Genomic DNA, 72,089 nt, shown 5'->3' with positions numbered 1-72,089 from the left:
TCTGCTAGGACGGCTAAGGAACTTGAATTGTTACAGCTGAAGCAGGGTACTATGTCCATATCAGAGTATACTGACAAGTTTGAGGAGCTGTTCAGGTTCTCTCGTATGTGCCAAGGGACTCCGGTGGAATATGAGGAATGAAAGTGTGTTAAGTATGAAGGAGGACTCCGGAGTGATATTTTCAGTTCAGTGGGACCAATGGAGATTAGGACTTTCTCCGAGTTGGTAAACAAGTGTAGGGTTGCTGAAGAGTGTGTGAAGAGGGCAACCGCTGAGAAAGGGAGTCAAAGGGGATCATTCCCACAGAACCGAGGGAAGAGCTTTGCACCTAGAGGTCCGTCTTTCAAGAGGGGAAGCTCTTTTAGGAGGCCCAACAACAACTCCCAAGGGAGGAAGTTTGGGAAGCAGCCTCAGAATGATCAAGCTTGTACTAGATGTGGGAGTCACCATCCGGGAGCACCATGCAAGGCCGGATGGGGTTTGTGCTACACTTGTGGAAAGGCAGGGCATAAAGCTGTAAATTGTCCTGAGAAGCAGAAACAAGGTGCTGGGAAAACACAACAGACTGGTCGGGTGTTCACCACTTCAGCTGTAGGAGCTGAGGGATGTGAGACACTCATTAGAGGTAACTGTGAACTGGATGGTCAAACTTTAAATGCTTTATTTGATTTGGGAGCATCACATTCATTCATTGCATTTGAGAAAGCCCATGAGTTAGGATTAAAGATTGTAACCTTAGGATATGATCTAAGAGTGTACAATGCTACCCATGAAGCCATGGTAACTAGGCCAGGATGCCCGGAAGTTTTCTTTAGGTTCAAGCAGCGTGATTTTGTTCATAATTTAGTCTGCTTACCGATGATCGGTCTTGATCTTATCTTGGGATTGGACTGGTTATCTAAGAACCATGTTCTGCTTGATTGTTCTACAAAGTCGGTGTACTTTATGCCGGAAGATACTGAAGGGCCGGTCGTGGTGAATAATTATTACTTGAATTCGATGATGGTGAACTGTTCCGGAGCCGAATGTCAGGGTATCATGTTGTTAACCGCGGGCGTTTCGGGTGATGATCAAAGGTTGGAACAGATTCCGGTTGTGTGTGAGTTTCCGGAAGTGTTTCCCGATGATATTGATGAGTTTCCACCTAACCGAGAGGTTGAGTTTGCTATTGAGTTGGTGCCCGGGGCGGGACCAATCTCAAGTGCTCCTTATAGGATGTCACCGTTAGAGATGAACGAGCTAAAGTCTCAGTTAGAGGATTTGTTGGGAAAGAATTTTATACGACCAAGTGTCTCTCCGTGGGGTGCCCCAGTATTATTGGTAAAGAAGAAGGATGGGAGTATGCGGCTTTGTGTGGATTACAGGCAGCTGAACAAGGTTACAATAAAGAATAAGTACCCATTGCCGAGAATTGATGATCTCATGGATCAGTTACAAGGAGCTGGAGTTTTCTCCAATATCGATTTGCGATCCGGTTATCACCAGATAAGGGTGAGGGGTGAGGATATCCCTAAGACCGCTTTCAGGACTCGTTATGGTCATTACGAGTACACTGTAATGTCTTTTGGGTTGACGAACGCTCCTGCAGTGTTCATGGATTACATGAATAGAGTTTAGTCTTCAGCCTTACCCAATGGTACCAAGGAGAAAAGTTCTTAAGATGAGAGAAACATTGAATGGAGGAAGCCCTCTGGACCTTCATAATATAAATAGTTCATCATCACTTGTAAGAAACAAACATAGACATAGTAGTAGTTATGAAATGTAATGATTGAGCAGAGCGTACCATCGGAAGACGAAGGGGAGAGGGAGAAGAAGAAAAAGAGTGGAGAGAGCGAAAGAATAAACGATGAAGGCATAGTAACTGAATCCCTTGAGAGTGGCTTGCTTGAAAAGAACGTTGACACCCACGTTGGTACACTCAACTGCAACCATTGCACAGAATGGAACCACTTCCCTGTAACAATACCTCCCTGTCTCTGCCATCTCTCTCTCTCTCTCACTCTCACACATGGAATATATTTGTCAGACATGTGTTCGTTTCTCAAACAACGCTTCAAATTTTTATTATAGTATTTTTTGGTTTGATTTAATTTGCACAATGTTATTTTATTATTTAAATAATTATTAAAATTTATTATCTTTTATCAATTATTTAGTTATTAATATTTAAAATGATGAACTAAAATATATTATTAAATAAATTTGAATTGGTTGAGAGGTCAATTCATTCATTTGAACTTAAATATATACTAATTTATTGGTCAGATCTTTAAATTGAGTTCAGATTCACAACAAATTAATTCTTAATCTGTCAAATTAAAAAATATAATAGACAATTAAAAAAAATATATAATTAAATTATTAAATTAAAGAATTGAATTGATAATAATTAAAAATAATAAAAGAAAAAATAAATTTTAATAATTTTCTATATTTTTTATTATTTGTTTACGACTCTTGCTAACAAAAATTTTTGTTTATTTTATAAAGATATTGCAATTAAAAAATCTAAAGGATAAATATAAGTAGAATGTATTTTTTTTACTTTTTATGTATTTGAATTTTTTTTATATTCTTAATCAATGTTCTTACTTCTTGAAGTATATTTTAGTTAAATCTTTACTATTCCAAAAGGATAATAAAATGAAAATATAACATTTAGTTTAAATAAAGTAATATTAAAAATTAAAACTATCAAATTTAAAAACTTGAGACCTCTTTGGCAATTGTACTTATATTATAGATCATGTAAGTAATATACGAAGGCTAAAGTATTTTTTTCTAAAATTTTTTAAAATATATTTATTATTTAATTTAAGTTAATTTAATTTCATTCTTAACGTTTGTAATAATTTTTTGTTTTATTCTAATAGTTAAATTAAATGTTAGGAGTATTTTAATTAACTAAATATACTTAAAATTAAGAAAATTTAAGAAAATCTGTGTTAAGTTTAATGAACTAAATTATGATTAAGATGATGATTAAATATTATTGGGTTAATTATTGATTATTTGTATAATATTGTTTAGTTTAGTGTGCAGAAATTAAACTAAATTAAAACTGGCCCAAAAAATATGAAATTAAGCCCAAACTGAATTTGGCCCAAATACACACACTCAAGGCCCAATATTCATTTGCCTCCACCTCAAATACTTCTCATTTGAAACAAAAACGGACCCTTAATAAAATAAAAGAATGAAAACACATTGGTCCAAATTAAGCCCATTCGATGGCCTTATCCAAATCCACACACTTAACTTAGTTGCTAACTAAGTAATGAGATTCTATTTCATTTGAAATCCATTTTCTTCACCTACTGAACTAAAAATTCTCTCTTTTCTCTTTTTTCTTTTTTTAACATCACATCATCTCTGAAGCAAGAACAAAGAAAAATTTTTTTCTGGAACTAGGGTATGGTCAAAAACAAAAAAGTTGTTTCCATTCTCAAACAAAAAAAAAAGAATAAGGGCTACAACAAGAGGTAAATCCGAACAGAGGATAAAAAAAGATATTTCTACATTTATGCTTCAACAAGGAACATTGAAGAAATCCTCTAAGTCACAAGCACCATTCCAAAAATTATGAAGAAATTAAAGTCAATGGTGCTCTGCTATGGATCTACGGTTAAAAAACAAATTTGGGGTCAAAGAAAGAAAGTACAGTCCAGATTTAAGAAGCATGAAGAAAAAGAATGAAAGAAAAGTGTATGGTTGCATGTCACTGTTTCTGCTCTCTCTTACCTCTGTGAATGTCGCTGTTGATTCTGATCTTGGAAGAAGAAAAACCAATATGTAATGAAACAAGGTTTCAAGCCTAGAAAGCTTCACTCTTCTATAATAACGGTGAACGATCAAGGATTGAAGTAAGGAGTGAAAGCACAAGTTTTGGTTCCTGTAGTTCACTTAGTTGTTCTATTCTTTTCCTTCATGGTTTTTATTTTGTATTTTTTTTCTCAGTTTAGTCTGTCTGAGTTTCATTAGTAAAAGACAAACATGGTGAAGTTTGTAAGAAAAAATCAATGAGTGAAAAAAGGCAGAGAATTAGACTTGGAGAAAAAGACTAAGTTATTTTAGAAATCCTTTATATATATTTCTATTTTATGGCCATGATCTTGAGGAGATTCCCTTACAAGTTGGGTTAGTACTTTACAGTTGAAAGCTAGGGTGAGTCATAGTCAAATTCAGGTTGGGTTAAAATCTGGACTTGTCCCAGATAGGATTAGAGTATATCCTAGGGAGAATTGGTATTTATAATCTGTTGAAAAGATAGTGAAATTCCATCATTGTTGTGATGGAGACTGGATATATGCGACATTGTACTGGATAGCCGAACCAGGATACATCTATGTGTCATTTTCTAATCTCTTATCTATTTTTGGTTCTGCACTAAATGAGACAAAAATAAAGTATCTCCTGAAATATTCACTAAACTTTGTTTCATCACAACACTCCTTGCAAGTAATACTGTTCTGACTCTAAACACGTCAGGAGACAAAACTAAAATCTCTCCCATATTCCATCAATAGATCGCAAGGTTACAATTAAAATAAAAGAAGGCCAAGATTCAACCTATTTCTCTTAGCCAATGATTATCATCACTTGGTATCAGAGTTTGGTCTCACAGAGATCAAGTTTTGGAACTTAGAGAAAAGATTCTGATGGCAAATAACATTGGTTCCAACATAGTGGTTTACACATTGACAGAAGGACAATCCAATAACAGGCCTTCATTCTTCAATGGAAAAACCTACAACTATTGGAAAGAATGAATGAAGATCTTTGTTCGGTCAATAGATTACAACCTGTGGAAGATAATCATGAACGGTCTTCAAGTCCCTACCATGTAACACCCTAACTACCAAAGCTCACGCTTCCGGCTGCGCGACTCTGATAGTTCGGACATTACAACGACACTTATACTATTTAATACTAAAATATGAGCCTGTTTAAAACTTTAAACCGCAAAACCGCTCCCAAAAATACTTTGGCTATACAACGTACATCCATACATACAATACAACTTGCAGAAACTCATAAAGAGTACATCCATATATATACGTACATATATATAAATAATATTACAAGCATTATCCAATACAATTGCTATCCCTCTTACAGAATATATCAAGACAAAGGCGAGGGTACAATAATTAATAATCTAAAGCAATACAGAGCATTTCAACAACAACTAAATAAACCCTTCGTAAGTTCTGCACCCATATCCTGAAAGGGGAAAAATGTAAGGGGTGAGAACATCATCCTCGAAAGGGTTCTCAGTAGAGGGTTTTTGGGAATTACTGTAATAGGATACGTGAAGATAACCGCACCAGAGATTAATAATCGTCTTATGCCTCTTTTCAAAAACAACAGTTTACAATAAAAGTAAAGTCAAAAATATTTTCTGAAAGAGGAACCGTTCAATCCTCAAAACATCAAAAGCCTTTCAAAAAGGTTTATCTATACTGAACCAAAATAGCCTTTCATGGTTTTCCAAACCAGAAACATAAAATCGGAATCAACCATCGGTCCATCTCAATTCAACCATGGCTCTAGGCCCAAACAATCCAATCCAACAACCAATCACCACAAACCAACAGAGTCCCAGTTGCAAACACAGATAGGAAGTTCAAGCACAAACAAACAGTTACAGCAAGTAGAACAAGTAGCAGGTAATCATAAGTAATCATATAGGCAAACCAAGTACAATATGCACACCCAAACAATGTCACATAGATGCATATGATGCATGCCTGTCCCTAATGGCTGATGATATCATTTGTCGGTTATAAAGCCAACCCGACAAGTCCTGGTAGCTAACCATTGGACTGTCCCTCTGTCGCGCATCCCCAACTCGAGTTATACTCATCATAAACTTGATCATAATCATGATCCATATCCATCACCCTTACTGGTGAATATTTACGGGGGCGAGCTCATCCGGGACTTTCACAGTGCCCGGCCACACTTACGACATAGGGTCAAAAGAGCTTCGAGTCTCAACCTGGAGTACGTGGTGGCTAGACACTGCTTTCTCCCAGGGAAACTCTTATCTCCAATAGTGGAAGTGCAACATTCACATTTAATAATGACTCAGCATATACATGCATTCAATCTCATCCATGGATCAACATCCATCTCAGCCATCCTGCTCATGGTTCAGTCCAGAACCAGCCAATATTCATATCATACACAGTCATTCCGGCTCACGGTTCAATCCAGAACCAACCAATATTTATAATCATACACAACCATTCTAGCTCACAACAAAATAGCACTTCCACATTCAACATCATCAATTCATAAAATCGGCATTTAAGCCATAAATCACTTTTCCTAAATCATTTCACTTTGAAATCAAGTTTCAACTATTTTCAGCCTTGACTTTAGAAATCTCGTTTCTCAAATCATCTCAGGCTCATAAGCCACTTTTACTCAAAGTAAGTTCCCCTTTTAAAAACAATGCCACTCTCGGCATCCTCTTTCCACAACTTTCATAACCATGGCAAGTTAAAGATTCATTTTGAAACATTCAAAATCATCCATCCAACAAGGGGATTTAATAACAAAAGTTTCTCGGCAGAGTCTCAAGTCTTTATGGGAGAATAACATAACTCATTCCGCCAACTTCATTTAAAATCATTAAAGCATTGGCTTTCCGAATTGAGTAATAAAATAGGATCTAAGCCAATCCGAGTCATGTAATCAATTACTCTTTTCAAAGCCATTTCCTTCACTTAAACCAAATCGGCTTCAATTCCATAATTAAATCTGAAGCGTTTCAAACTGCTAAGAGAATCATTTTTGTTGTGTTAAACTAGAGTTTAAAGGGTACTCTGAATCTTATTCAAAACGTCAAAATAATGAGGTTCATAAATCGAAATCCAATTTCTTTTAAAATCACGAAAACTCTTCCAATGGACATTCTTTATATTTAATAGAGAAAAACATAAACCATTTTACCTTTTAAAACAGCTCCAAGGCAAAATTCTCTTCCGAATAACTTGTACCAAAAAACATACTATTCTTCTTGGAAAACAAGGAGAAATCATGATTCTCTTTTTTTTAATAATTCTTTCAAAGCATAGCTTCATCGCTATCATAATTGTTCTAAGCAAAGATAATAAGAGAAGCCCTAAATTCACAATCCTCCGAGTAAATAGGAAAGGCATTAAACTCAAAATTTTTCAAATAACATTTCAAATAAAGCCTCGGATTTTATAGAAATTTTGGCAGCATCTCCCCTAAAACTTGGACTTTGCTACCCGGTTCGGGTCCCAACTAATCCGTTCCTCAATCCCTTTCAACAGTCCAGAATCCAAAAATCAATTAAAAATCAAGCTAAATCCAACAGTCGCCTCATTGGCATATCTCAAGGAAACCGTTTCAAAATCAAATCAATATCAACCGATTTAACTCATTTCCAAATCTTTTAAAGAGACGGCTCAATAACAAATCATTTGTCCAAAACCAAGTCAATTAAAATAAACCAGGCTGAATTCAAAAGTGCATTCGAATTTTCACATCATTGAAATAATTGACTCAATTCAAACAAATCCTCAACGGTTTAAACTCAGATTTCAAATCTTTAAAGAATCAACTTTAAAACATTACATTTCATAAAGCCGTACAACAATTCAGCCAAACCAACATCCATAATCGTTCGAGTCAATCAAATAATACATAAGGCAATTACAATCACCAAATACACAATATCTCACACTAGTATCCATATGTAATAATTCCAATACATAAAATATAGTTTTTGGAAAGCGCCCCTACCTTAGAACGCAATTCCATAACCCAAACACGTCACAGGAACCTCCTCTCTTAAACCGGGATCACCAACAACCGCAACCTCAGCCCCAAGCTACTCCCGCGGTACCCACAGCAACACTAATCGCAGCATATAATAATCAGGAATGACCCCATGTTACCAAAACTCATTTATTAACCAAACACAACTGAAAACTAACGTGAGGCTCTTTCGAAACATAATTTCTTACCGGAATGACAACACGAAGCAGCTGCGATTTTGAACCGGCGGCAGCAACAGCTTTGGCGGCGGCCAGAAACTCTGGTGGATCAACTAGAAAAACCGCACAGCATCAAAACCATCTCAAGAACCAAAAAGGCAGAAACCTCAAATGAAACCCTTTCCGGCAACTTTTCTGGTGACGGCAGAAGTAGCCAGAAGCTCCGGCGGTGGTTTCGGTGGCCTCAGAACTTCGGCAGCGGCGCTGTTAGACTCCGATGGTGTTTCAGGGTAGCTCTGGTTGCAGAAAGGTTTTTCGGCGACCATACACAGCAGACCCCCAACCACAGCAGCAACTAGGAGACCGGCGGCAGACTCTGACGGCATGGTAGCAAGGGCGGTGGAACCACCCACCACCATCGTGCCTCACTCTCTCCGCAAGCCCCCCACGACCGCATTCTTCCTCTATTCGTGCCTCCATCAGCACCGGCGAAGACAGCTTCGATGGCAGTTCTCGGTGGCGATGACACAGGCAGAGATGGCTCCCCCTTGTCGCGCTCTCTCTCTCTCCCTGCTGGCAAAACTCCGATTTCTCTCTCCCTCTGTGCTTGCCGGCAGTGATAAGGTGGCGGCGGCAAACCCTAGCAGTGGCGGCGGCACGGTGTGGACGCGGTGGTGATGAAGGCGCTGCGGCTCCGAGCCCGCAACCATCCCCATTCGCGAGCCAACCCCTTCTCGGTTCTGCTCTCCCTGGCGACGGCGCAAACGGTGCGGTGGTGGCTGAAGATTGGAGTGCGATTGGCGGCGAGCTGGACGTGGTGACGGCGGCGCGACGGCGACGCTCCTCCTTCCCCTCTTCGTTGCAGCTTAGTCCCCATTTCCCTCTCTTCTACCCTTTCCGGATTCTGCCTTCCCTTTCTTTTTCTTTTCTTGCTTTCAATCAGCTTGCAGCTGCTACTGCTGCATTAGGTATCCTGGGTGTACCGGGTCAGGGAACTGGGTAGGGTTTTTAGGGTTAGGGTTATTTATGTTGAGTTTTAGGATTAGGGCAAAATTAGGTTTAGGGGTAATTTGGTAATTTCAATGAAATGCCCAAATTATTTTCAATGAAATGCCCAAATCTAAAAATTAGGAATAATATAATTATTTTCTCTATTTTTCCAAAATTGTAGTAGTAATATTTAAAATATTAATTATTCAATCCAAATCATATAAATTCTTTATTATTTCGTAACTGCCAACTTTATATTTTAAATATAGAGAATAATCCAATAATTATAAAATTAGATAATAACTATAACTTATTTCAAATTCAATAAATCAAAACTTGCTCTAAATATCTTTAATAAGATAATTTCTGAAATTAAAGCTACAGAAATACTGAATTTGAAATTAGCTAATGATAGCCTTTTTTCAAAGGTTTTGGGTCTTACATTCTACCCACCTTATAAAAATTTTCGCCCTCGAAAATTGATACAAAACGAAAGAAATTTCATAACAGTTCACCCTTGAACACATTTAAGGAAGAAGCAAAAATATATCTCAAATATAAACATATATACGATTTTCAAATACTTTTATGGTCGTATGCATAAAGATACAAAGGTAGGAGTGTGATTGCAAAGCAAACCTTACAAGATAGGCTCAATGCACAAGGTCATATGATCTCAAGGCTTTACAAAAACTTGAGGTGCCAAATAGGGTGCAAATCAAGATAGGCGTTCACAAAGCAAAGTGGTAATTAGTGTGGTAAAAGGCTGCAAAGCATGTTGGTATTTACAGAGTGGCATAACGTTCGCTGACAATCTTGTTCCCACTTCAGAACTTCACTTCCCAACTCCACCAAATATTTTACAACCTCATGGCCAAACATAAGCCTAACACCCACAAACTCGTTTTCAAGGGACAAAACACCCACAACTCATAACATGGTACACCTACCGTTTCACCTTCCATATACACATATCACGTCTTAAAGAACTAACGCATCGCGTTACTACGTCTACAGATCGAATGTGACATCAAAACAATTCTCGAGTCTACTCAAAAGAACACAAGATCTTAGAAAGGAGAGACAAATGTCAAGGATAGTACTCATTGATTTGAGAGAATGTATCCAATTCCAGATAAGCAAGGATGCTCAAGCAATGAAGTTTGCTAGATGGTGCACGAAATTGCAATCTCACTTTTGCAATTCCGCACAACTAACCAGCAAGTGCACTGGGTCGCCCAAGTAATACCTTACGTGAGTAAGGGTCGATCCCACGGAGATTGTTTGCTTGAAGCAAGCTATGGTTATCTTGTAACTCTTAGTCAGGATATCAATAATTCTCAGGTTTAATTATGAAAAGTAAAAGAACATGAAATAAATACTTGTTTTGCAGTAATGGAGAACAAGTTGAGGTTTTAGAGATGCTCTATCTTCTGAATCTCTGCTTTCTTACTGTCTTCTTCTTCATCCACGCAAGGCTCCTTCCATGGCAAGCTGTATGTAGGGTTTCACTGTTGTCAATGGCTACCTCCCATCCTCTCAGTGAAAATGTTCAACGCGCTCTGTCACAGCACGGCTAATCATCTGTCGGTTCTCAATCAGGTTGGAATAGAATCCAGTGATTCTTTTGCGTCTGTCACTAACGCCCAACCCTCAGGAGTTTGAAGCTCATCACAGTCATTCAATCCTTGAATCCTACTCAGAATACCACAGACAAGGTTTAGACCTTTCGGATTCTCTTGAATGCCGCCATCAATTCTAGCTTATACCACGAAGATTCTGATTAAGGAATCCAAGAGATATTTACTCAATCTAAAGTAGAACGGAGGTGGTTGTCAGGCACACGTTCATAGGTGAGAATGATGATGAGTGTCACGGATCATCACATTCATCAAGTTGAGGAACAAGTGATATCTTAGAATAGAAGCAAACGTGATTGAATGAAAAACAGTAGTAATTGCATTAATCCATCAAGACACAGCAGAGCTCCTCACCCCCAACCATGGGGTTTAGAGACTCATGCCGTAGAAGATAAAATAAGAAACGTGTAATGTGTCATGAGATACAGATACAATAGCAAAAAGTCCTATTTATGGTGAACTAGTGACCTAGGGTTTACAAGAATGAGTAAATGACGTAAAAATCCACTTCCGGGGTCCACTTGGTGTGTGCTTGGGTTGAGCATTGAAGCTTTCATGTGTAGAGACTTTTCCTGGAGTTAAACGCCAGCTTTTGTGCCAGTTTGGGCGTTTAACTCCAACTTTTGTGCCAGTTCCGGCGTTAAACGCTGGGAATTCTGAAGCTGATTTGGAATGCCAGTTTGGGCCATCAAATCTTGGGCAAAGTATAGACTATTATATATTTCTGGAAAGCCCAGGATGTCTACTTTCCAACGCAATTGAGAGCGCGCCAATTCGGCTTCTGTAGCTCCAGAAAATCCACTTCGAGTGCAGGGAGGTCAGAATCCAACAGCAAATGCAGTCCTTTTTCAGCCTCTGAATTAGATTTTTGCTCAGGTCCCTCAATTTCAGCTAGAAAATACCTGAAATCACAGAAAAACACACAAACTCATAGTAAAGTCCAGAAAAGTAAATTTTAAATAAAAACTAATAAAAATATAATAAGAACTAACTAAAATATACTAAAAACATACTAAAAACAATGCCAAGAAGTGTATAAATTATTCGCTCATCACTAGACAATTCAATTGACAACCTCAAAGATGACCCTTTGATCAAATAAATTCAATAGGACCAATGAGCAGAAAATCAGCGCATTAGTTTGAAACAATTTCAAGCTGAGCCGAAAAAGCTTGAGGTTTGCAGGAGAGAAGATTTCAAACCCAAGACAAAGCTCACAGAACTCAAGAGCATGATTAAAAATACTTCTGAATGCAGTGTTCACAAAAGAATAAAAAATTTGCGGAAAAATCACCTCGCAATTTAGAAGAAAAGTTAAGTAAAAAACATTCTCCAAGAGAATAACAAAAGCAATAACGTGGCTTTGCTGTAATACAATTTTTATGTTGAAACAGATCATGCAGAATTTTAAAAACAAGGTGCACACAAGTTTGGCTAAAGGCTAAAATATCTCCTCAAATATTTTAGAAGGATAATTAGGTGCATAACTTAACCAAAAGCAATCATAAAACTCAGAAGAAAAATCAAATGTTCATTCAAAAATTCACAAAGTCCATATTCAAACAAGCGTGTATAACATTTATAGCAAGTATGAAAGAGGAAATTAAATTCTCTTTAGAAAAGAAATTCTAAGGTAAAAATTTGCTTACAATTGGTAAGGAAACAAGTGGTGTACAAACGAACAGGTTTCCATTAAACAAGGAAACTTTTCAAACCCTCATTTAAAATAGCGCATGTCCACTTCAAAACAATTTTGTCAAAAATTGAACAATGGTTTCAATTATAACCAAACAACTGAAAAATAAGTTCGATTTGGAACTTCTTCACAGAGAATTCAATCTGCTTTATAAAATTCAAAACAAGACTCCAAAAGTATACTTGAAATCACCATCTCACAACAATATTCAAGAAGATTAGGATTTACTTGAAAAGGAGTCAAGCCATACAAGAAAAGATCTTAAATCAAAGTAGTTTAAACAAGATCCACTAGTCGTGAAATATCCAACAAGCTTTCAATTTATTCAAAAGAATACAAAAGTCATAGGAAGAGACAACTCAATCATTAATAATCCTTCAAGGATAAATCTTTGACTAAAAACTCTTGTAGAGACAATAAGAGGATAAACGATGCACTATTTTGAAACGAATCAAACTAACTTACATAAGAATGAGATCCACAAGATTGGAAAAACCAAGATCAATGGTAATGCTCTCAAGATGTAAGAGATTAGTTAAAAACATAGTCATGCATGACATCTATAGAGATGGAAGGCTTAAGGGACACTCTAGTCCGTTTATACAAAGAAAGCTATGAGCCCAACATTTTCAAAAGAATGACAATGGCACAAATCATATAGCATGCTAAATCAAACTCAATTCAAAATAAGTTAAGTAAAGTTTATCAAACGAACTCAACCAGGACAAAAGTGAAAAACCCTTTCTTTTCAAAATTTTGAAAAATACCCAATTACATAATCAAATGAAGATGTGCATTGGAACTAGAGTAAAATTACTAGAAAGTCAAATTATAATTTAAGGTAAATGCAGTCCCATAAACCAGTAAAAATACAACAAGGCATTAGAAATAAATAGTTATTAAACTGTATAAGGAATTCTCAAAGTTCGTATATAGATAAGTATACATCTATTCAACAGCAATTTTCATAAAAATCTCTAAATTGGCTGTAATCATTGTCAAATAGGAGGAAAACTGAAACAACAAGTTCTCTAAGAATGGACTCGAAAACCGGAGTCAAAAAGCACAACACATTAAGACAAGTTCAAAGCTGTATCAAAGAACACGTGAATTAAGAAGAACTCCAATAGAGAAAGATAGATACAACAAGGATCTCAAACAAGCATATGCACTTAGGATCAGACAAGAATGCATATGAATAAAGGAATAGAGTGGAAACATCAAACTACTTTTCAAGAGGAGTAGAAAACAAGAACTTCAAGTTAGGACATGAAAGGACAGGTCGACTCGAACAAAATCTAAGATACACAACTGAATAGCCTCGAGAAATATTTTCCAATGTTCCCAAAACCCGCGATTCTCTTTGCTCAAAACTCGTATATTATCTATGATAACCCATTAGTTCTTTCATGTACATAATTCACTAGTATCAAACCGGCCAAACTTAATACCAAGAATTATGCAACGCAAGACTAACACCGTTAATCAATAGATCGTCATGTGCATAGAGCTCTAATTCTCGTCATCCGACAAGACCTAATACATGACAAACACTCAGAATATGCAATTAAAGCATAGTCGGTCCATTACTCAGGCTCTACAGGAAAGACCGCTCTGATACCATAATGTAACACCCTAACTACCAAAGCTCACGCTTTCGGCTGCGCGACTCTGATAGTTCGGACATTACAACAACACTTATACTATTTAATACTAAAATATGAGCCTGTTTAAAACTTTAAACCTCAAAATCACTCCCAAAAATACTTTGGCTATACAACGTACATCCATACATACAATACAACTTGCAGAAACTCATAAAGAGTACATCCATATATATACGTACATATATATAAATAATATTACAAGCATTATCCAATACAATTCCTATCCCTCTTACAGAATATATCGAGATAAAGGCGAGGGTACAGTAATTAATAATCTAAAGAAATACAGAGCATTTCAACAACAACTAAATAAACCCTTCGTAACTTCTGCGCCCATATCCTGAAAGGGGAAAAATGTAAGGGGTGAGAACATCAACCTCGAAAAGGTTCTCAGTAGAGGGTTTTTGGGAATTACTGTAATAGTATACATGAAGATAACCGCACCAGAGATTAATAACCGTCTTATGCATCTTTTCAAAAACAACAATATACAATAAAAATAAAGTCGGAAATCTTTTCTGAAAGAGGAACCGTTCAATCCTCAAAACATCAAAAGCCTTTCAAAAAGGTTTATCTATACTGAACCAAAATAGCCTTTCATGGTTTTCCAAACCAGAAACATAAAATCAGAATCAACCATCAGTCCATCTCAATTCAACCACAGCCCTAGGCCCAACATTCCAATCCAACAACCAATCACCACAAACCAACAGAGTCCCAGTTGCAAACACAGATAGGAAGTTCAAGCACAAACAAACAGTTAGAGCAAGTAGAACAAGTAGCAGGTAATCACAAGTAATCGTATAGGCAAATCAAGTTCAATATGCACACCCAAACAATGTCATAGATGCATATGATGCATGCCTGTCCCTAGTGGCTGATGATATCATCTGTCGGTTATAAAGCCAACCCGACAAGTCCTGGTAGCTAACCATTGGACTGTCCCTCTGTTGCGCATCCCCAACTCGAGTTATACTCATCATAAACTTGATCATAATCATGATCCATATCCATCACCATCATTTGTGAATATTTACGGGGGCGAGCTCATCCGGGACTTTCACAGTGCCCGGCCACACTTACGACATAGAGTCAAAAGAGCTTCGAGTCTCAACCTGGAGTACGTGGTGGCTAGACACTGCTTTCTCCCAGGGAAACTCTTATCTCCAATAGTGGAAGTGCAACATTCACATTTAATAATGACTCAGCATATACATGCATTCAATCTCATCCATGGATCAACATCCATCTCAGCCATCCGGCTCACGGTTCAGTCCAGAACCAGCCAATATTCATATCATACATAGCCATTCCGGCTCACGATTCAATCTAGAACCAACCAATATTTATAATCATACACAGCCATTCTAGCTCACAACAAAACAGCACTTCCACATTCAACATCATCAATTCATAAAATCGGCATTTAAGCCATAAATCACTTTTCCCAAATCATTTCACTTTGAAATCAAGTTTCAACTATTTTCAGCCTTGGCTTTAGAAATCTCGTTTCTCAAATCATCTCAGGCTCATAAGCCACTTTTACTCAAAGTAAGTTCCCCTTTTAAAAACAATGCCACTCTCGGCATCCTCTTTCCACAACTTCCATAACCATGGCAAGTTAAAGATTCATTTTGAAACATTCAAAATCATCCATCCAACAAGGGTATTTAATAACAAAAGTTTCTCGGCAGAGTCTCAAGTCTTTATGGGAGAATAACATAACTCATTCTGCCAACTTCATTTAAAATCATTAAAGCATTGGCTTTCCGAATTGAGTAATAAAATAGGATTTAAGCCAATCCGAGTCATGTAATCAATTACTCTTTTCAAAGCCATTTCCTTCACTTAAACCAAATCGGCTTCAATTCCATAATTAAATCTGAAGTATTTCAAACTGCTAAGAGAATCATTTTTGTTGTGTTAAACTATAGTTCAAAGGGTACTCTGAATCTTATTCAAAACGTCAAAATAATGAGGTTCATAAATTGAAATCCAATTTCTTTTAAAATCACAAAAACTCTTCCAATGGACACTCTTTATGTTTAATAGAGTAAAACATTAACCGTTTTACCTTTTAAAACAGCTCCAAGGCAAAATTCTCTTCCGAATAACTTGTACCAAAAAACATACTATTCTTTTTGGAAAATAAGGAGAAATCATGATTCTCTTTTTTTTAATAATTCTTTCAAAGCATAGCTTCATCGCTTTCATAATTTTTCTAAGCAAAGATAATAAGAGAAGCCCTAAATTCACAATCCTCCGAGTAAATAGGAAAGGCATTAAACTCAAAATTTTCCAAATAACATTTCAAATAAAGCCTCGGATTTTATAGAAATTTTGGCAGCATCTCCCCTAAAACTTGGACTTTGCCACCCGGTTCGGGTCCCAACTAATCCGTTCCTCAATCCCTTTAAACAGTCCAGAATCCAAAAAATAAATTCAAAATCAAGCTAAATCCAACTGTCGCCTCATTGGCATATCTCAAGGAAACCGTTTCAAAATCAAATCATTTTCACCCGGTTTAACTCATTTCCAAATCTTTTAAAGAGACGGCTCAATAACAAATCATTTGTCCAAAACCAAGTCAATTAAAATAAACCAAGCTGAATTCAAAAGTGCATTCGAATTTTCACATCATTGAAATAATTGACTCAATTCAAACCAATCCTCAACGGTTTAAACTCAGATTTCAAATCTTTAAAGAAACAACTTTAAAACATTACATTTCACAAAGCCGTACAACAATTCAGCCAACCCAACATCCATAATCATTCGAGTCAATCAAATAATACATAAGGCAATTACAATCACCAAATACACAATATCTCACATTAGTATCCACATGTAATAATTCCAATACATAAAACATAGTTTTTGGAAAGCGCCCCTACCTTAGAACACAATTCCATAACCCAAACTCGTCACAGGAACCTTCTCTCTTAAACCGGGATCACCAACAACTGCAACCTTAGCCCCAAGCTACTCCCGCGATGCCCACAGCAACACTAATCGCAGCATATAATAATCAGGAATGACCCCACGTTACCAAAACTCATTTATTAACCAAACACAACCGAAAACTATCGCGAGACTTTTCGAAACATAATTTCTTACCAGAATGACAACACGAAGCAGCTGCGATTTCGATCTGGCGGCAGCAACAGCTCTGGCGGCGGCCAGAAACTCTGGTGGATCAACTAGAGAAACCGCACAGCATCAAAACCATCTCGAAAACCAAAAAGGCAGAAACCTCAAATGAAACCCTTACCGACAACTTTTCTGGCGACGGCAGAAGTAGCCAGAAGCTCCGGCGGTGGTTCCGGTGGCCTCAGAACTCCGGCAGTGGCGTTGTCAGACTCCGATGGTGTTTCAGGGCAGCTCCGGTGGCAGAAAGGTTTTTTGGTGACCATACACAGCAGACCCCCAACCACAGCAGCAACTAGGAGACCGGCGACCACAGCGGCAGACTCTGACGACACGGTAGCAAGGGCGGTGGAACCACCCACCACCATCGTGCCTCACTCTCTCCGCAAGCCCCCCATGACCGCATTCTTCCTCTGTTTGCGCCTCCATCGACACCGGCGAAGACAGCTTCTATGGCAGTTCTCGGTGGCGATGACACAGGCGGAGATGGCTCCCCCTGTCGCGCTCTCTCTCTCCCTGCTGGAAAAACTCCGATTTCTCTCTCCCTCTGTGCTTGAAGGCAGTGATAAGGTGGTGGTGGCAAACCCTAGCAGTGGCAGCGGCACGGCGTGGACGCGGTGGTTATGAAGGCGCTGCGGCTCCGAGCCCGCGATCATCCCCATTCGCGAGCCAACCCCTTCTCGGTTCTGCTCTCCCTGGCGCGGCGCAAATGGCGCGGTGGTGGCCAAAGATTGGAGCGCGATTGGCGGCGAGCTGGACGAGGCGATGGCGGCGCGGCGGCGATGCTCTTCCTTCCCCTCTTCGCTGCAGCTTAGTCCCCATTTCCCTCTCTTCTACCCTTTCCCGATTTTGCCTTCCCTTTCTTTTTCTTTTCTTGCTTTCAATCAGCTTGCAGCTGCTGCTGCTGCATTAGGTATCCTAGGTGTACTGGGTCAGGGGAACCGGGTAGGGTTTTTAGGGTTAGGGTTATTTGTGTTGAGTTTTAGGATTAGGGCAAAATTAGGTTTAGGGGTAATTTGGTAATTTCAAATAAAATTGAGTACAATATAATAATTGAAACCCAAATTAAATCCAACACTAATTATATATATATATATAGAAAATACCATTGTTCCTCACTTTCACAAACTATTTCCAATGAAATGCCCAAATCTAAAAATTAGGAATAATATAATTATTTTCTCTATTTTCCCAAAATTGTAGTAGTAATATTTAAAATATTAATTATTCAATCCAAATCATATAAATTCCTTATTATTTCATAACTGCCAACTTTATAATTTAAATATAGAGAATAATCCAATAATTATAAAATTAAATAATAACTATAACTTATTTCAAATTCAATAAATCAAAACTTGCTCTAATTATCTTTAATAAGATAATTTTTGAAATTAAAGCTACAGAAATACTGAATTTGAAATTAGCTAATGATAGCTCTTTTTCAAAGGTTTTGTGTCTTACATACCAAAACTGGCATTGATGGTGTTTTCACTCCCAAAATCAAAGTAGAATGGAATGAAGATGATAAGAAGAAGGTGAAACTCAATGCCAAAGTTGTCAACATGCTGAACTGTGCAATCAACTTCGAAGAATACCGAAAGGTTTCAAGATGCAAAACAGCAAAAAAATATAGGATAATCTCCAAATCACACATGAGAACACCACACAAGTAAAAGAGACCATAATTGACATGCTGAGCAAAGAGTATGAGATGTTCTCTATGAAGAAAGGAGAATCAATTGATGTCATGTTCGAGAAGTTCTTTATCATCATTAATAGCATAGATGCTATGGGGATTACTCACGCCGAGCAAGTGCTGGCGAGGAAAGTCTTGAGAAGTCTGACTAAAGAGTGGGAAACAAAGGCTACTGTTATCTCTAAAAGTAGCAACCTAAGTCAAATGACCTATGATAAGCTGAGAGGAAAGTTACTAGCATATGAAATCACTCACATAAAAAAATACAAAAAAAGGAATGACTCTTAAATCATGTAATGAATCATTGGATGATAAATCTAGTGATTGTTTATCAGATGACGAGTTTGTATTTTTTTCTAGAAAACTCAAAAAATGATGAAACTAAGAGGAAAAAGCAGAGGAAGCAGCTCAAAAGGATAAAAAAGGACTAAGCAAGGTCATTTGCCATAACTGTAAAGAAGCTGGACACTACAAATATGACTGTCCCATGTTGAAGAAAGAAGACAAGTCTCAAAAAGACAAGAAGAAGGAGCTTGTGGCCTCTTGGAAAGATCTAGAAAATGACTCTGAAGAAGATGAAGATTCAGACAGCCAGTCTCAAGCCTGCCTTATAGCCGACCACAGCCAAAATGATGAGGTAATCTTTATTGAACCCTCTAATAAAGACCTTCATCTCATGATTGATTATCTCACTAAAAAATTAAGAAATTTTTTGAACTAATGTCATGAACTTAAATATGAAAATGACATCTTAAAAGCTGAAAATGCATTTCTCGAAAAAAAATTGAGGGAAGCCCAAACCACTGTTGATCTTGTTGAAGAAAACAAGTGGCTTAAAGCTGAACTCGATAGTTGTGATAAACAACATTCTGTTATTGGATACTTAAATTGCTTTGAAGAGAATGAAATGTGGCATAGAGAGGTTAAGAATTTAAAACTAGACTTAGCCAAATTTGCTCAACGTTCTGAACATTTTGATAATTTGTTGGCAAGTCAAAGACCTTTTTTTGAAAAGGCTGGATTGGGTTATTGTGAAAAATCAGAATCTGTTTTCAAAATGTCACAATTTAAAAATAAAGCTTCCACTTCAATAGACAAAAGATTTCAAAACCTAAATCCTCCTAAAAAATCAGCAACAAATAAATTCTGTCACATATGTAATAGAGATGGTCATTTTACTATTCAATGTTTCATTTTTGAAAGAAAATTGGTGATAAAAATTACAAAATAGTTGGCAAATATACTGATCTTGGTCAATGAAGATGTTTTAACATTAAAGGATCCAAAAAGATTTGGATACCTAAGGTCACCTAAAAGGTTTGTGCAATTTTGCCTAGCATCCAAGAAGAATAATGACATGTGGTATTTGGATAGTGGATGCTCTAGATACATGACCAGAAAGTCTACATTCTTCATCAAACTTGATAAATATGATGGAGGCTTTGTGACTTTTGGTGTCAATGGTAAAGAAAAAATTGTGGCAGTAGATAAGGTTGGTACGAGTTTTTCAGCTTTCATCAATGATGTATTTCTAGTTGGTGGTTTGAAATATAATTTTCTAAACATTAGCCAATTGTGTGATTTAGGCTATTTGGTTGTTTTCAAGAAATTAGAATGCTTGGTTGTATGTGAAAATTTTGGTGAAATTTTGTTTGAAACTAAAAGATGTAATAATATGTATGGACTAAAACCTTAGAGGAACTAAAAGAACAAAATATAGCTTGTTTTACTTTCATGGACTCTGAAAAATGGTTATGGCATAAGAAATTGGGACATGCAAGCATGTTTTAAATTTCTAAGCTTGTGAAGAAGAATTTAGTTAGAGATCTTCCTAAGATAAAATTTGACAAAGACATCACTTGTGATGCTTGTCAATTAGGTAAACAAACTAAAAAAACTCTTTCAAACCCAAGGATGACATCTCAACCAAAAGACCATTGAAAATGCTATATATTGATCTTTTTAGTCCTACAAGGACTCAAAGTCTTGGTGGTAAGCACTATGGCTTAGTGGTGGTTGATGACTATACTAGGTTTGGATGGGTTCTTCTTAACTCTTAACAATGATACCTTCATTGCTTTTTCAACTTTATGCTAAAAGATCCAAAATGAAAAAGATTTGAAAATAGTTTGCATTAGAAACGATCATGGAAAAGAGTTTGAAAATCAAGATTTTGAACCATTTTGTGATGAATTTGGTATTTCACATAATTTTTCATGTCCTAGAACACCTCAATAAAATGGGATTATTGAAAGGAGAAATAAAAGCCTTCAAAAAGTGACTAGGGCGATGTTTTGTGCAAATAAAATTCTAAAAATTTTTTAGGCTGAAGCTGTAAATACAGCTTGTTACATTCTAAACCAAACCATTATTAGAAAAGTCTTAAAGAAAATACCATATGAGATTTGGAAAGGAGAACCACCAAATCTTAAGTATTTTCATGTTTTTAAATGCAAATATTTTGTGTTGAACACTAAAGACAATCTTGAAAAATTCGATCAAAAATCTTATGAAGGTATCTTTGTTGATTATTAAACTACTAGTAAAGCCTATAAGGTTTATCTCAAAGAACATAGAATAATAGAGAAGTCCATATATGTCTCTTTTTGTGATTCTAATACCATTTCAAGTGTTATTGAAGAAAATGATACAAGAACTGAAGCTGAATTGAGTTTTCAAAAGATTAAAGAAGAAGATAAATTAAAACCCTCTTTGAAAAATGCTGTCTCTGATTTTGCGGATCAAAATGTAGGAGACAATTCTATTTTGTCTCCTACTGAAGCAGAGAATTTTGGTAACGTGAACAATGCAGAATTGAATCAGGTTCTACCTAAAGTCACCTCACCAAAGGCAAGAGAATGGAAGTTCTTGAAGAACTATCCTCATGAATTCATCATTGGAGATCTCTTTCATGGAGTCACCACAAGATCTTCAAGTAGAAAAAGAAACAAACTCAATAACTTCGCTCTTATATCACAAATGGAATCCCAAAATGTGGAAAAAGGATAAAGACAATGGAAGAAGAGTTGGTCCAATTTGATAAAAATGAGGTTTGGACTCTAGTGCCTTATCCAAATGGTAAGAAGGTAAGGGGTACTAAGTGGATCTTTAGAAATAAATTGGATGAGAATGGAAGTGTTGTTAGAAATAAAGCTAGATTAGTAGCTCAAGTTATGATCAAGAGGAGAGAATTGACTTTGACGAGTCATTTGCTCCGGTAGCTAGAATGGAAGTAATAAGATTATTGCTTATCTATGCTACCTATAAGGGATTTAAACTCTTTCAAATAGATGTTAAGTGTGCCTTTTTGAATAGTTTTATTGATAGAGAGGTATACATAGCTCAATCCCTCGGTTTTGAAAATAAATTTTTTTTCAAATCATGTATTTAAACTTTCAAAAGCTCTTTATGGTTTGAGACAAGATCCAAGAGCTTGGTATGAAAGGCTTAGCTCTTTCTTTTTGAAAAATGGTTTTTAAAGGGCACTACGGATACTACTCTGTTCATTAAATATTCTAATGATCATTTCATACTTGTTAAAGTTTATGTAAATGACATTGTATTTGGATCGGCAAATGAAACCTTGTGTGAAGAATTTGAAAAATTAATGACTAATGAGTTTGATATGAGTATGATGGAAGAACTCACATTTTTTCTAGGACTCCAAATCAAATAAACTCCTAGTAAAATTTTTGTACACCAAGGTAAATATGCCAAGGAGTTAGTAAAGAAATTTGGTTTAGAAAATTTCACACCAATGAGTACTCCGATGCATCTAAATTCTAAACTTCAAAAGGATGAAAATAGAAAAGATGTTGATGAAACAATGCATAGAAGAATGATAGGATCTCTCATGTATCTAACATCCTGTAGACCGGATATTGTTCAAAGTGTGGGTGTGTGTATTAGATTTCAATCCCACCCAAAAGAATCACATCTTTCGGCTGTAAAAAAGATCATTAGATACATCAAAAGGCACGACTGATTTTGGTATTTGGTATCCTAAAACTGACAAATTTTGTATAGTTGGGTATTATGATGCAGATTTTGCTAGAGATCGTGTTGATAGAAGAAGTATTTCTGGAATGTGTTGCTTTCTTGGACAATTCCTGAATGTGTGGTCAAGCAAGAAGCAAGCTACTGTTGCTTTATCAACGGCTGAGGCCGAATATATCTCAGCTTCTTCTTGTTGTTCTCAATTAATATGACTTAAAACACAACTTGATGATTACAAATTGCAATTCAATAGTATCCCTATGTTTTGTGATAATTTGAGTGCCATAAATATCTCTAAAAATCCTGTTTTGCGCTTAAGAACTAAGTACATTGAAGTTAGATTTCATTCAATAAGAGAACACGTGTAAAAGGGTACAATTAACATTTAATTTGTAAAATCTGAGGATCAATTGGCAGATATCTTCACTAAACCTCTATGTGAAGATAGATTCTGTAAATTGAGAATTGCTTTAGAGATTGTTAATTCTGAATTCTTGAATTGAAATTGATTAACAATTTTTTGGTTGATTTTGTCTCTTATTTCACAGGGAGACAAAACTAGGCAGATGATGACTCCCTTTAGGTTTCATGAAGTTCAGACAATGAGTTAAGAATTACTACAAATTTGAATGTGAACTAAATCTAAGGTGGCCTTGTATGTTTCCTTAACACCACCATTCGGCCCAAGAGAAAGATATGTTGTTTTATGAAGTGGGCCTTTTTCTTGTTTTGATCATCAACATAAAAGGAGAGTATTTAATTTTGTGATAATTTAAGTCAAATCAGTCAGTTACTTTTCAAAATCTTTTTTATGTATCTTTTCAAAACTGCCTACATCAATTTTAAATTTCAAAGATTTATTCATTTCATAATGCAGTTTTCAAAGAAACCCTGAGCATTTAAAGCAGCTTTTGATTTGATAACTTTTCATCTTCCTCATTACTCCACTTTGTCACTCTCTCTTATTTTTACCCTCTTTTTATTTTCTTTCATGATGAGAAAGAAAGTTGCAACTTGTAGAGAAACAGGAACAATTTGTCCTCCTTGTAATCTTCCTCCTTCCAGGCCTCAATCTCATACTCATATCCATAAACACTCACACTCGTCCTCCTCGCACTCCTCTCAACCTCCAGAGTCAATGGCGTGAACCAAAACCACAAACCCCAGACCTTTATCAGCTACACAAGAGGCTGGCTCTTCGAAGGCTAAAGTAACAAAAGGCAAAAGGCCTATGACAGAAGAACCCCATCTTCTCCTCCTTTTCGCTCGACTTCTCATCCTCTAAGACGCTCAACCCCTTCCTCACAACCATCCAAAGGTGACAAAAGACCTTTTCTTCACTCTGTCAAAGAACACATTTACCTAGACCCTGTTACATTCAAAGCCCATTTTGGAAAACGTCATCACTCTCATTTTGATCCTCTAAGGTTTCTTTTTTGCATGGACTTTGAATTTCACAAAGACGTCATTTCAAAAATACCTCTATGTTCTTCGTATGTTGCTTATTTGAATTCATTGGCTGAAAAAAAAATAAACTTTCTTGAAATTTTTCAAGCTTTAGATTGGAAAAGGCTGTTTGAAATCCGAAAACCTGTTTATCCTAACTTGGTCAAAAAATTTTATGCAAATATACAATATAGTGAGGATTGTGTTCACTCATGTGTTAAAGGCTATCAAATACTTTTAAATCATGAAAACATCAGTGAATTCCTTGCTTACACGAATGTAGGAGTCAATGCCTATATCTCTGGAAAGTGGGATAATCATCTTGAAGTTTCTTACCAAGATATTCTGGCCAACATATGTGAAAACATCTCCCTCATGGATGGTGTCACTCCCACTCATGAAGTCTTAGGTCCTTCCCATGTACAACTTCACCGTATCATCACACATATCTTGCTGCCAAAGTAATTCTTACCAAAGGGTCACCCTTTGTGATACCCTGGTCCTATATGCCATCCTCAATAAAATTCAAATATCTTTTGCTTATCTAATGATGCGCCACATGTTTGATTGTATTAAAAGTGATAAAAATGTTTCACTTTCATATAGAATATTTTTGAGATGCATCTTTGAGTATTTTGGTGTTGATCGAAGTAATGAGCTTGAGGAGAATAAAATTTCATCACTTAAGGGTGGTGGTGCAGTGAAGCAATCCAAAAGAAAAAGCTCTAAGGCCACCAAGGATACGGTCATGGAGAAAACAGAAGATTAAAGCCTCCCTCCTCATTCAGTTGCAGACACTTTCAGCTCACATAAATACTTGATTAATAGAATTGTTAAAGATGTGCTTCAAGAATTTGTCAATCTAACTAAATAGATAGTCAATTCTAGTCAATAATTTTGAAGACTTACAATAAAAAATAAGAAATCATTGCAAAAGTCTCAGAGTAGAGTTGAAGTACTTTTAAAGTACCTTGACAAGTATTGTCTATGCCAGAGAAAGAGAACTTGAAAATTGAGGATGAGGACTCTGATGCCTAGTATATGTCTCCTGATGCTACTGTTGAAGTTTAATGTTTTGCTTCTGCTTTCTGAACTCTTATCTTGATGAAACACTCCTTTTATTTTTCTGTCTTTTGGATACTTCTTTAAATTTTTTTTAGGATAACTGTAATAGATCTAGACTTTTCACCATGTTAATTAACAAGATTTCTTAGTTTACTATTTTGGTATGCTTATTACTTTGCTTTTCTGTAGGTTCTTTCTTTAATAACAAAAAGGGAGAAAGAAAATGAATTGAATATGGGCTGTCTCTGTTATATCTGCCAAAAGGGGAGAAAGAAAGAAAAATAAAATTAAAAATGACTGCCTCTCTATTTTGAATTGAAAATTTTTTATTTTTAAAATTAAAAGTGGCTACTTCTGATTTGAACCCTGTTTTGAACTTGTGATGAATTGTTTGAAACTTAAGAAATAATTGATGCTTTGGTCTATGTTTAGATGATGATTTAATGCTGCTTATAATTTGATTTTGTGCTTTAAAATTTGCGGCTTGATCTGGTTGTGTATAGAACTTAGTGTCTAAATTTTTTAAAGTTTATGATTGAACTAGCTTTGATTTTTGCTAGCTTCAAGGATGGGTTATGAGAATTTTAGCCTTGATATATAATCAAATATATTCCCTAAGTTTTAGCTGTTTAAAAATGATTGGATGTTTGACATTATTCTTGTGAAAAGTTTGATGGTATCAAGTTATAAAATACAAACATTAGGGAGAATTTGAAGATCAAAAGAAAGGGGGAGCTTCATGTCAAAGGAAACTTCAAAAAAAGTTTCTAAAACTCCTTTCCTTTCTTTTAATATATTTTAATAATGTTTGTCATCAACAAAGAGATGGTTAAATTTAGTGAACTAAACTATGATTAAGATGATGTCTAAATATTATTGGGTTAATTATCAATTGTTTGTGTAATGTTTGGTTTAGTATGTAGAAATTAAACCAAGTTAAAACTGGTGGCCCAAGAAGCATGAAGTTAAGCCCGAATTGAATTTGGCCCAAATACACATACACACTCAAGGCCCAATGTTCATTTGCCTCCATCTCAAATGCTTCTCATCTGAAACAAAAACGGGTCCTTAGCAAAATAAAAGAATAAAAACACATTAGTCCAAATCAAGCCCAATCGATGGCCTTACCCAAATTCACACACTCAACTTAGTTGCTAAATAAGTAATGAGATTCCATTTCATTTGAAATACACTTTCTTTACTCACTGAACTAAAAATTCTCTCTTCTCTCTCTTCTCTTTCTTTAACATTACATCATCTTTGAAGCAAGAAGAGAGAAAAAAATTCTGGAGCTAGGACACGGCCAAAAACAAAAAAGTTATTTTCATTCTCAAGCAAGAAAAAAAGGACTACAATATACAGAAGACAAATTTCATCTGAACAGAGGATCAAAAAAAGGTATTTTTCATATTTGTGCTTCAACAAGGAACGTTGAAAAAATCCTCTAAGTCACAAGCACCATTCCAGAAACTATGAAAAAAATTGAAGTCAATGGTGCTCTGCTATGGATCTGCGATCAAGAAACAAACTTGGGGCCAAAAAAAGAAAACACGGTCCAGCTTTAAGAAGCATGAAGAAAAAGGATGAAAGAGAAAGGTATGGTTGCATGTCACTGCTTCTGCTCTCTCTTACCTCTATGAACGCCGCTGCTGATTCTGTTATTGGGAAAAGAAAAACTAACATGTGCTGAAGTAAGGTTTCAAGTTTAGGAAACTTCACTCTTCTATAATAAGGGTGAACGACCAAGGATTGGAGTAACGAGTGAGATCACAAGTTTCGGTTCTCATAGCTCACTGAGCTGTAATATTCTTCTCCTTCATAATTTTTATTTTGTATTTTTTTCTCAGTTTAGTATGTCTGAGTTTCATTGATAAAAGGCAAACATGGTGAGATTTGTAAGAAAAAGTCAATGAGTGAAAAAAGATAAAGAGCTAGACTTGGAGAAAAAAGTCTAAGTTATTTCAGAAATCTTTTGTATGTATTTCTGTTTTATAGTCATGATCCTAAGGGATTCCCTTGCAAATTAGGTTAGCATTTTGTAGTTGAAAGTTAGGGTGAATCATAGTCAAGTTTAGATTGGGTTAGAATCTGAACTTGTCCTAGATAGGATTGGGGTATATCCTAGGGAGAATTGGTATTTGTAATCTGTTGAAAAAAATAGTAAAATTTCATCATTGTTATGATGGAAACTGGATGTAGGCTATATTATACTGGATAGCCGAATCAAGATACATCTATATGTTAATCTCTATTCTCTTCTATGTTTTTGGTTCTGCACTAAGGAGACAAAAATAAAGTATTTTCTAAAATATTCACTGAACTTCGTTTTATCACAATATTCCTTGCAAGGAATACTGTTCTGACTCTTAACGCGTCAGGAGACAAAACTAAAATTTCTCATGTATTCATTGACAGAATGCAAAATTACAAGTAAAATAAAAAAAAAGTCAAGATTTAATTCTCTTTTCTTAACAATTGATTACTATTAATATGGACGAGGGAAAAAATAAGAAGGACACAAGAATACAAAAATTAGTGCAAAAATATAGACAAATAAGAAATAAAATGAAAATGACATATTTATACAAGTTAACAACGTATTATTCTAGCTAATTAATAAACTACTTTTAAACATGATCTTAACAGAGTCAATATAATATAGAGGACTGTGTTGTATTTACATTTCTGATGTTTTAATTGTATATAGAACAATCTTATTAATGGAATTATATAGGAAAACTCTGTTTTCCTTGTTGATTATTCAATAAAGGAGTTGTACTATTGCATGTAAGCTTTCTATTCAAGCAATACTCTTCACTCAATTCTGCTGATGATTTTGCTTTTCCCCATAAAACAGCATAAAATCCAATTGATAGTATCCCTGCTCCAATAACACTGCAAACATGGAACAATCAACAATTAAAATTTCAATAAAAAAAATATCTGAGCAAATAATATCAACATCAATAAGTAAGTGTACTTTTTCCATAAATTTTTACCTTTTTGGACTAAATCTTGTGTTTATGATTTTTTTTATTGAGAAATGCTAGAGGATCGATAAAATTTATTATTTTTGGTTATTAATTTTAGTCATTAGTTTAATTTTATTAGTCTAATAATTTAATAATATTACTTTTAACATACTTTTAAATATTAATAATTAAATAATAATAAAAAATAATAAATTTTGTTGTTTTTCTAATATTTCTTTTTTTATTATTTTGAGATATTCTTATAATATTTATTAAATTTTAAATATTTTTAATTAAATTTTAGATTTTTCTTTTTTTGATAATTTACACGTATTCGACACAAGGTATTAGAACTCAAAAAATTAATCCACTACAAAAACAAAGCAAAAGAAAACAATATAACACAAAAAAAAAAACACAAAACATTTCAAAACATTACTTGCACTAACACAGAGATCATTAAATCATACATCAAAAGATCATCTTCTTATATCTTCTTACTTTAAAAATTTTCGGATATTTTTCATTTATATTAAATGTTGGCTGCAATGTGGCTGAACAATATTAACTTCTAAGCAGATTTCTTCATATTTTAAAACCAAAACTAAATTTCTTATTTTATAGAGATAAAAAAAAAACTTGTGAAGCTCAAATTTTGTACCTTCCAATATACAAAGCATCACCAAGGAATATAACACTCATTGCAGCAGCTATGACAACTGATAGTGGCTTGAAAGTTGATACATAAACAGGGCCTTTAAGATGTATTGCCCATGTATGAACCACACTCACCAGGCACCCACAAAATCCCTACACATAATAAATTAAATTGCACAATTCACATTTCAATATTTTCCTTTCAATAATAGCTTACTTGATTTGAACTTTCTTACTGAGAATATAACCGCCAATAATGTTATGTCAAGTTTCAGCCTCCAAACACTGAAGCTTGATTCAACAAGTATGCATGCTGGCGCAGATATAAGAGTCCCGCACAAGTTGTATAAAAACACCACAACAAGTTCTACCGGATATTGTTCCATAACTTGCGTCTATTGAGGGAAAAAATAAAAGGACATTAAATTGTGGAAAATATGACTTTGACTCAAAAAATTTTAGAGTAATATGCTAACCCAGTGCTCAAGAATTTTTATTTCCAAACAAGTTTTGATTACTGATATTATTTTCAAATCTTCTATTATGTTGCATAAATTAGTTTCATATCAAGTTTTTTTTGTTAGATGCTAGTTATTTAGTCAAATTAATTCTCATTGTTATTTGAAAAATATCTGAAAGTTTCTAAAGTTTTTAAAATTTTTTATATTAGTTTCTTTGTATAGACGAATTTTATTAGTGTCTAAAAAAAATTCTCATGTGATTACTTTTTCTAACAGTATAAAAGATTATAAACCAATTTAATAGTAAAAATTTGTTAAAGAATAAACTGTTCTCTAAATTTTGAAGAAATTATTTAGAGTATTACTCTAAATTTAAATTTTATGCACTTATAATGACGATATTCACAAATAACACTGAGAATAAAATATAAAAGATAGGAATACAAAATTTAATATTTTTATATTTTATTTGATAATTTGATAATAAATTAAATATAAAAAAATAAGTTATGAAAGTCTAATTAAATTTTAGTTTTTTCTATAAAATCTTTAAGAATAAAATCACAATGATAAAAACTATAATTATAAAAAATTGATAGAAATAATAAACAAAACTATTTTTTAATTGCCTATTTTTAAAGAAATTAATGATTAATTTTTCACCTTTTTTAGAAAAAGTATTATAGACTGATTTAATTTATTATTTTGTTAAAAGCGATTAACATGTTTAATATTTTAAAATATTAAAAACTAATATGTAATTAAAAAAAATAATTTGTTAAATATAATGAAATTTTGTGAGGATGAATTTAGAGAGATTTACTGAGATTTAGTTTAATTTACCTGTACAATAAACCAAAGTGGAGGTAAAGTGTATGAAGCAGCAAGTAAGAAGGCCCCAAGAACCCAATCCTCTTGTGAAGACGATGAGCTGAGTAGTGATGATGAAGAAGCAGAAGCAGATAACACAATAGGGCCCTTGTAGAGCGTTACTACAAGGGCACCAATGATTGATACAATTGAACCTATTATTTTGGCCTGAGTGCTCGAGCTTTTCAATGTTGCTTTTTCCATCCTTCAGTTACTCATGAGAATAATAATTCACAAAGGTTAAGGTAAATGTGCATTTCATTTTAGTAATAATACTGTCTTTTTCTTTTTATAGGTGAAAAGGAAAACAAGAAAGACAAATAATAGCAGATTAGTTGTAGAATTTTGATTATTAATAAACCAAATAAAATAAAAAATTTATTTAAGTTTCTAGTAGCGGTTGGTGAAAAAATAGAGACTGAAAGACTCAAACTGAAAGATAGAGACAGAAATAAATCTTAGTATTCTGTTTGGTGTAAAGTGAGAGACAAAAATTAAAATAAGAATGAAACTCTAATTTAATTTGTACAAAAGATAAAATTAAAATTAATTAATTAAAATGAGGGTATTTTAAGTATAAAATGTTATTAAAGTTTCAGTCTCTATCTCTAAAAATTTCAATCCCCTGTGTCTTCACTTTTTGGAAGTACTAAAATACTGAAATTTTAGAAACAGAGATTGGAACTAAAATTTCAGTCTTCGTTTCTAAAATTTCAGTGCCTTTCAGTACCTCCAGAGACTGAGGACACATGGATTAAAATTTTGAAAACAGAGACTGAAACTTTAATAATATTTTTTATTAAAAATATCTTTATTTAACTTTTTAAATTTCAAATTTGTCCCTCAATCTCCTTATTTATTTTAAATTAAACATAATACTGAGACATAATTTACTTCAATATATTTTACATTAATTACAATATACAAATTTAATTCAGTCTCAGATTCTTTGTCTCTCCCTTCCAATCTTAGTTACTCAGTCTTAGTATCTCTTCTAAACGGAACCTAATAATTTAGTAGAATATAAAATATTATATCTTGATTAAAACGTAAAGACATGATAGAGTGAGTAGTACAGTTAGCTTGTAGTGCAAGAAAATGAGAGTTTATAGAGAATTCTGTTAAGTTGGTTATCTTGGTTAACTTAGTTAAGTCTGATGTAGTTGAACTAATGACATAGGAATTGGGGTTTGTAGTTAGTTGTTGTGGTTCTTATTTTATTTCTTTGTTCTACATTGTTGTGTTGAGTTTTGTAATTAACAAAAAAAATAATCTAATAACTCAACAGCTTGAAGTCGATGACATCGTTTCAATTTGTAGCTATAACTATGTGAACAAGTATATTTCATGAGAATATATAATAATTCCTTAACTCTTGACTTGCAAAGTATTTTATATTTTATGATGTTGAACGAGAATTGAACAAAAATTACCTGAATAAAATAGCGAGTACGTAAGTAAAAGCTGGTATAAGGTTACTAAGAGCAGAAGCGAGAGTAGGTGAACTAAACTCAAGTCCTTTATATCCAATAAGTTGAAATATAAACCTGCCACATTAAATACCAGCAACTTTAATTTAATCATGTACCTATATATATATACTTTGATATCAATAGTATATTTAGTAGACGCTAAATTCTAAGCATTTGTCTTCATGGATATTTGATGACTAGGTAAGTGATAATTAAATGTTACTATGAAAATTTGATACATCATTAGATATCAAAGTATTTGAATATACCTTCATATCCATTTGTGTTCTAAATTTTCACAATGACATAAAAAAGAAACAGAGTAAAAATATGCACATGGTGAATTTGATTTTTTTTTTATACTCACAGAAAATTTTAATGTTGACAGTAATAGTAATTTTTTGCGATACTGAATTCTGTTTAAGGGTTTGTCGCTGACCAATAGGTTACTGCATGTATAAGGCGGGATTCAAACTCCTAACATTGACTTAAGCGGACTAGTGAGCTAATCACTAAACCAACCCAACTTGATTACGATAATAGTAATTTAATGTGTATATTATTCACACAAAACATGTAGGTTTAAAAACTATTTATAATACATATACTTATATAAACATTCGTAATAAAAAAGTCAAATTACCCTTCATCCATCTGAAAATAATTGTCCTTTAAGATTTGACTATGCATATTAAGAAAATCATTAAAATTATGAGTTTCATAGAATTCGCCTACTCCTTGGCGAACTTAGTATTCAATGAGAAGTTCGCCTATCCTCGGCGAACTTGGAAACGGTTCGCGGCACTATATAAGCCATGGTCTCTATTCAGTTTTCATTTTTTTTTTTTTACTTTTCTTTTCTCTCTTCTCCTTCTTTGTCAATTATGTTAAATCTCAATTAAATTTTCTGTTTCTACAGCACTTGACTTTTTTGTGTTTGGTATTCATCACTTTCAGATCATTTTGTTCTTTCTATTTCTGTTAAAATTTATTTCATACAATATATTTTAGTTTTAAAGAAGTTTTACTTACTATATCACGATTACATAGTTAATTTAGAGAACATTATTATGTTAGTTAGAGTAAATAGTATGATATTTATTTTAACTTTAGTTGTGTTATATGTTAGAGTATGTCAAAGAATTATATAGTTATAGCAAACTTTTATTTAGTTTAATTTATGACATGATAGGAAATTAATTAGAATTCTAATATGTTTGATAAGAAGTTTGTTAAGTTGAAAATAATTTATTTTAATTTATTTATTGATTGTGGTGTAGTTTAATGACATAAAATTTGTTAGGGTATGATTTATAGACGAGATGAGATTGACCACAATTTTGATTGAATAGTACAACTTATTTGTTATATCTTTAATATGTTCAAAATTTAAATTATTGATGTTATATGACACTATAATCTCATTTTTGGTTTAGGGTTCCTGGATTTTGTAGACGAGAAGGAATTATCCACTGCGTCCCTCCGAAAAGATTAAGAAATACTTCAGACAGGCTGGATTTGAGTTCGTGACACAAATGTCAGAGTAAGACCATGATTGGACACTGATCGAAAAATGGCATAAAAATTCACCTATCTGCACGGTGAACTTGGTGAAGTTTGCCAATCTACACGACGAACCTTATGAACTAGACGGAATTCGCCTATATGCACGGCAAACTTGTCCCGGAAACCCAAAAAAAAAAAAATTTCAAAAAATAATAATAGATTTATTTGTTTGGAAAAATAATAGATTTTTTATTTTATTTTAAAAAATCCTTTAAATAATTATCATTTTAAAACAATTAATGAAAAAAAGGCCTGAGAAAGTTAATATTATTATTTCAATTAATATTTAACATAAAAAGAGTGAACATCATAAAAATAAGAATTCATAAAATTTAATTAAAAAATATTTTAAATTCAAACTCAACAAAATTATACTTTTAATAGATTTTATATTAAATTTATTTGGCAACTTAATATAATATTGAATGAAATTAACTATTATAATGTTAGCTTTCTAGCACTATTCGTTAGAGAATATTAATTAAATTTATCCAACTAATAATAACCATATTAAATAATGAATTAAAGGTGACAGCATAAGGAAGAAATAAATACTCCTGCAAGAATAGGATAATTAATAAAAATAAATCTCTTAAATTTATTTAAACTCAAAATGTTTTTAGTTGTTTCCTTAATGTATATGAGTGTATTGGAGGCCTCCGGTACGGGTTGTGAGATGGATCGGGGACCTTTGGGTCGAGGTGGATGTCGGAGTATTCAACTGGAGCAACGAGGGTAGTACCTGTAAAGACACTCCGATGTTCAAGTCAGAATGAATCTCAGAAATATGAGGTATGTAGAGTGAATGACATACCTGAAGGGGCCTAGGGATCCCTTTTATATAGGTGATAGTGAGTATCTTATCTTATTTTATTTGGCTAAGATAAGGGAGACGTTTAAATTTAAATGTTGGTTAGGAGCTCTAGTGGGTCAGTTTCAGCCCTTCTAGAAGGGTGATGTGGTTCGAACCCAGGTAACCGGGTTCGGAGGCCATTCTGGGCGTGGAATCTGTGGGCCGGATCGTAACAGTGCCCCCGCAGCGGGAGAGGGAACAAGGTTGGTCTTCATCGCTGGAGGATACGGTTTTGGCCGTTCATGGCCTTCCTCGGTTTGTCAGAGCAGGAGGTAAGGTTATTGGGGATTTTCTCAATGGGCCTACCTATTGCAGAGGGGCGGCGCATCGGGTCCTAGAATGGGCCGGTTGGTAGAGTTCGTCAGCTTTGTAGTCTATATTGCGGTTGACGTGAACTTTCCGCCTTCCTGTGCCCGTTTCGTCTCCCAATGCGTGCTGTCAGTTGCATTTTTAGAGAGAGCGTTTATTGCGAGGGGGCGCTTGGGCTGCCTTCCCAGTTTTGTCCTGCGTGTCTTGTTTAATTTGGGTGGCAATTTTGTCTTTTTACTTTTCGAAACCGTTTCGATTATTGCTTTTCTTCCTTCGCTTGTTTTATTTCCTGGTTCCTTTATTTTCGCTTGCCCTATGCTCTTCCTTTCTTCTCCTCCTTGTGGTATATTGCTTCACATCCTGCATCCTCCGTCCGTTGCTCTTCGTTTGTTGTTTCCTGCTTCGGTGCTTTCCATACTTACGCTCAATTTATTAGGTTGGTGTTCTCTCTATTATTTTCCTTGGCTTGCATGTGTTAGGACTGTGGCCATCTGTTTTGTTCTTTAGTGTTGTGTTTCGAATAGGGTGGTGGGTTTTTCCTTTTGAGGGGATGAGCACCACTTTGTAGTTGGCAGTAGGTAGTGGCATTTGTTTCATTTTCTCCACAGTTTTTTGTCGCGCGGTTTGGGCTGATTGTGGTGCTCATCTCTATTTTAGGTATGGCTCAGCGGAGGACTGACGGTATGGGTGCTCCGGTGATTCTAGTCGGAGGCGTTCCCTCCCTTTATTCCTGGGTGACCAATGATGTTTGGGGTACACCGTCTCGGATGTCGGAGGCAGATCTTCAGCGGCTCCATGATCAGGGGGCTGTTTATGGGGGTGGCAAGGTTGAGCGCCAGTACGAACTCGTCCTCTCCGGGGTTGACGAGAGGGTTTGCTATACCAACCTCAATTCACCGATTGTCCCGGACTGGATTGTGGGTTTATGAGGCGATGTTTACTCGGCTCGACATACGACTTCCCTTTTCCCCTTTTGTTCAGCAGTTGTTGAGCCGGTGTTCTGTGGCACAGTCTCAACTACATCTGAATAGTTGACGGTGATTCAAACTTTCGAGCTTGTGTGTGAGTACCTGGAGCTCCCGATTTCAATGAATGTATTCTTATTTCTTTTCTTATGTACCTTGCCTTCTAAGGATGGAAAATATAAGAAGGGATGTATGTCGTTTAGGGCCCAGCCCGGTCGTCGGGTGTTTGGTTTTGTATAAGGATTCCTTCCATGGTTTCAAGGCGGGGTATTTCAAGGTGCGTCCTGTTAGAGGGAATCACCCCTTTTGGTTGATGTTGGAGGGGGAGCGTCGGTTCCCGACATATTGAAACTTTGGTGCGGGGCCGTCGGTCCTGATGAGGGTCACTCAAGAGTTCTTATCCTCGGAGGATCGGGATATCGCTGGCATCCTCTGGTATCTTTTTGGGGAGCATCCTTTGAACCCTCGGGACGTTATGGGAGATTCCGTGGCCTGTTAGACTTATGTTGTTGTGTGTTTTGTTATTTGGTTGCTTTTTGTTTGTATTGCCGAATTTGAGACTTATACTTTTTCCTTTTACTTTTTGTTTTTCAGTTGAGATGACTGGTGGTTTGACATCTTTGGCAAAGTTGAAAGCTGCCATGGACCAGGAAGATGCATCATCGGCTTCTCCTTCCACCCATTCATGCCGTCCTACCGGGGATTCCCAGGTTGTTTCGCACGAGGTGGTCTCGGCAGGGGCTGGGGATGGTGGTCGTGCTTCCCTGGGTCCAGTGGCTTCGCCCGAGTCGGAGGAGGTAGTCGTGGTCTTAGCTGCCGAGGCTTTTCGGAAGCACCGGAGGCATGAGGAGGTTAGCAGCGAGAATCTGGGGGAGAAGCAGGGACGAATTCAGAAATGATATTATGGGGGGCCAAAAACACATATAATATTAAAAATTATGTAAAAAAATTATATAATATAAGATGTATTACAAAAATATACTGACAGAGAATATATTTTAAAGTAAAAAAAATATGTGTATACTTTTTATTAACGAAGTGGTCGAATCTTCGTATCATAAAATTCACCGATAATAGAATTTGTGTCAAATTTTTCAGTAATTTTTTTTCAATATAATTAAAAGATAATTAGCAAGAAATTCATCTTTTATTTTGTTTCTATGTTATTTTTCATAATATTCATAGTTAAAAAAGATCTCTTAATTATAGCAATTGAAACAGAGAGAATTAATACCAAATGAATAAAAAAAGACGGCCACAAGAAGAAAAAGAATTCACTTTATGATATTTAAAAATTTTTATTTAATTAAAAAATATTAGTAATAATATCTTTTTCAGATTTCTTTAATATTGTTACTTACTTTTAGATATTAAAAATTATTAATATTTAAATTAGACTGAACTTTTATTTATACTAGACAAAATAATAAATAATTTTTTTAAAAAAAATTAAATTATACATAATAACTTATTACTATTAAAAAAGTTGGGGAGCCGAGGCCGCCACTCGCCCCCCCCCCCCCCTTTGTCCATCCCTGGGGAGGAGGGTGTTGTGCCTTCTGTGATGGATCGGAGTTTCGATACTCCGGCCTTCATTGATCGTCACCTAATGCCAGGTATTGAGGGATTTTTTGATGATTGCGATGTGGCTTTTTCAGGCCAAAGCAGTATATCGTTTCCTCCTCCGATTTGCTGTTATAGTTCGGAAGGCTAAGCCCGTGATGGCCCAGGTCGGCCTTTTGGACAAGAAGCTGCGCCAGTCTCAATCCGAGGTGGTAAAGCTGAAGGAGCAGCTTGGGGTGTCTAAGACGGTAAGGGAGAAGGCCGTGAAGGCGTCTGAGGATACCGGGACTGAGCTGCTCCATCTTTCCGAGGTTGAGACTTTGCTTTTATTTCAACTTGGGGGAGAGGGAAGGAAAGCCTTGGACGCTGAGTCTCAAGCCGCCGTTTTTCTAGCCGAGGTGGATACCCTAAAGGCCAAGGTGGCTACAATGAAGGCCGAGGCTAAGGGGCTAAGGAAGGAAAAGAGTGTGCTGTTGTTCGATGCGAAGGCTGCCATTACGGCTATTGAGGGGGGCATTCAAGACCATTCGGGATGGTCTCATCATTGACTTGGAGTAGGGCTTTTGCTTTTATCTTTGTTTTCTGATGTGTTATGCCGACGTAAAGACTTGTAGTTGTTTCTTAGTGTTTTTCTTAGTATTTTGGCCCTGTGGCCTAGTTTTGTGAATTGGTTATTTTGTGCTATTGAATGACTGAGCTTTTTGGGCCGTCTGGACCGTATATCTTTATTAAGTCGCGTTGTCAATTTTAGGTATTGAGGATTTGTTTTTGGGCTGTTCGGGCCTCTTATAAGTCGTTTGTTTTGACTCCGTTTTACTCTTGGGTCGTCTTCGTGACTTAAGGTGTTCGGGCCTATTTCGAAGGTGGGGCGTTGTTAGGTTTTTTGTGGATATCCGCTTTTAGGCCTCGGGGGTGATCAATCCCCAATAGTGGCCGTTCGTTTCTTGCCGTTTTGGGGGAGGGCAAGTATTCGTTAAGGTGGAAAAGGGAGAGGCATAATATAGATGTGAAAAATAGACTTTTATTTATGTCGGGCCTCGTTAAAACCCTCCCTTGTGGGCGGAAAGAGTACCCGAGAAGAGTGTTTAACATGTATATAAAGACAAAAGGAAGGGATTAACTGGAAAAGGGAAAAAGAAACAAAGGGAGGAGGGAAAAACTTGGAGCTTTTTCTTCAGCTACCTATTTCGTGGCAGGGTGTTCTTAGGTGTGGTATCGTCGCAGGTTCGCGGCATTCCACGTCCTTGGTATCTCGGTCCCGTCGAGTCGCTCGAGTTTGTAAGCTCTTTTTCCGATTACTCCCTTGACCCGTTATGGTCCCTCCCAGTTGGGGGAGCTTCCCTTCTCCGGGAGTGAGGGCTCCGATATCGTTTCGTCGTAGGATGAGTTCGTCGCGCGAGAAGTTTCATTGAATTACGCCGTTGTTGTATCTAAGCTTGATTTTCTGCTTTAGGGCCAGCTCTCGCATATGGGCTATGGACCTTGTTTTGTCCGTGAGGTCCCGTTCTGCGTCTCCATCGTTGCCCCCGATTGTTCTTCTAGGGCTGGGACCTCCAACTTCCACTGGGATGATAGCCTCTATGCCATATGTCAGGAGGAACGGGTTTTTTCCTGTGGAAGTCTGGGGGGTGGTTCGATATGACCAGAGGACTGATCCAAGCTCCTCGGCCCAGAGTCCTTTGGCTTCGTCGAGCCGTTTCTTGAGTCCTTTGACTATTATCTTGTTTGCTTATTCCACTTGTCCGTTTGTCTGGGGGTGTTCTACCGAGATGAAGCGCTGGTTTATGGCCAGCCCTTCCAGGAATTCTCGGAACTTCTTGTCGGAAAACTGGATTCCATTGTCTGAGATCACGATCTCGGGAATCCCGAATCTGGTTATTATGTGTCTCTAGACAAACTTTCGGCACTGCGTTGCCGTGATGGAGGCCAGGGATTCGGCCTCGATCCATTTGGTGTAGTAGTCGATTGCAACGATGAGGTATCGGAGTTGTCCGGGGGCCGTTGGAAAGAGGCCAATGAGGTCGAAGTCCCATGTTCCGAATGGCCGGTCTGCCGTGATGGTGATGAGCTGGTGTGGGACAACTTGTTGGAAGTCGGAATGTATCTGGCATTTGTTGCAACTCTTGACCAACTGTATGGCGTCCCTGATAACCGAGGGCCAGAAGCATCCAACTCGGATAATCTTCTGAGCTAGGGCTTTGCCTCTGATATGGTGGTCGTAGCAGCTTTCGTGGATTTCGCGAAGGATGTATTCCGTGTCCCCGGGCTTGATGCACTTGAGCAGGGGTTGCATGAATCCGCGTTTGTACAGTTGTCCCGCCACTATGGTGTAGTTGGCGGCTTCCCTTTTTATCCGTTTTCTTTCTTTAAGGTTTTCGGGTAATACTCCGTTAAGGAGGTATTATAGGATAGGGGAGGTCCATGAGTCATGGTCGGTGATCGGAAGGCTAGTGTTGGTCGTGCTTGATACAGAGGGTGTTTTGACGACTTCCTGTATCAGCGACCGATTTTCTTGTCCTGGCTTGGTTCTAGCCAACTTTGAGAGTAGGTCTGCCCTTGCGTTTCGTTCCCTGGGGACGTGTTGGACGGTTACATGATCGAATTCTTCAGTTAGCCCTTTTACTTTGGTTAGGTATTGTTGAAGCAGGGGTCTCGTGTTTCGTAGTCTCCGTTGATTTGGGAGTTGACTACGTGGGAGTCGCTGCACACCTCCAAGATCTTTGCACCGACCTCTTTGGCTAGTGTCAATCCAGCCAAGAGAGCCTCGTACTCTACCTGGTTGTTGGAGATCAGAACTCGTACCGAACGGATTGTTCAATCACAATCCCGTTTTGTTTTTGAGTATCACCCCAGCTCCACTGGAAGTGGTGTTAGATGAGTCATCTACATGCAGCTTCTAAGTTTCGATGGCAGAGTTTCCCAGAGTCATCTCGGCGATGAAGTCTGCCAGGGACTGTGCTTTAATCACGTTACGAGATTTGAACTTTATTTGGAATTGGGACAGTTCTATGGACCATGCTAGCATTCTCTCCGCTAGCTCGGGCTTTTGTAGGACTTGCCTGACCGCTTGGTCAGTTCGGACCGTAATGGGGTGAGCCTGGAAGTATTGTCAAAGATGTGGGAGGCTGTGAGGAGTGTGAAGGCGAGTTTCTCGAGGCGAGAGTAGCGTGGCTCCATGTCTTGGAGGACTTTGCTTATGACGTAGATAGGCCGCTATGCCTTATTCTCGTCTTCTCGGACAAGTGCTGCCGTAAGTGCTTCTTCTATTATAAATAGGTATAGGTAGAGGGTCTCTCCCGTTTGGGTTTTAGCAAAAATGGTGGGTTCCGCTAGGACTTTCTTGAAGTGTTGGAATGCCTCTTTGCATTCTGCTTCCCACTTGAAGGGAATCCCTTTCTTCATAAATTTGAAGAAAGGGATTGCCTTCTGGGCCGACGTGCTGAGAAATCGGGATAGGGCGGTTAGTCGGCCAGTCAGTTTCTGGATGTCTTTCAGGTTTTTTGGACTTGCCATTTCAAGGATAGCTCTACATTTCTTGGGGTTTGCCTCTACCCCGCGTTGCGTGATCATGAACTCGAGGAATTTTTCTGCTTCCATTCCGAAGGTGCATTTTGTCGTGTTAAGGCGCATTCGGTGCTTCCTCAGAGTGTTTATTGCGAGCTCAAGGTCGTCGATGAGGTGCTAGCCGAATTTGGTCTTGGGGAGCATGTTATCTATGTAGACTTCCAGCCTAGACCCGGACAGGCCTTGGAATATCTTGTTGACGAGCCTTAGGTAAGTGGCTCCAGAATTTTTTAGGCAGAAGGGCATGACTGTGTAACAGTACGTGCCGTCGAGGGTCATGAAAGCCGTTTTCTCCTCGTCGGGTTAGTGCATGGGTATCTGGTTGTACCCGGAGTATGCATCCATGAAGCTGAGATATTGGTGACCGGATGCAGTGTCTACCAGCCGGTAGATGTTTGGTAGGGGGAAGGCGTCTTTTGGACATGCTCTGTTCAAGTCCGTATAGTCGACGCACATCCACCACTTCCCATTAGCTTTCTTGACTAACATGACGTTAGTCAGCCAGGTCGCATAGGGTAGTTCTCGGATGAGGCCTTCCTCGAGGAGGGCCTTAACTTGTTTCCTGAATTCGACGGCTCTATGAGGGGACATTTTTCGTCTCCTCTTTGTCACAGGTTTGGCCTTAGAGTCCATGGCTAGTCGATGGGACATTAAGTCGGGGCCTATTCCCGGCATGTCGGCGGGGGTGAACGCGAACAAGTCTCTGCTCCATTTTAGGAGGCTGTGAGATCTTCCTTAAGGTTGTATGGGAGGTTCCTATTGATGAACGTGTATTCCTCTTTGATGTTCCCTATTTGCAGTTTTTCCATGTCTCTCTCTGGTTCCAGTCTAGGTTGCCCGTCTTGTCGGGAATCCAGGTCAGCTAAAAAGATGCCGGCCGCGTCGCGGGATCTCTTCTGTAGGGCTAGGCTGGTGTTGTCGCATTCTACTGCGATTTCCTGGTCTTCGTGGATTGTTCTGATGGAGCCGTCTTCTGCAGTGAACTTCAAGAGTAGGAATTTGGTGAAGATGACGGCAAAGAGGTCGTTGATTATTTTTCTTCCGAGGATAACGTTGTAAGCGGTGGAGTCTTTGAGAACCACGAACTCGGATAGGATTGTCTTCCTTTGGTTCCCTGTCCCTATGGTAAGGGGGAGGACGATGGAACTGTCTGTCTTGAGGAAGTCATCTCCGATTCCGGTTACTCCGTTGCGGTGTTTATGGAGGTTTTCATTGCAGAGTCCAAGCTTGTCAAAGGCTCTTCTGAAGAGGATGTTGGAATCTGCTCCCGTGTCTACCAGTATTCTTCTGACCAGCCCGGTTCCAATCTTTACCGAGATAACGAAAGGGGCGTCTTCCGCCGAGGTGCCGTATTGGCAGTCCTCGGGGTAGAATGTTATTGCATTACTGGTGGTGATGGTTAGGATTTAGTTTCTAACTGCCAAGATCTTGAGATCCTTTTTTAGTGCCGATTTTGATTTTCCTAGGGTTTCCTTGCCTGTGATGATGTGCACGACTATGACCAGGTCTGTCTCTGGGCTTTCCCTTAGGGTTTGTCTTTGCGTTCTTAGGTTGCGTCCTTCTCTTTCTGGTGATCTTTCTTTTTCTGTGCATTTCGGTTCTTTGATGATCTTGGCAAAGTCGGGGAGCTTGCTGTCTCATATAGCTTGTTCGAGTGCGTCCTTTAAGTCGAAACAATCTTGTGTCCTATGTCCGTATCCTCTCGTGGATTCATCCTGTCTCTGGGTGACTCCGATCAAGCTGATGGGGTGTTTGGATTTTGTGATTCTGGTGGTGAATTGGGTCATGAATTTTCTCGATATATCATGGAAGCCAGTTATGGACCCGTTAGGGAGGGCGTTAAATCATTTAATCGTAGGCACGGCTAGGATTACTGGGAAGGCCCTGCATCGGACCGCATCGGCGGCTCCTTCCAGGTTCATCCTGATCTCGAAGACCATTAGGTGTTCCTGGGGGTCTTTGGTTTCGTCATACTTCATATTCGTGGGTTTGTCGAAACCCTTAGGGAGTTTTGCTTTTAGGATTCTTTTCGTGAAGGGAGTAGCTCCCATTATCACGTGCTCGCTCCTCGTGCGTTTGGTCTCTCAATGACGCCAGCCGTCATCCGCGTTGCGCCGGAGTTCCGGGTCGAGGGATACCCTGCGCTCATGCCTTTTTCCGTGACGCCATTCGGGTGACCTGTAACGGCCGGTCTCGCGGCGGGATCTTAGTCTTGTGGTGGCGTAGCTTCCGTTCTCTGTGTGGTGTCCTTCCTTGGCGGTTACCCGGCCTTCGAGTTCCTGTACTCGGAGGCAGAGGTCTTGGATTATTTGGGCGGCCTTGCCTCCTAAGTTTTCGGGTGCCCGTGTTTCAATGATTGCGGGGCCGTTTTTTTTGTTTTGCGGAGGGGTAGTCTGGCGAATAGTGCTTGCTATCCTTCCATGGGTGTGGGGTGTAGCTTCTCGGTGTTTGGGAGTTGGGTTCCTCGTTCGGGAGTTATTGTGGTGGCTTGGGGATTGTTCCTCGAAGACGTCTGCGATTCCGTCACGACGTTGTAGGTCCCCACAGACGGCGCCAATATACTGGAGGCCTCTGGTACGGGTTGTGAGATGGATCGGGGACCTTGGGGTCGAGACGGATGCCGGGGTATTCAACTAGAGCAACTGGGGGTGGTACCTGCCAAGACATTCCGATACTCAAGTCAGAATGGATCTCAAAGGTATGAGATGTGTAGAGTGAATGACATACCTGAGGGGGTCTAGGGCTCCCCTTTATATAGGTGATGGTGAGTATCTTATCGTATCTTATTTGGCTAAGATAAGGAAGACATTTAAATTTGACTGTTGTTTAGGAATTCTAGTGGGTTAGTTTCGAACCTTATAGAAAGTTGATGTGGTTCGGACCCGGGTAACCGGGTTCGGAGACCATTCCGAACGTGAAATCTATGGACCAGATCCATAACAATAAGCAATTATAACAAGATAATTATTTTTATTAAAAGAAAAGTAGACAAATTAACTCGTCAATATGCTAATTCTCTATAAATTAAACCGGGATAAATTAGAATTTTAGGCATTTTTATTTAGTTGGATCGATCGAGTCAAGGCGTTCCATTTTTTACGGGTTTTGACATCCTTATTTGTAACTAGAAGGAGCATATTGTTTTTGATAAAACTTAAAAGAGATTCTTGTTAATAAAATAAGTTGAAAGAGATTATCAAAGTTAGGTACAGTTGAAAAGAACTAATAACTAACACTGTACTACATTAAAATTTTAAAATTGCAGACAAACTCATTAACTTTAAAACAGGCATATAGTTGTAATATTTTCCAACCTTTTAATTCGGTTCATAAGTAGCATGTTATATATATATATGTATATTTGCAGAGGGGAAAAAGAAAAAGAAATTAAATATTGTTACCCAATGAGTCCAAGAAGAAAAATCCTACCGACCAATGAGGCTTTAAATGTGGGCAATCCACTTGACCTGCGCCATTGAGTAAACTAAACCATAAAACGTACAATAATAATACTAATGATGAAAGAGAGTTGATAGATGAACCTGTACCTGGTGGTGAAGAAGATGAAGGGAAAAGGTAGAAGAAGAATAAAGGTGGAGATGGCATATGAATAAGCAATGAAAACATAGTAACTCAAGCCTTTCTCAGTGGCTGCTTTGAATAGAACGCTGGAACCAACGCTGAAGCATTCAACTGCCACCATTGCAAAGAATGGAACCACGTTCATGTACCAATAATATCTACCTGATGATGCCATCTCTCTCACGCAATGGAACCACGTTCTTTCTTCAAGTTTCTATTTATAGTAAGACTCAAGTGACGGTTGCATAGGCCACACCCTCACCTACACTCTAAGTCTCTAATTAATTAATAATAATTAAATTAGCAAGTCGCACTAACTATCACACCTCATAAGTCATATCCCATATAACTGTATGTCATGTGAAATAAGAAATCGTATTAGGTACGTATTAAAAATCAATCACTTAATAATATAACATATAACATACAGGATAATATAAAATATGAGATAACATATTATTTTTTATATTTTGAAACTATATATCTCATCTCACAATATGTATAGTTAGGAAAAAAAACTACCTGAGATGGAAAAAATAATTCAAAATTTACTCTCTGATTTATAACTTGATCTAGGTAAACAATTCATTTCAAAACCATCCAAGTCAAGCAGTTATTTTCAGTCCTCTTAAAACGAGCTGATCAATTTATTAATTAGTTAGAAAAAAATAATAAATATTAAATAAAATAAGTTTTATCTGTTTTTTGTAATTTATTTTAGTTATTAAATATTTTTGTTTATTAATTCTGATTGAATTGGCTAGTTTGAATACGAAAATATTTGATAATAAAAAAATTAATAAAAAATAACTTAAATTTAACTTATTTAACATTCATTATAATTAATAAATATAAAATAAAATAAATTTTAAATTTTTTCTCTCCTTAATATTATCAATTTGAATAATTAATGTCTAAAAATACGTATGTTTTTAATATATTTGATTTTTACTTTTTTTCTTGATCAAAATATATATATATATATATTGTATTATTTAAAATATATTATCGTTATAGAAATAAACAAGATATTTTATAATTAAATTCAACTAAGTCTTTTTTTTCTTTTTACACGTCTCTTCCTTCTTCTTCAACGATCTTTTATTATACTAACAAATTATTGAACCAACTTGATATAACTTGATCATATATATAGCATCATTAATTTTTTTTTATATACAAAAATTATTTATAAAATATGTTTTCTGTTTAATTCGTTGAAAAGAAAAAGAGAACTTGTTTGTTATTCGTTTTTCTAAAATATATTTTCTTATATATAACTGTCTTCTTAAATCTCTCACCTATTTTTAGAAGAGATATATCAACAACTCTAAAATAAAAAGACGGTTAGTTATCCACCATCAGAAGTGGGAACTACTTCAACGGTGGTTATTGGTTTATCACCTATAAATACACTGACACATTTAAGTAAAATTAAGTTCTAATACACTAAAATCTGCTTAATCCTTTGCTAACTTAGGCATCAGAGTGTCTTTGCAAGTACCACTCCTCCATTCTTTCACATACACAACTCGGACGGCGGTTCCTAGACATAAAGCGAGTCGGAGACCACTTTCCTGTAGCTTTTGGACCTCTCATTCAAATCCAACCATCCGGTTCTAGGTAAGCCCCGAAACATTGGCGCCGTTGCCAGGGACCTGGAAGATCAACACATGATGGCGGACGACCAGCACAAAGACGGACACACCGCTTCGAAGTCTGAGCAAGAACAACAAGACGCAGTCAACAACAACAGGGCAATAATATCCCTACAAGGAACGGAAGGACAGCATGGCAAAGGTCCCTCCAATACCCAGGGATCAAAAAGGATCTCCTCCGAAGTTCATCAGCTTATTGGAAAAGATGAACAACCTCACTCTGCTAACCTAATGGGATTATTACATAGTCACCAAGGTCAACTCGAGCAATTAGAACAAGAGTCAGAATGACAGCGTGAAGCGGAACGAAGCTTAAGGAGAGAAATCAAGCGACGAAGAGAGCTTGAAGAAAAGCTCTCAAGGCTGTAATCCAATCTCCGAAATAAGGATTTTCGCAGAGATCGAGAAGATACCCCGTTAGGAGAAGAAGACCTATTCATTGAGGATATCATGAGGGCTAAATTTTCCAAAAACTTTAAAAGCCCCAACATAGACCTGTATGATGGGACGACAGACCTGAAGCACCACCTCAATAATTTCAAAAGTCAGATGTACTTAGCCGACGCGTCGGATGCCACTCATTGTAAGGCTTTTCTGACAACTATAACAAAGGCGGCCATGAAGTGGTTTGACATCCTCCCCCCAGGTCGGTAACTAGCTTCGACGACCTCTCACGCATGTTTCTCGCGCGCTTCTCAATCCAGAAGGACAAAGCCAAGTAGGCACCCAACCTATTAGGAGTGAAACAAGAAGTCGGAAAACTATTGAGACACTACATGGAAAGGTTCAATAAAGCGTGCTTGGAAATCTAGGACTTACCTACTGAAGCAATAATAATGGGTCTAGTCAACGGACTCCGAGTAGGACCCTTCTCCCAGTCCATCTCAAAGAGACACCCGACTTCTTTAAGTGATGTACAAGAACGAGTTGAGAGGTACATCAACATGGAGAAAAAAGTTAGGTTATGAGAATTAAGTTGGCGGATAAGGCATCCCCACCAATCAAAAGAAAAAGAGAAGGAGTCTAATAAAAAGGAAGAAGTCGGAACTGAAAGATCTAGGAGATATCACTCTTACACTCCCCTGCGAGTTTTCCTAGTCGACGTATACATGAAAATTTATCACACTGAAAAGCTTCCTCCCCCGCGACCCGTTAAGAACAAAAAGGGGGAAGTCGCAATGAATACTCTGAATACCATAAACTGTATGGACACTCTACTAGTGATTGCTATGACCTAAAAAATGTGATAGAAAAGCTTGTCAAATAAGGCCGGCTAGATAGATATCTCATGGAAAGGTCGGACAATCATGGAAAAAGAAAAAGAGATGATGAAGGTCATGGATGAAGAAGTCCACCCCCGCAAACCCCAGAACAACATATCCATATGATATTGGGGGGATTTGCGAGAGGAGGGTTGACCAAATCATCTCACAAAAGGCATTTGAAGGAAGTCTATCAAGTCGGGAGCGAAGTGTCCGACCTCCCCACCATCTCTTTAACCAAGGAGGACGGACAGGGTATTATTTCCGGGCATGACGACCTGGTAGTAATCACTATGATTCTCGCCAATGCTCATCTATATAGAACTCTGGTAGATCAAGGGAACTCAACTGACATTTTATTCAAACCAGCATTTGATAAGCTGGGATTGGACGAAAAAGAACTAAAAGCTTACCCAGACACTCTCTTCAAACTAAGGGATACTCCCATTAGGCCGCTGGGTTTCATTCTCCTACACACAACTTTTGAAAAGGGAATAAATCCAAGACATTAAGCATCGACTTTATTGTCATTGATGTAGCTTCTGCCTACAATGCCCTAATAGGCAGAACAATCCTAAATTGGCTCGTAGCAGTGGTTTCTACCCCCATCTCTGTATGAAATTTCCAACACCAAAAGGGATTGCCACTATCAGAGGAGATCAGAAGTTGGCGAAAAAATGTTACAATGAAATCCTGAACCTAAGAGGTAAAGGCAAGGAAGTCAATACCATTGAGTTCAGAGGAGTCCGAGTTAAGGAAGAGCTACGACCATAGTCCGGAGGAAAGACTGAAGAGGTATAGATCAGGCAAGAGGTCAGAAAGAATACCAACATAGGAGCTAATCTAACAGAAGATCTGAAGCAGAAGCTGACACAGTTCCTACAAGAAAATTTCGATCTCTTCGCCTGGAAAGCTTCCGACATGCCTGGGATAGATCCTGAGCTTATGTCACATAGATTGGCTGTTCATCCAGGATCCCGACCTATCCAACAAAGAAGACAGAAGTTAGGATCTGAACGGGCTCAAGTGGTCGAAGAGCAAGTACAAGCCCTGTTTGAAGCAAGCTTCATTAGAGAAGTCAAATACTCGGCCTGGCTGGCAAACGTGGTATTGGTCAAGAAACAGAATGAAAAATGGAAGATGTGCGTCGACTACACCGACCTAAACAAGGCATGCCCTAAGGACCCATATCCTTTACCAAATATTGATACCCTAGTAGATTCCAACTCGGGGTATCAATACTTGTCATTCATGCATGCTTACTCGGGATATAACCAAATCTTGATGTACAAGCTAGACCAAGAGAAGACGTCATTCATCACGCCCGGAGCAAATTATTGCTATGTGGTCATGCCATTTGGATTAAAAAATGCAGGGACTACATACCAAAGGCTGATGAATAAGGTGCTTGCACCTCATCTAGGAGAACTGATGCATGGGCATCATGTTGTGTTTTGCTATGCTTTTTCATATTAAAACTTAAGTAATCATGCTTAATTATTAAGTGTTTTGTGCTTAAATCATAGATTACTTTCATCTCTTTGATTTAATTTATTTTGTAGAAAATGATGGAAAAAAAGCAAAAAAGCACAAAACAAGCGCTAGCAAGGAGTAATGGTGAAAGCGCTATTGGCGTTAGCGCCCTTTCCAAAAGCGCCAGGGGCCTAACTGGCAAGCATGCTTCAGCGCCATTAGCACCAGCGCCATCCCAACAACGCCTATGACCCTTGGCAATCTGACCTTGTCATTTTAAGGGAGCATAACTTGAGCTACAAAGCTCCAAATGAGGTGATTCCAGTGGTATTGAAAAGTAGGAATCTAGAGCTTTCCAAGCATATATGGCACTACATGATAGACACTAAATCTAAGGGAGAAAACTTACCCCGAAAGTATAAAGATGAACATAGTATCAACTTGTAATAAGGCCAGCTGACCTCTTCACATTCCATGGGGTATCAGTCGAGCTGTAAAGCTTCAAATGATGCCCTTTTAAAGGAATTGAAAAGTAGACATCCAGAGATTTCCAAAAATATATAATAGTATGGGGTGGAAATTTATTTTGGGCTTCATAAGTTGGCATTTTTAACAATAACCAGTTTGGGCGCTGGCAGAGCGCTGCCCTCAAAAGCGCCTGCAACCCTTGACAACATTACCCTGTCTTTTTCAAAGGACCATATATTGAGCTACAGAGGTCCAATTGATGTACTTCCAGTTGCGTTGGAAATCTGACATTTAGAGTTTTTCAACGATGTATAATAGTCTATAGTGGGCACGAAATTGGAGCACAAACAATAGGCATCTTTAAGCCCCAAAAACACTTAACAAAAGATCCTAGCACTGTTAACGCTAGCGTTACGCCAAGCACGCCAGCGATGAAGGCCACGTGCACGCATGGGTGAAGTGTATGCGTGACAAGCGCCAAAAACAATGATGACGCGCATGCATGGGGAAGGCATACGTGTGACAAGTGCTAAAAGTAGTATCGACGCGCAAGCGTGGGCGACGCGTATGCGCAAGTGCACAAGCGTTAGCGCTAAGGGGAAATGCTACGTGAGCTTGTGAGCAAAATTTTTGGTAGCGTTAACAACGTTAACGTTACCCTCACTCAAACCAAGTCACTTTTGCTCAATCAAATTCATTCCAAGTCCACTCTAACATCAAGCAAGCAAGCCACAATTGTCAACCAATCAAGACCACAAGAATCATCTAGAATTAGCTCATTTTCATTTTATTGTAATTTGTTTTCAATTTCATTTGAATTTGTAATTTAGGCTAGCTTATAAATAGGCTTTAATTCATGATAGAGAGGGACTCTTGGCTGGAAACACATTTTGGAGTGGTCTTCAGACCCTCTCTCCACATTTCTCTTCTTTTTCACTTTCTTACTTTGTAAATATTTTAGTTATAAATTACTAACTCTTTCCATTGGGAAAGAGAGCTCTATTGCAATTCAAATAGGTTGATTTATTTTCATTCTTCATCTTCAATTATTCTTTTATTGTTGCTTTAGAGAGAGTTTTTGTGCTTCATAGATCCAATTACTATCGAGAGAGAAATTGGATCTACTTGAATTTCATGATGAACTTGAGAAAGGAGTCATGAAATTTAGTTTGAAACTTTTCTCTCCTAATCCTCTTGATCAATACATTCTTAGTTGGTATGTGATATGTAACCTCTTTGAATTAAGGTCTTGAGGGTTGTGTGGCCTTCACTGATCCACCCGACCTCTTGAAGAGGTCAGATTCGACATGAGCTGGCAGATGACACTTATTCAAATAAGTAACTGCCTGCTTAAATCTCTCACCCACTTCTGGAAGAGATATCTGAACAACCCTAAGATAAAGGGACAGTTATCCACTATCAGAAGTGGAACTACTTCAACGCTGGTTATTGGTTCATCACCTATAAATACATTAACACACTCAGGTAAAACTAAGTTTCAATATACTCAAACCTATTTAATCCCTTGCTAACTTAGGCATCGGAGTATCTTTGCAGATATTATCCCTCTCCCCCGGCCATTCTTTCACATACACAATTCGGACGACGGTTTCCAAATATAAAGTAAGTGGGAGACCACTTTCCTATAACGTTTGGGCCTCTCATTTAAACCCAACCATCTAGTTCTAGATAAGCTTCAGATATATATATATTTAAAAAATACATTTAAATATGTAATGTTACTTACAATTTCATTTAAAAAAGTTATAGAAATTGTCTAGTAGTGAGGATTTGAGTAGTAAACACTACAAGAACATTTACGGTTAGTCAGTTATCGATAACTTCAGCATTACTAATCACTTCTACTAAAAACTTACATAAAATTAAACTTTTATTATAAGCTCCTATGTATAGTAATATTGTTTGTAAGAATATATCTTGGGGGAAAATAACGTAAAACTAAAAAGAGAAAATTACTTATCTTGCTAGAATGATCAAAGAAGTCGCATCATTCTTATAAATTATTAAATTATCACAAATTTTCCTGCCTCCCAACATATTCCCCTACGATTACGAATGGATATAGAATAGATTATTAGATATATATTTTCTTACTCTCTCCATTATTAATGCTAATTTTGCATAAATTTGTGATCATTTTCATAGGTGGGTGATATTATCACGTCAAAGATACCGAAAGAAATTAAAGTGTAGATGTGGTTCCAGTTGATAACTCGCACGAAAGGAAAGAAGTTTAGCAGGATTTGGAGAAGCCTAAATTCTCGGGATCTAAGGTAATATATAACAAAAATATTATTTCTACGATAAAAATTAATATATTTATGTATATAAAAATATATATAATTTAATTTATTTTTTATTATTATTTTATATTTTAATATTATATATATTAATAACTAATTTTAATGATTGAATTTAGCGTACACTTAATAACAATCATTTACGAACTCTACTATTCGCATGATAGAGATTTTAAAGATTTTAGTCAACTCTCCAAAACATTATAAATCTTATAATTTTAAGTTCCTCCAAAGTATAGGGCTTTTATTAGTTTTTAATTTGATTAACATCTTTATTTTAGTAATTCTTGTAATAATATGTAATAATATTACAATATGTAATAATTTCAACAAATTATTTTGATAAATAATTAAATAGTAACGTAATCTAAAAGCTTCTCAATCTTAGCTGCTTCTCTTTATTTACAGTATTCTTAAAATATGTCTGTAAGACATATATTACTGTTAGTAAGACCCTAAAATGAATAGTAAATAGTTTAATTACGTGTTGGATAGAGGATTAAAGAAAAAAAAAAAACTCACATGGAAGAAATTCGTGAATTCCCGATAGTGATGCATTTTTGTTGGTTTACTCATTTCGAAACCAATAAAAACGTGATAGCGTATTAAGCTACTAATTACTTGAGATTAAGAGTGTTTGACTAAAGTGAAAGAAACACATATAATGGCGTTGGTGTGAAGCTACGTGGCCAGATATTATTATTTGTTTAAACTTGTACGCTTTGTGTCAGAATTTTCAAAATGTTAGGTTCAGCAGTTCAGGTGCGATTTTCCGTTTGGACTATTTGCCGAAGATACTAAAATCTGGCGCTACATGAGGAATTGAGGATCTAATACCATGGAGTAACTGCATACTTTGTCTTAATGATTAATTATTTTATAGTTGTCTAATAATTCCAGATTTTTTTGGGTGCACTGAATGTTGGTATATTAATATGAGAAGATAACAAAATTTTATATTTGTGTAGTGGTTTCAAAGCACGATTAGATCGTTTTTTTAGAGAGATATTTGTCTTCACACTTAGTTAGTATAAGGTTGATGACAATGCTCTTCTAGAATACAATGAAACTTAAGAATTTCTTAATTAGCAATAGTAAAAAATTATCAACTCTCTTGAATAAAGAAAATTTTTTAATAGTTAATTAAAATATACACTTAGTACTTCACATTCTGAAATAGTGGACAAAAACTTATTTATACATATTGTACGTAACAATTATGATTAGTTACGTATACAAATGGTTGTCTTTTCTATTGTCAATAGATACAATATTTTGAACCTACACAATTCTTAAAGAGTTGTGTCCTTCTAGCCAATAGACACAATATTTTAAATATATACAATCCTTAAAAAGTTGTGTCTCTTCAACTAAATGGTATTAAACGGTTAGTGACCGTTTATTAATATTAATAATAATATTAACAATAATATCAATAATATTAATAATATTAATTAATCAAATTTATAAATACTTTTCACTGAACAACTACCAAAATAACCATTATATTACGCATACATTAAAATTAATTATTAATATAAATATATAATAAAATTTAAATATATATTAAAAATAAATTAAACTACATATTACAATAGTGGTGATACATAAAGATAAGAACAAATATCAAACAAGACAAGCATGAAATCAAATGACCTGAACAACAATATTTGGTGGACATATTGGTGTCAAGAATGAACTTTAAGAATATGATATAATGTATTACTTACTTCATTATTAAAGTGATACATCCAGGTGGTTGGGTTATGTGCATTAAATGGTTATTGTGGAGTAGGTATCTTAATCATAATTATCAGAATCGGATCGGACCGATCAGTACGATCGAAAAACTAGTAAACTAGTGACTTGGCTGGTTTAGTTAGTGAGTTAAACTGAACATGCAATTGAATCGGCCAATAGTGGTTAAATCTATTAAAAATTGACCGGTTCGAATTCCAGACCGCATCAAACCTGCGCGGATCCACGGTACACATACGCACCGTTGAACCACAGTAAGAGCTCCCTTTCACATCAATTTCCAAAAACGCAGCCCCTTGCCGCTATGCCATCAAGCATCTTCATAATTCTTATGACAAAAATTAAATATATAATAATCATAAATGAATTTTTATTTTTTTATCCTTTTAAACATGAATTGACATGGATACCAAACAAATAACAATAGCTAATATACAAACATATTATTGATATTGATTGTGTTATATTTTGTTTTCTCTCGTTCATTTAAATTGAGAAAATATTTTATACTAGTGACTAATTTATTAACTATTTTTGCACCATAAATATTATCTAAGAATTGATATTTGATTAATGATTAATATATTTTTTGAAAACATGCATTTAAATTTTTTTATTTTTATTTTTATAATTTTATATTTTTATTTAATTATGACACGGGTCAACTGGGTAAATCAGTAACCCACTGGTTGAACCAGTAACCCAATGACCCAGTCATATGACCGAGTCAATTATCGGTTCGGTTTTGATAACTATGATCTTAATAGTAAAATGGTGATTTATTACATGATAGCATTAAGATAAATTGCAATAGGAGAATGTATACTTGTGGTAGATTATTTTAAAAATCATCGAGAACGTTCTCTCTAAAATGCTGAAGGAGAGCAATTAATTTCTGTATGATGTCTTGTTTAAATTTCTCCGCTTGGGTTGAGTGTGTAACAACCAATAAAAAAAATTAAATAACGTATATATTTATATATAAGGTGATTTCTTCCAAACCCATGCTAATTTTGTGGGTAAATTACCCTTGCATATGTGTCATCATCTGAGCCATTGATCAAAAAAATTTTCAACCTTTCATTAATGCATTCATTGGTTATAGCAAAAGCCTTTAATGAACATATACCATAACAAATACTACATTAATTATTGTATACATATACTGTATAGTGTATTAGGGAACATTTGCAATTATAATTTGTAATCTCTAACTTGTTTTTCAGTTTAAAAAATACCCTCCATCTCTTCCTAAAATTCAACATGCATGTCTCAGAACTTGGAAAACGCATAGAACCCACTACCCATGGTTTTTTCTCCTTCGTTCTATACCCACTACCCAACCCTGAAAGTTGTTATTCTAGAACCCACTACCCAACCCCGTTTGATTTTTTCACCTTCGTTCTATACCCAGTGTCCATTTAGCAAGAATGATCTCGTTCGAGTAACAGGTTTCGGAACTGGTGCTTTGGTTCCGTCGGATTGGGGTCGACGTCAACTGAGGAGAGGGCAAACGCTAAACTGATGTGGTTCCGGTAGAGAAATTTGTAGCTGAACTTCTGCTTGATCTGAAACTATGGCTGCTTGAAGCTGGTTTACCAACATTCATTTTTCGGCTGGCTTCGAATTAGGTGCGTCCAATTCGGCAAGGTCACCTCCCTCCGAGAGTGCATTTTTTATCCGTTCAAGCTCAAACTTTGGTTGTCATCAAGGTATGTTCGATTAAGTTTTTTTGTTAATCCAGATTAGTTTAATTTGGATGATAGTCTATGCCTTTTAAACGGTTCACTGTTTAGGGTATTGGGTTGCTATTCTGGAATTTGAAAATTAAGTAACATTATCCAGTTCTATGCTGTGGCTAGGTTTGGGGAATTGAAATTAAAACCTTATACTGGGGTCGAAAACAATTGGGTTAGTTTAATTGGTTTTGGTTCATTTAATTTTACATGCAGCTTAGTTTAGCTTCCCGTAGTTGCTGCTTTTGGATCTGTTTATTGACATTTTTGGGTAAAATTATGGTAGGGGTTAAATTATGTCCATAAACGAGGATGATGTGAAGAATGATTTTGATAATGATTTGGGTGATGATTTCTATTATCAATCGAATGCAGAAGATGATGCTGAAGACGACGATGTGGATTCGCTGGATTCTACTAGCAAGAGTGAAGAAGTCTGTGGTGTAAAAAGAATAGCAGATTTAATGGTGGAGGATATTTAGAACCTGGAGTTTAGGACAGGGATGAGGCTTGCCAATTTTATAACGCTTATTCTTGTTGGCATGGATTTGTAATGAGGAAGGACGACGTGGTTAGGGATAATCAAGGTAGAATCATTAGCAGGCAACTTGTTTGCAACAAAGAGGGGTGGAGGAATATGAGGTATCTTGATCTAGATGATAGATCAAGGGAGGCAAGGTCACTAACGCGAACCAAGTGTCCAGCTCAGCTTAGGGTAAAGCTTGACTATGGCTACGGTATATGGAAGGTATCATGTTTTGTGGAATCTCACAACCACGATCTGACGCCACCCCCAATTTGCGCATCTGGTTCCGGCCAATCGTCGTCTCACTGTCACTGATAAAGTCCAAGTGGAAAATCTTCATAATTTTGGTGTCAAGACCTGCCATATTATGGGGTATATTGCGTTCTAGAAGGGTGGATATCATCATGCTGGCTTCACACGCAAAGATTTGTACAACCACATTGATCGTTATCGTCGGTCGAAAGTTAAAAACGGGGATGTCAATGCGGCAATAAACTATTTGATTGGCAAGTCAAACAACGATCCGCTGTTCTTTGGAAAGTATACGTTCACTAGTGACAAAAGGCTCGAGCATATTTTTTGGGCAGATGGGCAGTCAATTATCAACTATCACTGCTTTGGAGATATTGTTGCCTTTGATTCAACCTACAAGAAGAATAAATACAACAAGCCTTTGGTCATTTTCTCCGGATGCAATCATCACGGGCAGACTGTTATCTTCGGCTCCGGCCTACTATCTGACGAAACCACAGAGATGTATAAGTGGTTGTTGGAAACTTTTGTTAAAGCGATGGGTGGGAAAAGTCCTAAAGCTGTAATAACTGACGGAGACCTTGCCATGCGAGATGCAATCAAGAATGTTCTTCCTGATGCGACCCATCGGTTATGCGGATGGCATCTGCAAAGAAATTCATGTGAAAATATAAAGAATCCTAATTTCCTGCGCGATTTTAAATGTCTTATATACGACAACAATGACCAGAGAGACTTTGATCGGAGATGGGCAGCCATTTTGGATAAGCACAACCTTGTTGGGAGTACCTGGATGGAAAAGACGTACGAAACTCGTGCGATGTGGTCCCATTGTTTCCTCCAGGATAAGTTTTTCGGTTACATAAGGACGACATCACAGTGCGAAGGTATAAATTCTCTCATCAGATTTTATGTTAATCGCAAGAACACCCTCATTGACTTCATGCATAACCTGGATAGGGCCTTAAAGGAGTATAGAAACAACGAATTAATAGCTGACTTTAAGTCTCAATTCTCAGAGCCAGTGATAATTACCTTGTTGGAGGTATATGAAAGATCTGCATCATGTTATTTCACGTGAAACATTTTCAAGGAAATTCGTAATGAGATTCAGAGGGCAAGGGCTTTGAATATCAAGGTACTAAGCATAACCTTGGACAAGGTCGAGTTCAGTGTGACTGCTCTCGGAGACCCGGCCAAAGATCGACAAGTGGAAGTCGATAGAGGTAAGAATTTGTTCTCGTGCTCGTGCAAGCTGTTTGAATCACGTGGTATTCTGTGTAGTCATGTCTTCTGTGCCATGAAGTTCGAAAACATACTTGAGTTTCCAGATTCGTTGATCTACAAAAGGTGGACAAAGAATACAAAGAATGAATTTATTAGCACAGAAATGCCTGTGAATGATGACATCGAAAGGGTCTTAAAGTTTCGAGTTGGTGCATTGGCATCGAATTGCAACAAGCTGTGTGATATTGCTTGTAAGGATCTTGCAGACTTTGATGAAGTCCAGTCTGAACTTGTCAATTTAGTTACCGCCTGCAGTCACGCAAACAAGGCAAGTCAACTCCTAATGTTAACGTGGAAGGCATCAACGATCCCTTTATTGTCAAAAGCAAAGGAGCCCCTTCCAAGAGGTCTTCTTGGAGGAAGAAGAGAGCATGCTCTAATTGCCACAAGTACGGTCATTACTACAAGCGCTGTCTAGATATGATGTAGCATAGTGTGGAAGGTAACCCTCGCGATCGATCAGACGACAATGCATCAGCCAAGGACTCAGGTTTTAGTCCAGAAAGGTTTGCTAATTCTTCGAGGTCGATCTTAGTTAAGTCCAAACACCACTCAGGACCTAAGACCAAGGTACGATTTGTTTATTCTAACTAGGCTCCTGCTGTGAAAATCTTTTTCTGTGTGTATCCCTTTAAAAACCATTAAACTATGTGAATGTTCCTCTATTTGCGCAGCCTTTTAAAAAGGGTAGAACAAGGAATTTTACGGCGATGGGTATGAGGAACCGGAAGGGTAAAGACAACACTTTTGATGAGGTAATTTTTTTTAATCTAAACCTCTAATTTCTGTGTCATGAACTGGGTAAATTAATGAAGATCTCGTTCTTCTTGTTTAAAAAAAATTATAAAACAGCGGAGCCTCCATGAAAGCAGTGAATCCATTGACGTCGCGTCCATGAATGGTTTTTTCAATAAAAATCTCTACTTGTTAACACAGGTGTGATGTGTAAAACTCCTCTTAACCACTTTGCGATGAATGACCATTATGGTTTTATGCATGATTATGGTTTCTGATTGGAGATTATGATGTCATAAGACGGTAAAGGAGTCACAGCAGGACAAGAGACATTCATTCACAAACTATGAATGCGTTAATGATGTCATTGATGAGAAATGTGACACACCACATGTGCAGATCGATGTCTGAGATTCGTTACCATCGTCACTGCCTTGTGGCAAAAAACAAGGATCGTACATGGTATTTTTCGCGTCGATGCATAGGACACTTTGACCATTTGAAGGAATTAGTCTTCTGAATTTAGTGCAATGCAAATATAATTGGTTCTAAAAGCATGATCTATCCTGATTTACTGACCGCAATGTATTTGTCATTGCTTGGTATTGAGGAGTTTTAATTTGTAGTTATTTACGTTAAATGTGAATATGTCCATTAGGATGATAATTATGTTCAATAATATGTATGTGATTTGCTTACATTGTTGTATTCTCGTTGCAGTTAATTGTGGTTGACTTTTGGGTAAGGAGTTGCTACCATTGTGATTATGCAATTCAGTTGATCAATTAGAGTTGTGTAAATTGATTTTTTTCCTACTTAGTCCATTATGATGACAATCATGTTCAATAATATGCATGTGTTTTGCTTACATTGCTGTATTTTAGTTGTAGTTAATTGTGGTTGCATTTGGGGTAAGGACTTCCTACCATTGTGGTTATGCAATACAGTTGATAAATTAGAGCTGTGTTAATGGATTTTTTTCCCTTCTTAGTGCATTTGATTTACCAACCAAATTATTAGATTGAATGGCTTGTAGTCTCCAAGGTTGAATTGTTCATCGATGGTTGCAAATCTCTTTTGTTACTGAGGTTGTGAATCTATTTTATTATTATGGATTTTCTATATTCATTGGAAATTTTTTTAAGGGGAAATGGCACCCTGTATATGAAAGCAGTTTCAAATATATATGTGTCATGAATCTATTATATATGAAGCAGAAAATCGTAAACACAAACACATATTCGCGCATATCATAGTTTCGATTATTAGGAACAATAACATTTTGAAGTTGTTAGTCTTACATATTAACAGAATTTAACATTAGGAACAATAAATATTTGAAACCCTGCAGACATTTCCTTTAAGTTGAACAATAGCGAATCTTTCTATGTTATCAGCTATTTGACTACAGCATGACTTTGATAGGCAGGGTTTTGCTTCCTGGGATTTCTGCCTGAATATTTTTAAAATGTTTTCATCTGGCATCCGTAACATTGTAGACTATTATGACCTGATATTAAAAATTAATTAACAACGACTATAAGAAAAGTATATGTGAAGACAGTTCAAGAAAGCAAAGACTGCAACATTATAATTACTTGATTCATACAGCCATTTGAACATGCAACTCAACCATGTAGTCAACCAAAACCGTCAGTCGCCTCTTGCAAAAAAAATTAAAGATGTGATCAATTTTTCTAACGCATAGGAATCTCATTAAGCAGTTATAGAAGCATCCGATATAGTGCATTTACAATGACAGTACAACAACAACCTAGTGTTTAAATTTATATTAAGCATATGAAGGTCATTAAGGAATTATAGAAGCAACATATATAGTTAATTCACGGGGACACTACAACAACAAGCTTGTGTTATTAATTGTTTCGGGTCGGTTTTGCCTAATTCATTCTTTCTTATTGTATTGTCTTAAACAGAAACTGTGAAGGTCTACGAAAACCGATGGGCTTGGAAGTTCCAACGGGGATGGAATGAATGTAAAATATAGCAAGAAAGAAGATGATAGTGTGTGTTTGAATGCACTCTGAAACGGACTTGTTGAGTTATTCGAATAAAAGCATGTGTAATTCGTGATTCTTGAATACAAAGGAGAATATAGATTTAAGTTCGTGGTGATCTGTTTGAGTACCTCGGAGATAGAATACTCAAGTTTGAGAAGTTTCCATAATGCTCACCTCATATGAATCGAAAAATTATTTCCCACATGGTCATGATCGTCACCATGGAAATTGGTCAAACTCGAATATTCAATCTCCGATTCACTCGAACGCCTCACTAAGATCCTAAACATAGATTCTCCTTCATATCCAACAACCACGAAATACCCAAGCTTTAATTCCAATAACTAAATAACTCTGGACCAGCATTCACACAACCAAATACTACCATCTCCCTCCTTCCCTATGTTACGTTTATCCCATAGAAGACGATTGAAAATTCATTTGTCTAACAATTTTTTTATCCAACATGTATTCATCCGGCTCCTCCTCATGAATGTAGCTGAGAATGTGTTAGAATAATTACCAGTAACACATTATGTGTTAATTAATATTAAGCTACTAGCAGTATAACAAAATCAGTTTCTATTTTTTAATTTGTAACAAAGGTCATGGACAACCGTTAACTCCGATATTGTTGGAACTACCAACCGAAAATAAAATAAAAGGAAAACGGAGCATGAAAGAAGATATCAATGTTTGGCTGAATGAAAGTTGGCACAGAATTGATGAGTTGCTAAGACTAAAGCATGAATATTTTGTAGTTTCTAAGCGTAGTAGTTAATCCAAATTCAAATTCATAGTGATTCGTTTGAGTAAATGGTTTCGTGCCTCTGGTTTATGGTCTGGCGATTTCCGGTTCAATGCGTACGGTTCAATGTGTACAGTTTAGTGACTAGGTCTTAGAGTGAATGGTTTCGTGCCTATGGTTTATGGTTTGGCAGTTTTCGGTTCAATATATACGGTTTAGGGTTCACGATTTGGTCGCTAGGTCTTATAGTGAATGGTTTTGTGCGTATGATTTATGGTTTGGCGGTTTTCGGTTCAATGCGTATGGTTCGTACGGTTTAGTGACAAGGTCTTAGAGTGAATGGTTTCGTGCCTATGATTTATGGTTTGGCAGTTTCTGGTTCAATGTGTACGGTTTAGGGTTCACGGTTTGGTCGCTAGGTCTTATAGTGAATGGTTTTGTGCGTATGGGTTATGGTTTGACAGTTTTCGGTTCAATATGTATGGTTTAATGTGTACAGTTTAGTGACTAGGTCTTAGAGTGAATGGTTTCGTGCCTATGGTTTATGGTTTGGCGGTTTCCGGTTCAATGTGTATGGTTTAGGGTTAACGGTTTGGTCGCTAGGTCTTAGAGTGAATGGTTTCGTTTGAATGGTTTATGGTTTGGCGGTTTCCGGTTCAATGTGTACGGTTTAGTGACTAGGTTTTAGAGTGAACGGTTTCGTGCCTATGGTTTACGGTTTGGCGGTTTCCGGTTTAATGTGTACGGTTTAGGGTTAACGGTTTGGTTGCTAGGTCTTATAGTGAATGGTATCGTGCGTATGGTTTATGGTTTGGCGATTTTCGGTTCAATGCGTACGGTTCAATATGTACGATTTAGTGACAAGGTCTTAGAGTGAATGGTTTCGTGCCTATGGTTTATGGTTTGGCGGTTTCCAGTTCAATGTGTACGGTTTAGGGTTCACGGTTTGGTCGCTAGGTCTTATAGTGAATGGTTTTGTGCGTATGGTTTATGGTTTGGCGGTTTCCGATTCAATACGTACGGTTCAATGTGTACGGTTTAGTGACTAGGTCTTAGAGTGAATGGTTTCATGCGTATGGTTTATAGTTTGGCGGTTTTCGGTTCAATGTGTACGGTTTAGGGTTCACGGTTTGGCCTCTAGGTCTTATAGTGAATGGTTTTGTGCGTATGGTTTATGGTTTGGCGGTTTTCGGTTCAATATGTACGCTTCAATGTGTACGGTTTAGTGACTAGGTCTTAGAGTGAATGGTTTCGTGCCTATGGTTTATGGTTTGGCAATTTTCGGTTCAATGTGTACGGTTTATGCTTCACGGTTTGGTTGTTAGGTCTTATAGTGAATGGTTTTATGCGTATGGTTTATGGTTTGCCGGTTTCCGGTTCAATACATACGGTTCAATGTGTACAGTTTAGTGACTAGGTCTTAGAGTGAATGGTTTCGTGCCTATGGTTTATAGTTTGGCGGTTTCCGGTTCAATGTGTACAGTTTAGGGTTCACAGTTTGGTCACTAGGTCTTATAGTGAATGGTTTTGTGCGTATGGTTTATGGCTTGGCGGTTTCTGGTTCAATGCGTACGGTTCAATATGTACGGTTTCGTGACAAGGTCTTAGAGTGAATGGTTTCGTGCCTATGGTTTATGGTTTGGCGGTTTTCGGTTCAATGTGTAGGGTTTAGGGTTCACAGTTTGGTCGCTAGGTCTTATAGTGAATGGTTTTGTGCGTATGGTTTATGGTTTGGCGGTTTTCGGCTCAACGCGTGCGGTTCAATGTGTACGGTTTAGTGACTATGTCTTAGAGTGAATGGTTTCGTGCCTATGGTTTATGGTTTGGCGGTTTTCGGTTCAATGTGTACGATTTAGGGTTCACGGTTTGGTTGCTAGGTGGTGAACGAAATTGTGATCATCAACAATGGCTCCAAAGACTTGGTGCTCTCAAACATAAATCACACTTTGTCACAACTCCGCACAACTAACCAGCAAGTGTACTGGGTCGTCCAAGTAATGCCTTACGTGAGTAAGGGTCGATCCCCCAGAGATTGTTGGTATGAAGCAAGCTATGGTCACTTTGTAAATCTCAGTCAGGCGGATTCAAATTGATAGTGGTTTTCGAAAAATATAAAGAGATACTTAATTAAATAATAAAGGATAGAAATACTTATGTAAATTAATGGTGGGAATTTCAGACAAGCGCATGGAGATGCTTGTCCCTGTTGGATCTCTGCTTTCCTACTGCCTTCCTTCAATCCTTCTTACTCCTTTCCATGGCAAGCTGTATGTAGGGCATCACCGTTGTCAATGGCTACATCCCATCCTCTCAGTGAAAATGGTCCAAATGCTATGTCACAGCACAGTTAATCATCTGTCGGTTCTCGATCATGTTGGAATAGAATCCCTTAATTCTTTTGTGTTTGTCATCACGCCCAGCAATCGCGAGTTTGAAGCTCGTCACAGTCATTCAATTCCGGAATCCTACTCGGAATACCACAGACAAGGTTAGACTTTCCGTATTCCCATGAATGCCGCTATCAATTCTAGCTTATACCACAAAGATTCTGATTAAGGAATCCAAGAGATATGCGCCCGGTCTAAGGTAGAATGATCATGAACCTAATAAAACATAAAAGAACAATAAAATAAAATAAAATAAGATAAAAATTGGGTTGCCTCCCGATAAGCGCTTCTTTAATGTCAATAGCTTGATAGTGGGCTCTCATGGTGCCTCACAGGTGATCAGGTCAATGTTGTATAGTCCCAACACCAAACTTAGAGTTTGGTTGTGGGGATTCAACACCAAACTTAGAGTTTGGTTGTGGGGATTCAACACCAAACTTAGAGTTTGATTGTGGGGGCTATGTTTGACTCTGCACTGAGAGAAGCTCTGCATGCTTACTCTCCCTTATTAAAGAAGGATAGCCATGTGCCTTAAACATAAGGTAGTCCCCATTCAATTGAAGGACTAATTCTTCTCTGTGAACATCTATCACAGCTTCTGCTGTGGCTAGGAAAGGTCTTCCAAGGATGATGCATTCATCCTCCTCCTTCCTAGTGTCTAAGTTTATGAAATCAGCAGGGATGTAGAGGCCTTTAACCTTTACCAACACATCCTCTACTAATCCATAAGCTTGTCTTACTGACTTGTCTGCCAATTGTAATGAGAATAAGGTAGGCTGTACCTCAATGATCCCCAGCTTCTCCATTACAGAGAGTGGCATAAGATTTATGCCTGACCCTAGGTCACACAGAGCTTTTTCAAAGGTCATGGTGCCTATGGTACAAGGTATTAAGAATTTTCCAGGATCTTGTTTCTTTTGAGGTAAAGTTTGCTGAACCCATGTATCTAGTTCACCAATGAGCAAGGGAGGTTCATCTTCCCAAGTCTTATTACCAAATAACTTGGCATTCAGCTTCATGATGGCTCCTAGATATTGAGCAACTTGCTCTCCAGTTACATCTTCATCCTCTTCAGAGGAAGAATAACCTTCAGAGCTCATGAATGGCAGAAGAAGATTTAATGGAATCTCTATGGTCTCTATATGAGCCTCAGATTCCTTTGGATCCTCAATAGGGAACTCCTTCTTGCTTGAGAGACGTCCCATGAGATCTTCCTCATTGGGATTCGTGTCCTTTCCCTCCTCCTCGCATTCGACCATATTGATTATATCAATGGCCTTGCACTCTCTTTTTGGATTCTCTTCAGTATTGCTTGGGAGAGTAGTAGGAGGGGTTTCAGTGATTTTCTTACTCAGCTGTCCCACTTGTGCCTCCAAATTTCTGATGGAGGACCTTGTTTCATTCATGAAACTTAAAGTGGCCTTAGACAGATCAGAGACTAAGTTTGCTAAGTTAGAGGTATTCTGTTCATAATTCTCTGTCTGTTGCTGAGAAGATGATGGATAAGACTTGATATTGCTGAGCCTATTTCTTCCACCATTATTAAAGCCTTGTTGAGGCTTTTGTTGATCCTTCCATGAGAAATTCGGATGATTTCTCCATGATGAATTATAGATGTTTCCATAAGGTTCACCCATGTAATTTACCTCTGCCATTGCAGGGTTTTCAGGATCATAAGCTTCTTCTTCAGAAGATGCCTCTTTAGTACTGTTGGATGCATTTTGCCATCCATTCAGACTTTGAGAAATCATGTTGACTTGCTGAGTCAACACTTTGTTTTGAGCCAATATGGCATTCAGAGCATCAATTTCAAGAACTCCCTTCCTCTGAGGCGTCCCATTATTCACGGAATTCCTCTCAGAAGTGTACATGAACTGGTTATTTGCAACCATGTCAATAAGTTCTTGAGCTTCTGCAGGCGTTTTCTTTAGGTGAATGGATCCACCTGCAGAGTGGTCCAATGACATCTTGAAAAACTCAGATAGACCATAATAGAATATATCTAATATGGTCCACGCTGAAAACATGTCAGAAGGACACTTTTTGGTCATCTGCTTGTATCTTTCCCAAGCTTCATAGAGGGATTCACCATCTTTTTGCTTGAAGGTCTGAACATCCACTCTAAGCTTGCTCAGCTTTTGAGGAGGAAAGAATTTATCCAAGAAGGCCGTGACCAGCTTATCCCAGGAGTCCAGGCTATCCTTAGGTTGTGAGTCCAACCATGTTCTAGCTCTGTCTCTTACATCAAAAGGGAAAAGCATGAACCTGTAGACTTCAGGATCTACTCCATTCATCTTAACAGTCTCACAAATCTGCAAGAACTCAGTTAAAAACTGGCAAGGATCTTCAGATGGAAGTATATGAAACTTGCAGTTCTGTTGCATTAGAGCAACTAATTGAGGTTTCAGCTCAAAATTGTTTGCTCCAATGGCAAGAATTGAGATGCTTCTTCCATCAAACTTGGACGTGGATTTAGTAAAATCACCAAGCATCCCCCTTGCATTATTGTTGTTGGGTTCGGCTGCCATCTTCTTCTCTTGTTTGAAAATTTCAGAAAGGTTGCCTCTGGATTGTTGTAATTTAGCTTCTCTTAGTTTCCTCTTCAGAGTCCTTTCAGGTTCAGGGTCAGCTTCAACAAGAATGCCTTTTTCCTTGTTCCTGCTCATATGAAAGAGAAGAGAACAAGAAAAGAAGAGAAGAGGAATCTATGTCACAGTAAAGAGGTTCCTTATTGTTAGTAGAAGAATATAGGGAATAAAGAAAGGAGAATCCAAACAGAAGGGTGAGGATAGGGGTAGTGATTTGAGATGAAGAGAGGTGAAGAGAAGTGTTAGTAAATTAAATGAATAAATAGAGGAAGATGAGAGAAAGAGAATTCGAAAATTAATTTTGAAAAGGAGTTAATGATTTTCGAAAATTAAAGGTGAGATAGAATTAAAATTAAAATTTAAAACAATTAGTTAATTTAAAAAGAATTTTGAAAAAGGGATGAGATATTTTCGAAAATTAGAGAGGAAAAGGTAGTTAGGTGGTTTTGAAAAAGATAAGAAACAAACAAAATGTTAATTAGTTAGTTGAAAAAGATTTGAAAATCAAATTTGAAAAGATAAGAAGATAAGAAGTTAGAAAAGATATTTTAAAATCAAATTTTTGAAAAAGATATGATATAAAAGATAGGATAAGATAGATTTAATTTTTAAAGTTAAAATTAATTACTTAACTAACAAGAAACTAAAAGATATGATTCTAGAATTTAAAGATTGAACCTTTCTTAACAAGAAAGTAACAAACTTCAAATTTTTTAATCAATCACATTAATTGTTAGCATAATTTTCGAAAATAAAGATAAAAAAAAAAGATTTTTGAAAAATATTTTTAAATTTTTGAAAATCATAAGATAAAAATGAAAAAGATTTTATTTTTGAAAAAGTTTTGAAAAGATAGGATTTTTTAAAATTGAAAATTTGACTTGACTTGTAAGAAACAACTAATTTTAAAAATTTTTTACTAAGTCAACTCAAATTTTTGAAAATTATGAGAAAAATAAGGAAAATATATTTTTTTATTTTTGAATTTTTAATTATGAGAGAGAAAAACATAAAAATGACTCACAACATGAAAATTATGAATCAAAACATATGATGCATGCAAGAACACTATGAATGTCAAGATGAACACCAAGAACACTTTGAAGATCATGATGAACATCAAGAGCATATTTTTGAAAAAAAAAATTTATGCAAAGAAAACATGCAAGACACCAAACTTAGAAATCTTTAATGTTTGGACTCTAACAAACGAAAAATGCATATGATAAACAACAAAAAATACAAAACAAGAAAACATCAAGATCAAACAAGAAGACTTACCAAGAACAACTTGAAGATCATGAAGAACACCATGAATGCATGAATTTTTCGAAAAATGCAAGAGATTTTTAAAACATACAATTGACACCAAACTTAAAAACTGACACAAGACTCAAACAAGAATCACAAAATATTTTTTATTTTTATGATTTTGTGATTTTTTTGTATTTTTATTATTTTTTCGAAAATATTCTTTAGGAAAACGAAAAAGAGAAAAAAATTTTGAAAGATTTTTGAAAACTTTTTTTGAAAAGAAAATAAAAAGAAAATTACCTAATCTGAGCAACAAAATGAACCGTTAGTTGTCCAAACTCGAACAATCCCTGGCAACGGCGCCAAAAGCTTGGTGGACGAAATTGTGATCATCAACAATGGCTCCAAAGACTTGGTGCTCTCAAACATAAATCACACTTTGTCACAACTCCGCACAACTAACAAAAAAGTGTACTGGGTCGTCCAAGTAATACCTTACGTGAGTAAGGGTCGATCCCCACAGAGATTGTTGGTATGAAGCAAGCTATGGTCATCTTGTAAATCTCAGTCAGGCGGATTCAAATTGATAGTGGTTTTCGGAAAATATAAAGAGATACTTAATTAAATAATAAAGGATAAAAATACTTATGTAAATTAATGGTGGGAATTTCAGACAAGCGCATGGAGATGCTTGTCCCTGTTGGATCTCTGCTTTCCTACTGCCTTCCTTCAATCCTTCTTACTCCTTTCCATGGCAAGCTGTATGTAGGGCATCACCGTTGTCAATGTCTACATCCTATCCTCTCAGTGAAAATGGTCCAAATGCTCTGTCACAGCACAGCTAATCATCTGTCGGTTCTCGATCATGTTGGAATAGAATCCCTTGATTCTTTTGCGTTTGTCATCACGCCCAGCAATCGCGAGTTTGAAGCTTGTCACAGTCATTCAATTCCGGAATCCTACTTGGAATACCACAGACAAGGTTAGACTTTCCGTATTCCCATGAATGCCGCCATCAATTCTAGCTTATACCACGAAGATTCTGATTAAGGAATCCAAGAGATATGCGCCCGGTCTAAGGTAGAATGGAAGTGGTTGTCAGTCATGCGTTCATAGGTGAGAATGATGATGAGTGTCACGGATCATCACATTCATCATGTTGAAGTGCAACAAATATCTTAGAATAAGAACAAGTCGAATTGAATAGAAAATAGTAGTACTTGCATTGAAACTTGATGTACAGCAGAGCTCCACACCCTTAATCTATTGTGTGTAGAAACTCCACCGTTGAAAATACATAAGTGATGAAGGTCCAGGCATGGCCGAGAGGCTAGCCCCCAAAACGTGATCACAGGATCAAAAATACAATCCAGGATCCAAGATCGGTCAAAAGACAACTAATACACTAGTAAAATGTTCTATTTATACTAAACTAGCTACTAGGGTTTACAGAAGTAAGTAATTGATGCATAAATCCACTTCCGGGGCCCACTTGGTGTGTGCTTGGGCTGAGCTTGATCTATCTACGAGCTGAGGCTTCTCTTGGAGTTGAACACCAAGTTGTAACGTGTTTTGGGCGTTCAACTCTGGTTCATGACGTGTTTCTGGCGTTTGACTCCAGAATGCAGCATGGAACTGGCGTTGAGCGCCAGTTTACGTAGTCTAATTACAAATAAAGTATGGACTATTATATATTGCTGGAAAGATCTGGATGTTTACTTTCTAACGCCGTTGAGAGCACTCCATTTGAAGTTCTGTAGATCCAGAAAATTCATTTTGAGTGCAGGGAGGTCAGATTCCAACAGCATCAGCAGTCCTTTGTCAGCCTCTTATCAGAGTTTTGTTCAGGTCCCTCAATTTCAGCCAGAAAATACCTGAAATTATAAAAAAATACACAAACTCATAGTAAAGTCCAGAAATGTGAATTTAGCATAAAAACTAATGAAAACATCCCTAAAAGTAACTAGATCATACTAAAAACTACCTAAAAACAATGCCAAAATGCGTATAAATTATCCGCTCATCACTAGGTCTTATAGTGAATGGTTTTGTGCGTATGGTTTATGGTTTGGCGGTTTCTGGTTCAATGCGTACGGTTCAATGTGTATGTGGTGGGCGAAATTGTGATCATCAATGGCGCCATCAACATGGTACGCACAATTGTAATCTCAACTCTTTATCACAACTTCGCACAACTAACCAGCAAGTGTACTGGGTCGTCCAAGTAATAAACCTTACGCGAGTAAGGGTCGATCCCACAGAGATTGTTGCTATGAAGCAAGCTATGGTCACCTTGTAAATCTTAGTCAGGCAAACTCAAATGGTTATGAATGATGAATAAAACATAAAGATAAAGATAGAGATACTTATGTAATTCATTGGTGGGAATTTCAGATAAGCGTATGAAGATGCTTGGTCCCTTCCATCTCTCTACTTTCCTACTGTCTTCATCCAATCCTTCTTACTCCTTTCCATGGCAAGCTGTATGTGGGGTTTCACCGTTGTCAGTGGCTATCTCCCATCCTCTCAGTGAAAATGTTCAACGCACCCTGTCACAGCACGACTATTCAGCTGTCGGTTCTCGATCATGTCGGAATAGAATCCAGTGATTCTTTTGCGTCTGTCACTAACGCCCCACAATCGCGAGCTTGAAGCTCGTCACAGTCATTCAATCATTGAATCCTACTCAGAATACCACAGACAAGGTTTAGACCTTCCGGATTCTCTTGAATGCCGCCATCAATTCTAGCTTATACCACGAAGATTCCGGTTAAAGAATCCAAGAGATAAACATTCAAGCCTTGTTTGCTTGTAGAACAGAAGTGGTTGTCAGGCACTCGTTCATAAGTGAGAATGATGATGAGTGTCACATAATCATCACATTCATCATGTTCTTAGGTGCAAATGAATATCTTAGAACAAGAATAAGCTGAATTGAATAGAAGAACAATAGTAATTGCATTAATACTCGAGGTACAGCAGAGCTCCAAACCTTAATCTATGGTGTGTAGAAACTCCACCGTTGAAAATACATAAGAACAAGGTCTAGGCATGGCCGTGAGGCCAGCCTCCCAATGATCTAAGATAGCATAAGAATAAAGATAGCTACCAAGATGATCTAAGAACTAGACGTCCAAAGATGATAAATACAATAGCAAAAGGTCCTATTTGTAGAGAACTAGTAGCCTAGGGTTTACAAAGATGAGTAAATTACATAAAAATCCACTTCCGGGCCCACTTGGTGTGTGCTTGGGCTGAGCATTGAAGCATTTTCGTGTAGAGACTCTTCTTGGAGTTAAACGCCAGCTTTTGTGCCAGTTTGGGCGTTTAACTCCCATTCCTGTGCCAGTTCCGGCGTTTAACGCTGGGCAGTTTTGAACTGATTTGGAACGCCGGTTTGGGCCATCAAATCTCGGGAAAAGTATGGACTATTATATATTGCTGGAAAGCCCAGGATGTCTACTTTCCAACGCCGTTAAGAGCGCGCCAATTGGGCTTCTGTAGCTCCAGAAAATCCACTTCGAGTGCAGGGAGGTCAGAATCCAACAGCATCTGCAGTCCTTTTTAGTCTCTGAATCAGATTTTTGCTCAGGTCCCTCAATTTCAGCCAGAAAATACCTGAAATCACAGAAAAATACACAAACTCATAGTAAAGTCCAGAAAAGTGAATTTTAACTAAAAACTAATAAAAATATACTAAAAACTAACTAAAACATACTAAAAACATACTAAAAACAATGCCAAAAAGCATATAAATTATCCGCTCATCAGTATGGTTTAGTGACTAGGTCTTAGAGTGAATGGTTTCGCGCCTATGGTTTATGGTTTGGTGGTTTCCGGTTCAATGTGTACGGTTTAGGATTCACGGTTTGGTCAATAGGTCTTATAGTGAATGGTTTTGTGCATATGGTTTATGGTTTCGTGGTTTCTGGTTCAATGCGTACGGTTCAATGTGTATGGTTTAGTGATAAGGTCTTAGAGTGAATGGTTTCGTGCCTATGGTTTATGGTTTGGCGGTTTCCGGTTCAATGTGTACGGTTTAGGGTTCACGGTTTGGTCGCTAGGTCTTATAGTGAATGGTTTCGTGCGTATGGTTTATGGTTTGGTGGTTTTCGATTAAATGCTTACGGTTCAATGTGTACGGTTTAGTGACTAGGTCTTAGAGTGAATGGTTTCGTGCCTATGGTTTATGGTTTGGCGGTTTCCTGTTCAATGTGTACGGTTTAGGGTTCACGGTTTGGTCGCTAGGTCTTATAGTGAATGGTTTCGTGCCTATGGTTTATGGTTTGGCAGTTTTCGGTTCAATGTACGGTTTAGAGACTTGGTCTTGGAGTGTATGGTTTCGTGCGTATGGTTTATGGTTTGGCGGTTTCCGGTTCAATGTGTACGGGTTAGGGTTCACGGACTAGTTACTAGGTTTTAGATTGAATGGTTTCGTGCCTATGGTTTATGGTTTGTAGATTTCTGATTCAATACGTACGGTTCAATATGTACTGTTTAGTGACTAGGTATAAGGTCTTCGAGTGAATGGTTCCGTTTTATAGTGAATAGTTTCAATGTTATGCTACTATCAATTATACTGAAAAAGTTCCAAACACATTACTAATAGTTAGTTGTAAGTTTTGTTATTTTCTTTCGGGGAAGGAAGTGCTTTGCGATGAGGGATGGGAAGTTCAGTCTCCTATAACTAATAGGCGACGGCCTAAAGGTGGAAAGCAAAAAAGTCATTAGGCAATAAATTAGATTATGAGTGTCCATGACAAACGAAAAATCAAAGAGGTGTGTGGGAGACAGGTAATGTAATACACATAGTTAATGAAAAGGAATATAACTCATAGGAAATGGAAAAAATTCCCTTTTCTCGAGCTATTGACCTAATACGTGTATCATTTTCATACTAACCTTTTCGAGTGTTTAGCCGTCGCATTAAACTTTGTTGTGGACTAAATCTTTGACCGGGTGTGTGATAATGAGGCAACAAACACAATTCTATTATATAATCATAGTACTTTATGAGAATTAATTGATTAAACTTCATGGAGACAAGCATTCATTACGAAAATTAAAATAAATCTTCCAGTAACCGATTGGTTTAAGAAAAAAATAGACGGTTACCAGAAAACTTTTATTAGCTTTGACTACATCAATGTAAATAAACTAATGTATTGAGCTGAATAACTTCAATTAGTTCCAAAAGATGGAGACTTCGACTAAAAAAAAAGGTTGGAGCCTTATCTTTTACCAATCAGAAAATAGAGTTTTATGTAAATTATTTTTTTGCAAAACTTTAAGAATATAAACTGGATACGTAAACTGCCTCATATATTAGAGGTCTACAACCAAATATTAATCAGCTGTCAAAACTCCTTTGAATAGTAGGGACAACCTACCATATTTGTTATTCTTTTAAGAAATTGTGCTTGCTAGTGGAGTGCAACTCATTAACTGTACATGTTGCA

The 72,089-nt window shown here is 36.9% G+C and overlaps 2 protein-coding genes, 1 long non-coding RNA gene and 1 other non-coding gene across 4 annotated transcripts; 2 read left to right on the top strand and 2 right to left on the bottom strand.

Moving 5' to 3' along the window:
- Positions 1-5,024: 5,024 nt before the first annotated feature.
- LOC140173510 (uncharacterized) lies at positions 5,025-8,974 on the bottom strand. The gene is made up of 3 exons (XR_011862617.1): positions 8,007-8,974; positions 7,783-7,896; positions 5,025-5,226 (listed from the first exon to the last, which is right to left on the bottom strand). It is a non-coding gene; the product is annotated as an uncharacterized lncRNA (long non-coding RNA).
- An 18,909-nt stretch (positions 8,975-27,883) lies between these two features.
- LOC112697339 (WAT1-related protein At4g15540) lies at positions 27,884-44,466 on the bottom strand. Its single transcript, XM_025750476.3, has 7 exons — positions 44,123-44,466; positions 43,976-44,041; positions 31,716-31,829; positions 30,256-30,487; positions 29,188-29,346; positions 28,956-29,104; positions 27,884-28,217 (listed from the first exon to the last, which is right to left on the bottom strand). The coding sequence occupies exons 1-7, from the start codon at positions 44,329-44,331 to the stop codon at positions 28,049-28,051; spliced, it is 1,098 nt and encodes a 365-aa protein (XP_025606261.1). The 5' UTR covers positions 44,332-44,466; the 3' UTR covers positions 27,884-28,048.
- A 10,919-nt stretch (positions 44,467-55,385) lies between these two features.
- On the top strand, positions 55,386-58,421 carry LOC112805868 (protein FAR1-RELATED SEQUENCE 5-like). The gene is made up of 6 exons (XM_025848191.1): positions 55,386-55,580; positions 55,747-56,655; positions 56,704-57,165; positions 57,327-57,467; positions 57,572-57,652; positions 58,353-58,421. Exons 1-6 carry the CDS (start codon positions 55,386-55,388, stop codon positions 58,419-58,421), a joined length of 1,857 nt encoding a protein of 618 aa, XP_025703976.1.
- A 6,392-nt stretch (positions 58,422-64,813) lies between these two features.
- LOC112700487 (small nucleolar RNA R71) lies at positions 64,814-64,917 on the top strand. Its single transcript, XR_003153396.1, has one exon. It is a non-coding gene; the product is annotated as a small nucleolar RNA R71 (small nucleolar RNA).
- The last annotated feature ends 7,172 nt before the right edge of the window (positions 64,918-72,089 follow it).

The sequence above is a fragment of the Arachis hypogaea genome, chromosome 6 (genome assembly GCF_003086295.3).
Source record: "Arachis hypogaea cultivar Tifrunner chromosome 6, arahy.Tifrunner.gnm2.J5K5, whole genome shotgun sequence".
Taxonomy (NCBI): Eukaryota; Viridiplantae; Streptophyta; class Magnoliopsida; order Fabales; family Fabaceae; genus Arachis; species Arachis hypogaea.
The sequence above is the reverse complement of the archived record's forward strand: the minus strand, read 5'-3'. Positions and strand labels throughout refer to the sequence as shown.

Excerpts from the sequence above, each read along its gene's own strand:
- LOC112697339 (XM_025750476.3), bottom strand. The coding sequence starts at position 44,331 with ATGGCATCATCAGGTAGATATTATTGGTACATGAACGTGGTTCCATTC. Across the intron at positions 31,830-43,975 it reads TTTCTTCTTGGACTCATTGG|GTTTATATTTCAACTTATTG; the intron begins GTAACAATATTT and ends TTAATGTGGCAG. Across the intron at positions 28,218-28,955 it reads GATGCTTTGTATATTGGAAG|TGTTATTGGAGCAGGGATAC; the intron begins GTACAAAATTTG and ends CCATGTTTGCAG.
- LOC112805868 (XM_025848191.1), top strand. The coding sequence starts at position 55,386 with ATGAGGAAGGACGACGTGGTTAGGGATAATCAAGGTAGAATCATTAGC. Across the intron at positions 55,581-55,746 it reads ATGGCTACGGTATATGGAAG|AAGGGTGGATATCATCATGC; the intron begins GTATCATGTTTT and ends ATTGCGTTCTAG. Across the intron at positions 57,468-57,571 it reads ACTCAGGACCTAAGACCAAG|CCTTTTAAAAAGGGTAGAAC; the intron begins GTACGATTTGTT and ends CTATTTGCGCAG.